This window comes from Trachypithecus francoisi, unplaced genomic scaffold, assembly GCF_009764315.1.
Source record: "Trachypithecus francoisi isolate TF-2019V2 unplaced genomic scaffold, Tfra_2.0 Lachesis_group3, whole genome shotgun sequence".
Classification (NCBI taxonomy): domain Eukaryota; kingdom Metazoa; phylum Chordata; class Mammalia; order Primates; family Cercopithecidae; genus Trachypithecus; species Trachypithecus francoisi.
In genome coordinates, this window is record NW_022681468.1 from 157,112,508 (window position 1) to 157,175,368 (window position 62,861).

At 41.6% G+C, this 62,861-nt stretch overlaps 1 protein-coding gene across 3 annotated transcripts; it reads left to right on the forward strand.

Annotated features, from left to right (window-relative positions):
- The first annotated feature begins 33,048 nt into the window (after positions 1-33,048).
- On the forward strand, positions 33,049-52,054 carry LOC117069345 (transmembrane and coiled-coil domain-containing protein 5B). Of its 3 annotated transcripts, XM_033187450.1 has the most exons (13): positions 33,049-33,140; positions 33,602-33,696; positions 34,001-34,045; positions 34,722-34,871; positions 35,190-35,307; positions 35,614-35,664; positions 36,310-36,378; positions 37,885-37,941; positions 38,434-38,493; positions 39,047-39,111; positions 50,121-50,196; positions 50,452-50,495; positions 51,662-52,054. In XM_033187450.1, coding segments are annotated over exons 2-13 (936 nt in total). In that variant the 5' UTR covers positions 33,049-33,140; positions 33,602-33,694; the 3' UTR covers positions 51,861-52,054. The 3 variants fall into 3 exon arrangements, with proteins under 3 accessions (XP_033043341.1, XP_033043344.1, XP_033043342.1); XM_033187453.1 differs by lacking the exon at positions 50,121-50,196; XM_033187451.1 differs by lacking the exon at positions 33,602-33,696.
- The last annotated feature ends 10,807 nt before the right edge of the window (positions 52,055-62,861 follow it).

Below are 62,861 nucleotides of genomic sequence, written 5' to 3' on the forward strand. Positions count from 1 at the left end.
GAGCAGGAAAATGGGGAAGGGGCAATGGATGTTTCTTGTTGATGTCGTAATACCAATGTTATTGAAGAAAATGAGTTTAATTTTATCTTTGTAATCCTATTACCCTTGCTGGCATTTGGCTTAGAAGAGGCTAGTGATGAAATTCTGCTGATGAGACTTGGAAGAAGTCTGATGAGAGCTTTGGGGACACACAGGAGGAAATGGTCTAGCTTCCTTAAGACAGTGTCTGCATGCGACTCTTAGAACTGCTGCAGCCAACTTCCACCAGGCTGAGAGCTGAGACAGCACTAATAATAACAGACTCGAGAGACGGAACAAAATCAGGGCCTTGGTAGCATTGCTGAGCCACTGAATCAATTTAGCCTGAAGCCTCTGGACTTTCAGTTAAGGAAGGTAATGCCTTTCCTGATTGTTTTAGCCACTGTGAGTTGGGGAAGAGGAAGAGGTCTAAGGAAATGATTCACTGTTGGGGGAGGGGAATATTCACAGGCACAATCTGAAAGGGTGGACAGTGACGGAGGTCATGGACATGGGGTAGGGTAAGTGGGTAGACTGGGTCCACCCAGCCCTTTGTCTCCCTGACTAAGCAAGCACACTTTGCAATCAAAGCAAAGCTAAAATAAAGAACTTTCCTTGGGGTTCATGTGTGTTTACTTAGCCAATGTAGCAGAGTTACAAATAACTCAGACTATATACTCATATGTACAAAGAAGATATCGTTAATTTCCTATAAGCCTCCACCCCCTCTAGGTACTTGCTAATTAACTTGCTAATTAAAGTTTCTGTCTCTTAGGGTTTAAACAGTCTCCTTTTTGTTAAGCAATCATATTATTCAAAGTTCAATTTCCTGTGGGGCCTGGCATAATTCATGCATTTTGGATGACACAGTCTCTGCGTAAATCCTCAGCCTGCAAGAGCGCTGCTCTACTGTCTTTCTCCTTCCTAAGAGATGGATCAGGCGCCTACAGTGTTCCCGCAGTGGGTATCCTCTGGGCGCTTACTGCTATAGGATGGCTCATCTGATCTACGCCCTTCACCGGTAACCACTATGTTATGGCCCATCCCCTATAGCCTTCTCAGGTCTTGCACTGGTACTCATCTCCGGAGTCTGGGTCCCAGCTACCTGTACCTTTATAAAGACCCCTCTCATGGGAACCTCTTCATCCTGCTGGTGCTCTGGCTCTCCCAGCACTTCCCATCACTTGAACAGGACACACAGGCATCCTTGCAGGCAGGCTGAGGCTTTGGGGCAGCCAGGAGCACTGCCCCAGGCTCACCTGTCACATCAGCTGCCCCTGCTCCATTACTCTGATGCCATGTTGGACATGGAGCCAAACAGAGTGCCAGGCTCCACAAGAGGTTTCTGCCTCCGCCAGCTTCTCTTGGGAAAGCAGCCCTGAGCCTGAAGGTTGTGGATGCCTCAATAGTGACTCAATTTTATGTTCCTGTGTTCCCATTAACTCAAGGCTTGAGCTTCAGAAGGGAAGAAAATGAAGATCTTAGCCTCTAGAACTTACTTTTGGTTCCCTTGTTCTTTTCACAAACTTGAAAGTGTTGAACATTTTAGGCTTCTCATTTTCCCATCTCTTTTCACAGGCCTTCTCCCACCTAAGACTCTAAGGTCAGTACCATCAAGCATCGATCTGTTAAAGAAAGGAGCTTTTGAATTTAGAAATACCATCTCCATCTCCATAAAGTTTGCCTTTAAATACTTCTAAACTTACAAAATTGGTTGAGCAAAAACCCTTAAGAATTGAAATTTAAATGACGTTTTTAGGCAGGACTACCTTTTTCTTGTGTGGTACAGTGAGCCTCAAGGTTGCTTAGAGGTAGGAGGCCACTGAGTATTAGACTATAGGAAAAAGTGACAACAAATCAACTCCATCTATCTATATCTAATATATATATATATAAAACTATATAATATACAATTTTATGTATCTATAAAAATCTATTTGATTAGTCACACTACAGAAAAACAGGGTTAGAGCAGTGGTCAGAATTAATGACGGGGAATGAATGGAGACAGATGGAGTTATCCCACCACCTACCCAATTAGACAGGGTACAGTGCAGCCCTATTGCCAGGATAGGAAATACAGGTTATAGAAGCCTTTTGATCAGCTGTATATCCTTCTTGGATGCTTTGATAAACTGTTATAATTGGTTTTGCAGGTTTGTATTTCTCTCCACTGTTATATTAAGGAATGAAATTCAAAATGCTACAGATAATCTTTGAATAAACATGATTTCAATGAAAAGGAGTCCATAACCCTGTCTAATTAAACCTTTCTATTCTCTGACATCGTTTCAATAAAATATCTGACCTTCTGCAATGACTCCAATAATTGGTTACAGTTGTTCACTGAAATTCAAATTCCCTTCCCACTACCAGAGGAAAAGCAGAGCCTGCATCTGCCCCAGGACACACTAGGGCAAACACATGAGCTAGACAGAGAGAGGATTGTTGTTCTCAGCTGGGATCTGAAAAAGAATCCATCGTCTCAAAAACCAAATACAGAAAGCGAACGTATTAATTTTTAATGAAGAAAATGTAACTAACAGGAGGATGGATGCTCATGTTCAGTGAGTGCAGCTTCTCCCTGAAGACAATTTTCCTGGGATACTGAATTATCATCAGAATGTTGTTTGGTGAGCATGGCATTACAGCAAGTGGAACTAGTTGGGTAATCCTAATGCACATTGATATTGGGGTAGATCCATTGCAGCCCCTCCAGGGACACGGCTACCCTGAGGCGGGGTACTTTCTCTCCTCAACATTTTGGATATACTCTGCTGTCATAAGAGTCTCTGAATCTAACTTTTCTTTCCCGTATATATTAAAACAACCATTTCCAACCTTTCCCTCCTATTTGTTTCTTTTCAGAAAACTTAGACAAGCAAAATACAACAAAATTAAAAAATACCGTCCCAGAAACAACCACTATGGAGATCCTGGGCATTCTTTCAGACTCTTCTGCTTTCATCAATTGTTGTTCTGACTTTTTCTGCACTCAGTCACCCCAATCTCCATCCCCAATCAAGTGTGGGTCCCAGCCCTGGGTGAGGGCCTGGGGAAAGGGCAGAGGAGGCACTCAGCGCACACAGTTCAGCACCTTCTCAGACGCATGATTCACATGTGCTGAAGACCGTGGCAGCAGTTTGAGCAGCCAGCAGAGTGCTCCACTAGAACACGACAAACACTCTGGGAGTTTGCTTTGCCTATGTTTCCTCATAAATGAAATTTCCATCCCATAATCCTGGATAGAAGAATCAATATTGTTAAGATGCCCATAGTACCCAAAGTGATCTACAGATTCAATGTAAAATTTCAATGACATTTTTCAGAAAATACAAGAAACCCTAAAATGTGTATAGAAGCACAAAAGACACCAAAACCAATGCAATACTGAGCAAGAAAAGCAAAGCTAGAGGTGTCACACATCCTACCCTTTTTCAAAATATCTTACAAAGCTGCAGTGACCAAAGCAGTATAGTTCTGGTGTGAAAACAGACATACAGACCAATGGAACAGAATCGAAAGCCCAGAAATGAACTCACATATATATGGTTAGTTAATCTTTGACGGGGGTGTTAAGAATACCCAATGAGTAAAGGATAGTCTCTTCAATAAATGGTACTGGAAAACTGGATATCCCAAAGCAAAAGAATAAAATTTGAGAGGAGGATGAAGCAAGATGGCAGGATAGAAAGCTCCATCCATTACTGCCCCCTCAAGGACACCAATTTAACAACTATCTATGTAGAAAAAAACATCTGTATAAGAATGAAAAATCAGATGAACACTCATAGTACCTGGTTTTAACTTCATATTGCTGAAAGAGGCACTAAAAAGATAGAAAAAAACAGTCCTGAACTGCCAACAAACCCCTCCCCACCCACTGCAGTGGCAGAATGGTGCAAAGAAGAGAGAGTGTCTGGGCACTGGGGGAGGGAGAACACAGCGATTGTGAGACATTGAACTCAGTATTGTCCTGTTAGAGCAGAAAGGAAAACTGGACCGAATTCAGGTGATGCCTGCCCACCAAAGGAGCATTTACACCAGCACCAGCCAGGGGAAATCACCGATCCCAGCATTCTGAACTTGAGTGCCTGCAAACCTCGCCACTGTGTGCTACAGAGCTCTGTATTGCTACATGAACTTCAAACACAGTTTAAGCTATAAGGACTGCAACTGTTAGGTGAATCCTAGTGCTGAACTAGGCACAGAAACAGTAGCCTGGGAGGGGACATGTGTCATACTGAGACACCAGCCAGGGCCGCTAAAGGAGTGCTGGCATCATCCCTCCCCTAACTCCAAGATGCACAGCTTCTGGCTCCAAAAGACACCCCCTTCTTCCGCTTGAAGAGAGGAAAGAGAAGAGTGGCAAGGACTTTGTCTTGCATCTTGGATACCAGCTTAACTACAGCAGGATAAAACACTGGCCAGAGTCATGAGGTCCCCATTCCAGGCCCCAGCTCCCAGATGACATTTCTAGACACACCCTAAGCCAGAGGGAACCTGCTACCTTTCCACCCATTTGGGGAGAGGAGAGGATAAGGAAGAGTGGGAAGGACTTTGTCTCACATCTCGGATATCAGTTCAGCCACAGCAGGATAGGGCATGGTTGAGAACCACAGGGCCCCCTTTTCAGTCCTAGCTCATCGACAGTTCTAGACACATCTTAGGCCAAAAGGGAACCTGCTCCCTTGAAGTGAAGAACCCAGTCCCGGCAGCATTCATCACTTTTTAAACAAAGAGCTCTTAGGCTCTGGATAACCAGCAGCAATACCCAGCTACTAAGTCAAGGACCTTGGGCAAGATACTGAGACTTGCTGGCTTCAGGTGAGACTCAGCACATTCCCAGATGTGCTGACTTTGAGCAAGACTCCTTCCATTTGAGAAAAGCAGAGGGAAAAGTAAAGGGGACTTTGTCTTGCATCTTAAGTACCAGCTCAGCCATAGGAACGTAGAGCACAAAGTGGGCTCTTGGCATCCTCAATTCTAGGACTTGGCTCTTGGACAGCATTCTTTTACCTGCCCTGGGTCAGAGGGGAGCCTGCTGCTCAGAAGGGTGAGTCCCAGGTCAGGCAGCATTCACCACAAGCTGACTGAAAAGTCCTTGGGCCTTAAGGGAACATCACCAGTAATCTCACAGTATTTCAGTGGGGTAGTGGCAGTGGCCATGGGTAAGGCTCCTCTACTTTTGGAAAGTGGAGGAAAGAGTGGATTGTGTCTTGTGGTTTGAGTGCCAGCTCAGTCACAGTACAATAGAACACCAGGAAGACTTCTAATGATTTTGACTCTTGTCCCTGGCTGCTGGACAGCATCTACTGACCTACCCAGGGGCTAGGGGAACTTGCCACCCTGAAGGGAAGGACGCAGGTCTGGCTGGCTTTGCTACCTGTTGATCATAAAACCCCAAGGCCTTGAGTGAACATAAGCAGTAGCCAGGGAGTGGTTACAGCAGGACTTGGGCAAGACCCAGTGCTGTGCTGCCTTCAGGTATGATGCAGCACAGTCATAGTGGTGGTGGCCACAGGGGTACTTTGTCACTTCATCCCTAGCTTCAGGTGGCTCAGGACACAGAGGGAGACATTGTTTGGAAGAAAGTAAGGGAAGAGAGCAAGAGCCTCTGCCTAGGAATCCAGAGAATTCTCCTGGATCTTGTCCAAGACCATCAAGGTGGTACCTCTATCAGTCTGGAAGAATCACAACATTAGTGAGCTTGGGGTTCCCCCTAAAGCAGCTACAGCTTAGAACACAACAGTCAAGTCCCTTGAAACACCTGGAAGATCTTTCTAAGAAGGACGGGCACAGACAAGCCCAGACTGTGAAGATCAAAATAAATAACTAGTTCTTCAATTCCCAGATGCCAAGGAACATCTACAAGTATCAACACAATCCAGGAAAACATGACCGCACCAAATGAACTAAATAAGGCACCAGGGACCAATCCTGGAGAAACAGAGATGTGTGATCTTTCAAAGAGATAATTCGAAATAGCTGTCTTGAGGAAACTCAAAGTAATTCAAGATAACACAGAGAAGGAATTCAGAATTCCATCAGATAAATTTAACAAAGAGATTAAAATAATTAAAAAGAATCGAGGAGAAAATCTGGAGCTGAAAAACACAATTGGCATACTGAAGAATGCATTGGAGTCCTTTAGTAGAACTGACCAAGCAGAAGAAAGAATTGGTGAGCTTGAAGGCAGCCTGTTTGAAAACACACAGTCAGGCCGGGCGTGGTGGCTCACGCCTGTAATCCCAGCACTTTGGGAGGCCGAGACGGGCAGATCACGAGGTCAGGAGATCGAGACCATCCTGGCTAACACGGTGAAACCCCGTCTCTACTAAAAAAAATACAAAAAACCAGCCGGGCGAGGTGGTGGGCGCCTGTAGTCCCAGCTACTCCAGAGGCTGAGGCAGGAGAATGGCATAAACCCGGGAGGCGGAGCTTGCAGTGAGCTGAGATCTGGCCACTGCACTCCAGCCTGGGCGACACAGCGAGACTCCATCTCAAAAAAGAAAAAAAAAAAAGAAAGAAAACACAGTCAAAGGAGACACAAGAAAGAATAAAAAACCATGAATCACACCTACAGGATCTAGAAAATAGCCTCAAAAGGCAAATCTAAAAGTTATTGGCCTTAAAAAGGAGGTAGATAAAGAGGTAAGAGTAGAAAGTTTATTCGAAGGGAAAATAACTGGCTGGGCATGGTGGCTCACACCTGCAATCCCAGCACTTTGGGAGGCCAAGGCAGGTGGATCACTTGAGGTCAGGAGTTCAAGACCAGCCTGGCCAACATGGTGAAACCCCATCTCTACTAAAAATAGAGCTGGGCATGGTGGTGTGTGCCTGTAATACCAGCTACTCAGGAGGCTGAGGCATGAGAATCGCTTGACCCCGGGAGGAGGAAGTTGCAGAGAGCTGAGATGGCACCACTGCACTCCAGCCTGGGCGACAGAGCAAGACTCCGTCGAAACAAATAAACAAACAAACAAAACAAAGGGAAAATAACAGAGAATATCCCAAACCTAGAGAAACATATCAATATCCAAGTACAGGAAGGTTATGGAACACATCTTAAACCAAGAAGATTTAACCCAAAAAAGACTACTTCAAGGCATTTAAGTAGTAAACTCCTAAAGGTCAAAGATAAAGAAAGGATCCTAAAAGTAGCAAGAGAAAAGAAATAAATAACATACCACAGAGCTCCAACACATCTGGCAGCAGATTTTTCAGTGGAAACCTTATGGGTCTGGAAAGAATGGTATGACATATTTAATATGCTGAAGGAGAAAAAACACTTTCACTCCAGAATAGTATGTCCAGTGAAAATATCTTTTGAACATGAAGGAGAATAAAGACTTTCCCAAATGAACAAAAGCTGAGGGATTTCATCAATACCATACCTGTCCTACAAGAAACGCTAAAGGGAACACTTGCGTCAGAAAGAAAAGGACATTACTGAGCAATAAATAATCACCTGAAGGTACAAAACGCACTGGCAATAGTAAGTACACAGAAAAACACAGAGTATTATAACACTGTATCTGTGGTGTATAAACTACTCTTACCTTAAGTAGAAAGACTAAATAATGAACCAGTCAAAAATAATAACTGCAACAACTTTTCAAGACATAGTCTGTACAATAAGATATAAATAGAAACAACAAAAAGTTAAAAACTGGGGGGATGAAGTTAAGACATATAGTTATTAGTTTTCTTTCTGCTTGTTTGTGTGCTTATGCAAATAATGCTAAGCTGTTATCACATTAAGACAATAGGTTATAATATAATCTTTGCAAGCCTCATGGTAACATCAAAGCAAAAAGCATACAATGGATACATAAAAAATAAAAAGCAAGAAACTAAATCACATCACTGGAGAAAATCACCTTCACTAGAGGAAGACAGGAGGGAAAGAAAAAAGGAAGAAAAGACCACAAAACAACTGGAAAACAAAGAATAAAATGACAGGAGTAAGTCCTTACTTACCAATAATAACATTGAATGCAAATGGACCCAACTCTCCAATCAAAACACATAGACCAACTAAATGGATGAAAAAACAAGACCCATTGATCTGTTGCCTGCAAGATACACACTTCATCTGTGAAGACATATACAGACTGAAAAGAAAGGGATGGAAAAAGATACTGCATGACACTGGAAACCAAAAAAGAGCAGGAGTCACTATACTTACAACAGACAAAATAGATTTCAAGATAAAAACAACAAGAGACAAAGGTCACTCTATAATGACAAAGGAATCAATTCATCAAGAGAGTATAATAATTTTAAATATATATGCACCCGGCCAGGCACAGTGGCTCACACCTTTGTGAGGCTCACACTTTGGGGGGCTGAGGTGGGTGAATCACCTGAGATCAGGAGTTCGAGACCAAGGTGGCCAACATGGTGAAAACCCCTCTCTACCAAAAATACAAAAATTAGCTTGGTGTGACAGTGTGTGCCTGTAATCCCGGTTACTCAGGAGGCTGAGAAAGGAGAATCACTTGAATCCAGGAGGTGGAGGTTGCAGTGAGCCAAGATTGCACCACGGCACTCTAGCCTAGGTAACAGAGAAAGACTCTGTCTCAAAAAAAAAAAAAAAAAAATATATATATATATATATACACACACACACACACACACACACACACACACCCCCAATACTGGAACACCTGGATACATAAAGGAGCTATTATTAGAGCTAAAGAGAGAGATAGGTCCCAATACAATCATAGCTGGATACTTCAACACCCCCCTTTCAGCACTGGACAGATTTTCCAGACAGAAAATCAACAAAGAAACATCAGACTTAATCTGCACTATAGACTAAATGGATCTAATAGATATTTACAGAACATTTCATCTAACAGCTGCAGAATACATATTCTTTTCCTCAACACATGGATCTGTCTCAAGTATAGGCCATATTTGAGGTCACAAGACAGTCTTAAAAACATTCAAAAAATTGAAATCATATCGAGTTTCTTTTCTAGAAGAACTAGAAATCAGTAACAAGAGGAATCTTGGAAACTATTTTAAAAACATGGAAATTAAACAATAAGCTCCTGAATGACCAGTCAATAAAGAAATCAAGAAGGAAATTTTAAAATTTCATGAAACAAATGATAATAGAAGCACAACATACCAAAACCTATGGGATCCAGCAGTTCTAAGAGGGAATTTTATAGTTATAAGTGCCTACATCCAAAAAGAGAGAAAACTTCAAACAAACAATCTAACAATGCATATTAAAGAACTAGAAAAGCAAGAGCAAACTAAACCCAAAATTAGTAGAAGAAAAGAAATAATAAAGATCAGAGCAGAAGTAAATGAAATTAAAATGAAAAAACAATACAAAAATCAATGAAACAAAAAGTTGGTTTTTTGAAAAGTTAAACAAAATTGACAAACCTTTAGCCAGACTAAGAAAAAAAGAGAGAAGATCCAAATAAATAAAATCAGAAATGAAAAAGGAGACATTACAACTGATATTGCAGAAATTCAAATGATTATTAGTGGCTACTATGAACAACTATATGCCTATAAATTGGAAAATCTAAAAGAAATGAACAAATTCCTAGATACATGCAAGTTAACCAGGATTTAACCAGGAAGAAATTCAAGCCTGATGAGATCAATAACAGTAACAAGATCGAGGTTATAATAAAAAGTCTCCCAGTAAAGAAAAGCCCGGGACCTACCAGCTTCACTGCTGAATTTTACCAAGCATTTAAAGAAGAACTAATACCAATCCTATTCAAACTATTTTGAAAAATAGAGGAGAGGGAAAGACTTCCAAACTCATTCTATGAGACCAGAGTTACCCTGATACCAAAACCAAAGACACATAAAAGGTAAAACTACCGGCTAAGATCTCTGATAAATATTGATTAAAAAATCCTCAACAAAATACAGCAAACTGAATTCAACAACACATTAGAAAGATCATTTCATCGTGACTAAGTGGGATTTATCCCTGGGATGCAAGGATGTTCAACATACACAGATCAATCAATATGATACATCATATCAACAGAATGAAGGATAAAAACCATATGATCATTTCAATTTATGCTGAAAAAGCATTCGATAGAATTCAAAATCCTTTCATGATAAAACCCCTCAAAAAACTGCAGATAGAAGAAACATACCTCAAAAGCCATACAAGACATATGTGGCTATTATGGGAAATTATATACCTATAAATTGGAAAATCTAAAAGAAATGAACAAATTCCCCCATTCAGTATGATACTAGCTGTGGGTCTGCCATATTAAACCATATATGACAGACCCACAGCTAGTATCATACTGAATGGGGAAAAATGGAAAACCTTTCCTCTAAGATCTTGTACACACCAAGGATGCACACTGTCACCACTATTATTCGACATAATACTGGAAGTTCTAGCTAGAACAAAAGAAAGATGTAAAGGGCATCCAAATTGGAAAGGAAGAAGTTAAATTATCCTGGTTTGAAGATGATATGATCTTCTATTTGGAAAAGCCAAAAGATTCTACAAGAAAAACTATTAGAACTGATAAACAAATTCAGTAAAGTTGCAGGACATAAAATCAACATAGAAAAATCAGTAGCATTTCTATAGGCCAACAGTGAACAATGTGAAAAAGAAATTTAGAAAGTAATCCCATTTACAGTAACCACACATAAAATTAAATGCCTAGGAATTAAACAAAGAATTCTTAAGTTAATTAGTGAAAAATCTCTATAAAGAAAATTATAAAGTATTTAAGACAATACCAAAAAAAGGGAAAAATATTCCATATTCATGGATTGGAAGAATCAATGTTGTTAAAATGCCTATACTACCCAAAGCAACCTACAGATTCAATGCAATTCCTATCAAAATACCAATAACATTCTTCACAGAAATAGAAAAAAAAATCCTACAATTTACATGGAACCTCAAAAGACCTGGAATAGCCAAAACTATCCTAAGTCAAAAGAACAAACTGGAGGAATCACATTACCTGACTTCAAATGATGCTAAAGAGCTATAGTTATCAAAACAGCATGGTATTAGTGTGAAAACAGAAATGAGGCCGGGAGCAGTGGCTCATGCCTGTAATCCCAGCACTTTGGGGGGCTGAGACAGGCAGATCACTTGAGATTAGGAGCTCAAGACCAGCCTGCCCAACATGGTAAAACCCTATATCTACCAAAAAAAAAAAAAAAAATTAGCCAGGCATGGTGGTGCATTCCTGTAGTCCTAGCTACTTGGGAGGCTGAGGCAGGAGGATCACTTGAACCTGGGAGGCAGAGGTTGCAGTGAACTGAGATCATACCACTGTGCTCCAGTCTGGGGAACAGAGCGAGATTCGGGGAAAAAAAAAAAAAAAAAGCCCAGAATAGAGAACCCAGAAGCTAATCCCCATTTCTACAGTTAACTCACTTTCAGCAAAGGTGCCAAGAACATACACTGGGGAAAAAGACAATTTCTTCAATAAATGGTGCTGGAAAAACTGGATATCTCTATGCAGAAAAGTTAAACTAGACCTCTATCTTTCTCTGTATATAAAAATAGAATCAAATCAAATGGATTATTGACTTAAATATAAGACCTCAAACCATGAAACTACTACAAGAAAACTTTGGGGAAAATCTCCAGGACACTGATCTGGGCAAACATTTATTGACCAAATAGCCCACAAACACAGGCAACCAAAGCAAAAATGGACAAATGGGATCACATCAAGTTAAAAAGTTTCTGTGCAGCAAATGATACAATCAATAAAGTGAAGAGATAACCCATAGAATGGGAGAAAATATTTGCAAACTACCCATCTGACAACGGATTAATAACCAGAATATATAAGGAGCTCAACTCTATAGGAAAACAAAATTCAATCAAAAGATGGGCAAAGATTTGAATAGACATTTCTCAAAAGAGGACATACACACTTTGGGAGGCCAGAGTGGGTGGATCACTTGAGATCAGTAGTTCAAGACCAGCCTGGTGAACATGGTGAAACCCTGTCTCCACTAAAAACATAAAAATTAGCCAGGTATGGTGGCGCTCACCTGTAATCCCAGCTACTCAGGAGGCTGAGGCAGGAGAATTGCTTGAACCTGGGAGGCAGAGGTTGCAGTGAGCCAAAATCGCAACACTGCACTCCAGCCTGGGTGACAGAGCAAGACTCCATCTAAATAAATAAATAAAAAGACATATAAATGGCAAACAGGCATATGAAAAGGTGCTCAACATCACTTATCATCAGAGAAATGCAAATCAAAACTACAATGAATATATTCTTACCCTAGTTAAAATGGCTTATATCCAAAACACAAGCAATAACAAATGCTGGCAAGGATGTGGAGAAAAGGGAACCCTTGTAAATTGTTGCTGGGAATGTAAACTATTAGTACAACCACTTTGGAGTACCGTTTGGAGTTTCCTCAAAAAACTAAAAATTCAGCTACCTTATGATCCAGCAATCCCACTGCTGGGTGTAGCCCCCAAAGAAAGGAAATCAGTATATGGAAGAGATATCTGCACTTCTGTTTGTTACAACACTGTTTACAATAGCTAAGATTCAGAAGCAGCCTAAGTATCCATCAACAGATAAATGAATAAATAAAATGTGATACTTACACACAGCCATAAAAAGACTGAGATCCTTGCCGGGCACAGTGGCTCATGCCTGTAATCCCAGCACTTTGATAGGCTGAGGTGGGTGGATCACCTGAGGTCAGGAGTTCAAGATCAGCCTGGCCAACATGGTGAAACACTGTCTCTACTAAAAATACAAAAATTAACTGGACGTGGTGGCGGCTGCCTGTAATCCCAGCTACTCGGGAGGCTGAGGCAGGAGAATCATTTGAACCCCAGAGGTGGAAGTTTGCAATGAGCTGAGATCATGCCATTGCACTCCAGCCTGGGCAACAGAAAGAGACTCCATCTCAAAAATAAAATAAAATAAAATAAAATAAAATAAAAACTAAAAGAATGAGATCCAGTCATTTGCAACAACATGGATGGAACTGGAGATCATTATGTTAAGTGAAATAAGCCAGGCACAGAAAGGCAAACATCACGTGTTCTCACTTACTTGTGGGATCTAAAAGTCAAAACAATGGAACTCATGGACATAGAGAGTAGAAGCATGGTTAAAAGAGGTTAAGAATGGTAGTGCGGGCGTGGCAGGGAGGTGTGGATGGTTAATGGGTACCAAAAAAAAAATAGTTAGAAAGAATGAATAAGACTTACTATTTCACAGCACAATAGGGTGACTATAGCCAATAATAACTTCACTGTACATTTTTAGATAACTTGAAGGGTGTAATTGGATTCTTTGTGACATGAAGGATAAATGCTTGAGGGTATGCATACCCCAATCTCAGTGATGTGTTTATTTCACATTGCATGCCTGCATCAAAACATGTCGTATAACCCATAAATATATATACTTACTATGTACCTACAAAGATTAAAAATTAAAAAATAAAAAGAATGAAATTTGATCCTTATCTTACACTCTACAGAAAAATTAATTCAAAATTCGTTAAAGACTTAAACATTAGACCTAAAACCATAAAACTCCTCGAAGAAAACACAGGGAGAAACTCCATGATATTGGCTTTGGCAATGATTTCTTGGAAATGATACCAAAAGCACAGACAGCAAAAGCCGAAATAGACAATAGAATTGCATCAAACTAAAAACAATAAACAAAATATAAAGGCAACCAAAACGATTGGAGAAAATATTTGCAAACCATATATATGATAAAGGGTTAATACACAGTATAGATAAGGAACACCTACAACTCAGTAGTGAAAACAATAAAAAATAAAAAAAAATGTGATTAGAAAATGGACAAAGGAACTGAATAGAAATTTCTCCAAAGAAGACATACAAATGGCTAATAGGTATACAGAAAGGTGCTCAAAATCAGTAATTATCAAGAAAATACAAAATTACAATGAGGTATCATCTCACCCTAGTTAGGACAGGTATTATAAAAACAGAAACAAAACAAATAAAAGATAACAAATATTAGTGAGGATGTGGAGAAAGAGAAACCTTTGTACGCTGTTGGTAGGAACATAAATTGGTGCAGCCTCTATGAAAAACAGTACGGAGGTTCCTCAAAAAATTAAAAATTGAACCACCATGTGATCGTGCAATCCTACTTCTGGTTGTATATCCAAAGGAATTAAAATCAGGATCTAGAAGAGATATCTGCACTCCTATGTTCACTTCAGCATTATTCACAATAGCCAAGACTTGGAAGTAACCTAAATGTCAATCAACATGAATGAATAAAGAAAACGTGGTATAAACATACAATGGAATTTTTTCTTTTTTTAATTTTTTTTGAGATGGAGTCTTGCTCTGTTACCCAGGCTGGAGTGCAGCAGCGCAATCTCAGCTCCCTGCAACCTCCGCCTCCTGGGTTCAAGTGATTCTCTTGCTTCAGCCTCCCAAGTAGCTGGGATTACAGGCATGCGCCACCACACTCAGCTAATTTTTGTATTTTCAGTAGAGACGGGGTTTCACTGTGTTGGCCAGGCTGGTCTTGAACTCCCCACCTCAGATGATCAGTCCTCCTCGACCTCCCAAAGTGCTGGGATTACAAGCTTGAGCCACCATGCCCGGCCACAGTGGAATATTATTCAGCCTTAAAAAAAATGAAGAAATTCTGCTGTTTGCAGCAACATGAGTACTTAGAGGACATTGTGTTAGTTAAAACAATCCAGACACAGAAGAACAAATACTACACAAAACCATTTGTATGAGGAATCTAAAATAGACTCATAGAAGCAGAGAATCATAGAAACAGAGAATAGAATGGTGGTTACCAGCGGCTGTGGGGGCAGGGGATATAGGAAGGTATAAGTCAAAGAGTGCAAGGTTTCAATTATGCAAGATGAAATAGGTCCTAGAGATCTCCTCCATGCATTGTAACCATAGAAACAATCCTGTGTTGTACACTCAAAAATTCACTAAGAGAGGAGATCTTATGCTAAGTATTGTTATCACACACAAACACACATACACCTACAATAAGGATCATAATAATAGTGAATAAAGAGGGTGGGAGGAAACTTTTGGAGATAATGGATATGTTTATGGCCTAAATTGCGGTGATGATTTCACAGTATATACTTATTTCTAAATTTATCAAGTTGTATTTATTAAATATACACAACTTTTTGCATGTCAATCATACCTCAATGAAGTGGGTTTCAAAATGAAATAAATGTCGCCATGAATTGCCCCCTGCTCAGGAAAGCAGAACTGATCAGATGAGAGAAAGATGAAAATTATTGCTAGCACTCTAGAGCATTGACCCTGTGTCAATCACTGTTGCAATAGTTCCTGAGTGTGTATTTTGTTCCAAGTACTCTTCTACACACAGAAGACATCAAGGTTAAAAAAAAATGACTGACCAGACAAGGTGGCTTACGCCTGTAGTCCCAGAACTTTGGGATGCCGAGATGGGCAGATCCATCACTTGAGTCCAGGAGCTTGAGACCAGCTTCTGCAACATGGCAAAACCCTGTCTCTACAAGAATAAATAAATAGATAAATAACAGTAATTTTTCAAAAACTCGATTTCATGGAACTTCCATTTCATATGGGGGCAGTTTTTTTTTTTTTTTTTTTTTTTTGAGGCGGAGTCTTGCTTTGTCGCCGGGACTGGAGTGCAGTGGCAGATCTCAGTTCACTGCAAGCTCCGCCTCCCGGGTTTACGCCATTCTCCTGCCTCAGCCTCCCGAGTAGCTGGGACTACAGGCGCCCACCACCTCGCCCGGCTAGTTTTTGTATTTTTAGTAGAGACGGGGTTTCACCGTGTTAGCCAGGATGGTCTTGATCTCCTGACCTCGTGATCCGCCCGTCTCGGCCTCCCAAAGTGCTGGGATTACAGGCTTGAGCCACCGCGCCCGGCCGGGGGCAGTTTTTAAACAAGTAAAATTCATAGTCTATTAGATGGTGATAAATGCCATGGAGAATATGAGGTAGGAAAAGGGAACCAGCTAGAGAGTAGGGTTTTAAACACCATGGTTAGAGAGGCCTTATGGTACAAAATGACATTTAATAAGCACCACAGGCAATCAGGGCATGAGCCACATGGAAACCGGGAAAAGGGTCATTCTGGGCAGAGAAAGCAGCTAGTGTCAAGGCTCTGAGCAGCCAGAATGGCTGGATCAGTGTGGCTATGAGTAAGGAAGAGAATAGAGGAGATGAGGTCAGAAGTTAATGGGTGAAGGGAAGGACCAGTTTGTGCCCATCCTGGTTTATAAACAAGGCTCAACTCAAAGGACTTAAACTTTTACTCTGAAGTGAAATGGGAAATCCCTGGGTGTGGGAAGTAGAAGCGTGACATATTCCTATTTCTTTTTAATAAGATCCCTCTGGCTACCGGGTTGAGTGCAGACTGGGGGCCTAAGGTAGACGGAATCCTCTCGTGACACTCGGTGAAAGGTGATGGTGGCTTGAACCAAGGCAGTAGTGATGGAAGTCATGAGAAGTGACTGGCAAGTTCGAATCTGTTTTGAAAGTAAAGCTCTCAGGACTGCTAACAGATTGGAAGTGATGTTCTCAGTGAGAGGAGTCATGGCTGGCCAAACAACTAAAGAATACATTTATCACTTCCCACGTTAAGGAAAACTGCAGGGAGAAGCAGGTTATGGGAAGAAGAACAGGTGTCCAGTTTGGACATTGCAAGTTTGGGATGCCTGTTTTATAGAAAAGTGGAGTTAACTGTTGGACAGGCATGTTTGAAAATTGCGGCCGGGCACGGTGGCTCAAGCCTGTAATCCCAGGACTTTGGAAGGCCGAGGCGGGTGGATCACGAGGTCAGGAGATCGAGACCATCCTGGCTAAAATGGTGAAAACCCGTCTGTACTAAAAATAGAAAAACTTAGCTGGGCGTGGTGGCGGGCGCCTGTAGTCCCAGCTACTTGGGAGGCTGAGGCAGAGAATGGCGTGAACCCAGGAGGCGGAGCTTGCAGTAAGCTGAGATCACACCACTGCACTTCAGTCTGGGCGACAGAGCAAGACTCTGTCTCAAAAAAAAAAAAAAGAAAGAAAGAAAGAAAATTACCAGCATGTGAAGTGGAAGAAGATCACCCAGGGAAAGAGTAGGCAGACATGAAAAGGGAGCTAAAGATTATCCCTGGGCCACTCTATTATTTAGAGATTTGAAAGATGAAGAAAAGCCAGGATATGAAACTGAACATGAGAACCCAGTAAGGTGAGAGGAAAACCAGGAGTGGGAAGTCAAAGTGAAGGAGAAGAGAATGGTCAACTGTGTCAAATGCTGCAGACAGGCCAAGGGTGAGCAGATGCATTTGCTATTGTGGAAATTATTAATGGCCTCAAGAGTGGCAGTGTTGGTGGAGTGATGAGGATGAAAGCTTGATGGGAATGGTTTCAGGATAGTGAGGGAAGAGGAAGAGAAATTGGAAACAGAATAGACAAATCTTTCCGCAAGTTGTTCTCTTAAAGGAAAAGAGATAAATGGAGTGGTAGCCAGAGGTGGAATGAGAGTCAAGAGAGGGCATTTTTGTTTTCACTTTTTCCTAATAGGAAGAATCAGAGTTTATATGCTGATGGGAATGATCCATTTGAAAGGGGAAAATGATGAAACACAAAAGAGAGAAACCCTCCTGGTGAGGGGTGCTCATGTAGAAGAAAGGGTAATGGGCCTAGTGCATGAGTGGAGAGGTGGACCTTAGGCAGACACATGGACATGCATGGTTGCAGGAGGGGAAGCAGAGGACACAGGCACAAACACTCGTCATTGAGTTAAGGTGGTGGTGGGAATTTATGAAAATCCCTTTGTGTTCTCAGTGAAATATGAAACAAATCATCATCTGAGAATAAGGATGGGGCATGAAGGGTGGGAGATTTAAAGACAGAGAAGCACTTGGAGGAGAAAGGGAGATGAATGGGGTAAAGAAATCCAGGCTTGCTCTAAGTGCTTTGCACTAATTAATTCACTAATCCTTATGACAGCCCTGTGCAGTGGAAACTACTCTCCCAATGTACAAACAAGGAAACAAGCAGATGAAATAGAGATGCCTAGTAAAGCAAGACCTTGGGAGAGGTAGGTTCCATCAGCCAAGAGTGAAAGCAAAGACTGCATGCTCTATAGACTTGTCTCAAATCCTGAAGACCTTCAAGAACTGGCTCTTATATATCCTTATGATTGCTTTATTTTACTTAACTCGTTGACTGCATCTCCATTCTATGTAATAAAAAGAGTCTAACACTGTCTCATAAATAAAATTTGAAAATTGGCCGGGCCCTACCTCTGCTACTCAGAGGAGATGGCAAGAGGCAGGAGCTCCATCTGCATCTAACAGATCACTTCTGAGCCTGTCTGCCTCTTGGTCTGAATCCAGTTAGACTTCCCACAAGCTGACATACTTCTGGTTCTAGCTCTAGAACTGTTGTATTCCTTAGCATCATGGCACAAAAGCATTGCATAAGAATGATAAGTATGATTTCTTAAAGACTGAGACCTTTCCTAAGGAATGAAAGTGGCTATTTTAATCAAACTAAAGCAAATGGGAATATTTAGAGTGTTGGTTCTTCAAAGTGATCAGGTTTGTATGAACCACTTTTCTGACTCTTGATTTGGGAGACGGTTTCTATATATAACTAAATTTGCCATTTGATAAAAGTATTTTCTTTATTGCTACTATTTATTATTTTCCTTGGTGCCAGAATTACCATTTTACCTTGGTGTGTTAATATAAATGGTGACAATTCGTGTTGACATTCAGTCTGGTTCCAAATACTTCAATCAAAAATATGTATAATTGTGCACATCTGCCAAGTATTTATTTTATGTACTTATTTATTTATTTACTTACTTATTTTTCTTTTTGAGACAGAATCTTGCTCTGCTTCCCAGGGTGGAGTGGAATGGCATGATCTCGGCTCACTGCAACCTCCATCTCCCGGGTTCAAGTGATTCTCCTGCCTCAGCCTCCTGAGTAACTGGGATTACAGGCACCTGCCACCATAGCCAGCTAATTTTTGTATTTTTAGTAGAGACAGGGTTTCACCATGTTGTTCAGGCTGGTCTCGAACTCCTGACCTCAGGCAATCCACCCACCTCAGCCTCCCAAAGTGTTGGGATTACAGGTGTGAGCCACTGTGCCCAGCCGCCAAGTATTTATTAAGATAATTTTTCTACCAACTTCCCCATTTCAATCAGCAATTAGGACTCTGTCATATGTCCTTATCAGAAAAGGAAATGCCTAAAACAGTTTTCTGTTTTTAGAGGAATATATGAGGAAAGATAGTACTTTATGGCTTAGTCTAATTAAAAATTGACAGTAAGAGCCCTATTCTGATTCTAGTTGTGAGAGGTTGACTCAAGTCAATCTGAATTTGGTTGGAAAAGCTTTTTCTGTCTCACTTTTGACTAGAGATACAAAATCAGAAGTTTTATAAATAAGGCATGCGTATTAGTCCATTCTCACAATGCTGTAAAGAAGTACCTGAGACTGGGTAATTGATAAAGAAAAGAGGTTAGAGGTTTAATTGGCTCACGGTTCCACAGGCTGTATAGGAAGCATGGTGCTGGTATCTGCTCGGCTTCTGGGAAGGCCTCAGGAAAACTTACAGACTGACAGAAGGCAAAGGGGAAGCAGGCTCGTCTTACATGGCTGAAACGGGAGCAAGAGAGAGAGGGGGAGGTGCCACACACCTTTAAACAACCAGATCTTATGAGAACTCTATCACAAAAACAGCACCAAAGGGGGAGATCCACTGCCATGATCCCGTTACCTCCCACCAGGCTCCACCTCCAACATTAGGGATTATAATTTGAGCTGAGATTTGGGCAGACACACAGATCCAAACCATATTAGCAATGCAAACTTGACCTGATATTCCCTTGGAGAAGAATGCTCTTTTGCATGAACTGAAAACCCACACCATTTCTCTTAATTGCCATCTATTTTCTGGATCCCAAGCTAAACTGAAAACAAGGAAATAATACCTCAGAGTTTTACCTGATCCTATTTAGGCATAACGGCTCTGCAAGAACACGTTTTTCAAATTATAGAAATCCCAGTTACTGATTTTTTTAAAAGGCCACATTCAAATCAGTTGATCTATACACTGATGCGAAGATACAATGAAGAAACGTTGTTATACCAATAGTCTTATTAATATGACATTTATCATGAACAGCAAGACAGATTAAGTACCCACAATTAAAACACTCAATTACTTTACTTTGGAGGTTTAGCTTAAGGGAACTCCGACCATCCTTTTTTCACCAATATTTATTGAATGCCTACTATGTGTCAGTCACTGTACAAATAACTGAGAACTCAAAATTAGGGAGAATGCACATACTTGGAGAATATATAGTACACCTAGAGAAATACGCTGTGTTTGGGGAAAATTCGGTAAGAAACGTCTGCAAGAAATTCTGTAAGAAAAAAATGCTTACCTGGTAGACTCATTCGGAACGCCAGAATCTTGGTTGCATTTGCAGTTTTTGGACAGGTTGAATTGATTCTGATAGCTAGCTGTGATAACAGCACTTGATAGGTTATTTCCAAACTTTGTAAAGTTAATTAAAGGATTGAGAATGCCTGGGCTCCCACTGATAACAAGAACAATAACAATAGTTTACCGTTCAATTAACTTATGTATAGCTACATGATATATTGGTAGAGGTAGATGGAAGTAGAATAAGTAAAAAATGCTCTATTATGGTGTTTGGAGATTAACTTCCAATCCTTCTTACTCCTAATTCATGCATTGTTTCTCTTCTGCTCTAGACTCATTTATTCTCTCTCAGGTTCTCCTGAACCTTCCATGTTACTCCTCCTCCATGCTGGTCTGGTCTTAAATAGCTACTTTCTTGTAACAAGGCACCTGTTGCTGAATTCAGATAATTCTGTTTTTCTCCTTTGCAAAGTTACAGATTCAGGTGTTATATAACAAGGCCCCCATCAATTTTATTTCTTAGGAGAATTGCTAAGTCAGTGTGGCGAAATACTTGCCAACACGTACTCCTTAACTGGGAATAGTTTCTTTATATGCATATTGCTAATGCTTTCTATCTGTCTCTGTTCTGAAGGTTCCTGGAGCTCCTGTAGCAAGAATAACATATGGGCTGCGTCTGAACTGTAAAAGAATTTTCCTGTTGTACAAAATTTACAGGTATCACAATTCTTTTATGACTCGTTAACCTTTAAACACACTTGTTTGGGCACCATCAAAATTCTAAGAGTTTATGTCTTAGCAAGTGGTTACACATTTGTAATGGGGGCCATGCCTAAAATGCTGCGAGATTAAAGAAGATGGAGTAATTAATTGCTTTAGGGGCTGGGAGTTCATGGAAGTCTTCATAGAGGAGGTGAGATATAAGCTAAACCTTGATAAAGAGGAATAAACTGTCATTAAGTTTTATTCAGCAATTATCTTTAAGTAGTTGTAAGTAGTATTTCAAAAGATCCAAGTAGTATTTCTTTCAAAAGATCCAAGGTAAAACCTTAATAACTGATTCAGTACTGTTTCCATGAATACTAATATTTCAACAGGTTGATCCTAAATGCAAAAAGTATTTACTGCTAATTAATGAATCATTATTTGGGGACATTTTGTAGATTGATAAGGATGTATTTTAGCACATTAACTTTAATGTTTATTATCACAGAATGAAGAGAACTGTGTAAAATATTATTCCCTCTTTGAGTAATCTCACACTAATGTAGCTTTTTCTCAAGTTGTCTCTTAGCTAAGATAGTCTTCGTTCCATTTGCCCCTTATAATCAACATAGTATTTTTTCCAAATCCTTGACAAACTGATTTCACCAAAAGCTGGAATACATTTTGAGTCTTAATTTATCTTAAAATAGAAATGGCAATTTTTTAAAAAAGCATAGAGAAGCATTTTAACCGATTTAGGTTAACAAGATTGCATTAAAAGAGTATTTTTTGTTGTTGTTGTTGTTGAGACGGAGTCTCGCTCTGCTGCCCAGGCTGGAGTGCAGTGGCCCGATCTCAGCTCACTGCAAGCTCCGCCTCCCGGGTTTACGCCATTCTCCTGCCTCAGCCTCCGAAGTAGCTGGGACTACAGGCGCCCGCCACCTCGCCCGGCTAGTTTTTTGCATTTTTTTTAGTAGAGACGGGGTTTCACTGTGTTAGCCAGGATGGTCTCGATCTCCTGACCTCGTGATCCGCCCGTCTCGGCCTCCCAAAGTGCTGGGATTACAGGCTTGAAACACCGTGCCCGGCCGAGTATTTTTCTTTTATAATGAGGCTTAAAAATGGTAATTTACCTAACTTATTTTGTTTTTATGAGAAGTCTTTCATCACTATTCTGGTTTCCCTCCTAATCAGTAGAAATGTAGTTGAAATACATTAATTAAATTCTCTAATAAGATTCTGTAGCTATTGGCCTTAAACTCTAGGGAAACCATAAGTCCCTAATTACAACCTATCAGTTGCAATTAACTTTTCAAACTATTCCCAGGGTATATGTGAGAAAATGAAAGAGTTGCTAATAAATTTTAGAAAAGATTGACAGCTCTTTCTATGGCTGTCAAGGGGCCACTGTGGACCTATGGGAGAAAACCCTAACCTACATTTGGGAAATTTCTCATGGTAGCTTTTATTTTCCTGGGACAGTTTCTGGACTTAGGTTTTTTGTGTACTGACTCTTGTGGGGTTAGATTGATCTTGGGCATGATGGCTGTAACTGCTGTTGTTGATTTAGGTCTGTATCAGAGAACTTCCTGCTGAATGTTTCACATTTTCAAGCCCCAGTTTCAACTAGCTGAAGATAGGCACTCAGGGTGAGAGCAGAGCAGAGCTGGAAGACTGTCACTACAAGTGAGAGAAGCAGGACCAAGATGAGATGTCATCTTCAGTGTGAAGGACTAGCGTGGAGTGCAGGAGGTTGAAGGACTCGTCTGCAAAGCTCTCTAGCCAGTGCTTTGGGCCTGGGATGACAGTCAGGCTTTTAAAGATGGGGCCTTTTAGGCGTGGCTGCTGTTTCTTGTTTATGAGGTCCAGGAGATGTGAAGAGTCCTGTTTAACTCATTCTGGTCAGGTTCCTTCAGCTGTACAGTTGTAGTATCCTCAAACTGGAAACTCTTAAAAAAAAAAAAAAATCTGAAAGAATTTTGAACACCTTGCTCCTGGTTCCTTGCCTCTTCCTCATGTGACACTTAAGGGTTAGGCAGCATGCTGCTTACCTGCAAGCTATATAACAACAAACCACACACAAAACTTAGACTTAAACCAAGTACAATCTTTTTCTCCCCACAAATCTATAATTTGGGAGGGCTTTGTGGGAACAGCTACTGTTTTGTTTATAAAGTATTAGCTGGAGCTGTTAGACTGGAGGACCTACCTTCAAGATTTCTCACTCACTTAGCTGGGAAGTTGGAACTGGCTATTGCCAGAATGCTTCTTCAGACCCAGGTCTTGATTCCTTTCCATGAGCTCCTTGGGCATCCTCAAAGCATGAGTTCCAAGAGAAGCAGGCTTCCTTGTATCTGGACACTGGAAGCAAAAGGGCCACGTTTTGTGCCACTCACGGAATCTACAAACCCCTCTCTTCTCCAGAATGCTGACCATTATGAATTTTGTGATAATTATGCCCTTTCTTTTTTTTGTAAGTTTATCACCTACAAAAGTACCCTAAAGCAGGGGTTCCTAGCCCCTAGCTGCAGATCATTGCAGGTCCATAGCCTGTTAGGAACCAGGCTGCACAGCAGGAGGTGAGCAGCTGGAGCGAGCTTTACCGCTTGAGCTCTGGCTCCCGTCAGATCAGCGGTGGCATTCGATTCTCAAGAGCGCAAACCCTACTGTGAACTGCGCATGCGAGGGATCTAGGTTGCACCCTCCTTATTAGAATCTAATGCATGATGATCTGAGGTAGAGCAGTTTCATCCTGAAACCATCCCCCTACCCTTGCATCCTGTGGAAAAATTGTCTTCCATGAAACCGGTCCCTGGTGCCAAAAAGGTTGGGGACCACTGTACTACTCTATTTTGTACTTTGTATGTCTTGAATTAGAATGTATACATTCTTTTGTGATCTGCCTCTTTCGATCAACATTATGATTGAGAGATTCATGTATGTCACTGACTACGATTGTAAATTATTTCTTCTATCGTATACTTGTTATTTCTCCATTCTACTGTTTATGGACATTTGAGTTGCTTCCAGTGTTTTGCTACATTAACAATGCAGAGTAAAAATTATTGGACATTCTCTTCTGGGGTATAAGTGAAAGAGTATTTTCAGGTTATGTTGTATAGAGAGATTGATGTCTTGTAGGATAGGTACAAGTTCTATTTAGCCATTTACAAATTTACAAGTGTTTTTGCAAAGTCATTGTTTTCTCCAAATCATTTTTCTTGGTCATTGCGTCAATTTACATCCCATAGATAGTGTATTAAGATTCCCTGTTGTTTCACATGAATTATGACCTAACATTGTCCAGTGAAATTTTCATTTTTTCAAATGAGCCCAGCTGATATAAAAGGCAGGACGCAGCTAAGTTTTCATTAACACCCTCCATTATAGGTCGCATTACAGAGGAAAAATCAGATTTCAAAGTTTTCAAAAATTCTGTGTTATCATTATTTTGATCTTGAATGATCCCAGTGTCCTAATAATAATTCTGGAATTCTTATAGATTCCACCCAGATATTAAGAGTACCATGAGAAAAATTGTTTGCCATGATGGGTTAGAAGGATATTTTTCTTTTTTGGTATGAAGCCATTCATTATATTTTGATCTTTGATCACAAATTGTACAATTCAACTATTACCTGTGAACAGTGCTCTCAATGATATAGAATATTTTAATTTTATTCTATTAGTTTTGATTGACAACTTAGTCTTAATGTTGTGAAGTTATGCAACATACAAAATAACTGGATCTCTTTTAAATCTCTAAAGATTTAATTTTTCACATATTTGCATATAAAATAAGGAATGCAAGATCTTTTGAAACACATATTCAATCTACATTTTTATCTTCTTCCAGGTATGCAATCCAGTGATTGAAAATTAATTCACCTTAGTCAGAAGACAGTTAATTCCTGACACTGCAACAATTTGTCTTGTCAAAATGTGATATTTGCAGAGAACTGGAATAGTATGACAACAAAAACCCTTCTGACTTGTGGGATTTCAAACAAAAAGGTTAAAATTGCATTCTGCAGCTATACAAATTAGCATAGAACTTCACTACAGCCTCAGGTATTGGAACAAAACTGGAGCAGTTCTCAATAAAATTAAGCTGTTGAGAATAAAAAGAACTTGAAACAGTAAGTGGGAGTCTTCAATTCTGTTTCTTAACCAGCTGAAGTTTAGAGCTCCCTGCCGCATTATTACAAAGGCAAAACTGCTAGGTGAAGGAAAAGCTATAGGAAGTCCAAAGGGCTGATTATTTTTACGTATTTATTGATTGATTTTTTCTTTTTCTTTTTTTTTTTTTTTTTTGAGACAGAGTCTCTCTCTGTCGCCAAGGCTGGAGTGCAGTGGCATGATCTTGGCTCACTGCAACTACCTCCTTCGGGGTTCAGGCAATTCTTGTGCCTCAGCCTCCTGAGTAGCTGGGATTACAGGCACCTGCCACCATGCCTAGCTAATTTTTTTGTATTTTCAGTAGAGACGAGGGTTTCACCATGTTGGCCAGGCTGTTCCGGAACTCCTGAGCTCAGGCAATCCACCCTCCTCAGCCTTCCAAAGTGCTGGGATTACAGGTGTGAGCCACTGCACTTGGCCAGTCTGATCATTTCTAGACTCATCTAAAAGGTCTTTGATACAGATAATACCTTTTTTTTTTTTGAGACAGAGTTTCACTCTTGCAGCCCCGGCTGGAGTGCAGTGGCGCTATCTCAGCTCACTGCAACACAGGCTTCCCAGGTTCAAGTGATTCTCCTGCCTCAGCCTCTCAAATAGCTGGGACTACAGGAGTGCACCACCACGCCTGACTAATTTTTCTTCTTGTTTACTGTTTTATTTTGGGTTTTTTTGGTTTTGTTTTGTTTTGTTTTGAGACAGAGTCTTGCTCTGTCGCTGAGGCTGGAGTGCAGTGGCATGATCTCGGATCACTGCAACCTCCACCTCCCAGGTTCAAGTAATTAACCTTTCTCAGTCTCCTGAGTAGCTGGGATCACAGGTGTGCACTACCAAGCCCAACTCCTGACCTCAGGTGATCTGCCCACCTCGGACTCCCAAAGTGCTGGGATTATAGGCATAAGCCACCGCACCCTGCCAATGCCATTCTTGCTATTTGGTAGGATGGCATGAATGAAACTATATATCAAGAAGGCAGGTGAGCATCTGTATTTGTATTCACCAACAAGTGGGTTATATTCATGGATTTTATACTGTATAGAGATGAACTAAGGAAAAGGGACATATGGTCCATACTCTTAAAACCTTTTATATATGCAGACCCAGGCTTCAAAATATGTTATATGACATAGAAAGATCCAAGTAGACTTTACTAACTGGTCATGCATATGTTCCAGCTTTAGGGCTACTAAAGGTACTTAGGAATTCAGGTATAATTATTCATACATTTATATTCTGCCTATGCCATGGAAAAGGAAAAAAATCCAGTTATAATAGCATTTGCCTATGAATATGAAAACAAAATGCTGTATCACCACAACTGGATCTAATCAGCTGAAACTGTTAAAAGAGCATCATTTGACTAACTGGCTTTTGACAAAAGTGTAAACCAATTTAGTGGAAGAAGGATAGCCTTTGCAACAACTGGTCCTGCGGCAATTGGACAACCATAGGAAAAAAAAAAAAGAAAAAAAAACCTCTACATAAACCTCAAATCTTCCAGGAAATGAACTCAAAATGGATCACAGATTTAAACATAAAACATAAAACTATAAAACTTTTAGAATAAAACATAGGAGAAAATCCTAGGGACCCAGGGCTTGGTGACGAGATCTAGATATGACACCAAATCCATAAAAGAAAAAAAAATCTATAAATTGGACATGAATTGTTTTTTAAATTTGCTTTGTGAAAACTCTCTTCAGACACTGAAAAGACAAGCTACAGACTGGAAGAAGATATTTACAAGTCACATACATGATAGAGTATTCATAGATAGAATGCATAAAGAATTCCCTGAACTCAACAGTATAAAAGCAAACAATACAATTAGAAAATGGGCAAGGTACATGAGGAAACTTTCACCAAAGAGGATATACAGATGGCAAATAAGTACATGAAAATATTAAATTCATTAGATTTTAGGGAAATGCAAATTAAGAGCATGATCTGCTATTACTGCAAACCTACTAGAACAGCTAAAATAAAAAATGATGATACCAAATGCTAGTAAGGATGCAAAGAAATTGGATCTCTCGTACATTTATTTGTGGGTATGTAAGATGGTACAGATACTCCAGAAAGTAGTTTGGCAGTTTCATAAACAATTAAACATATATTTATGATACGACCCAGTAATCACACTCCTGGGCATTTATCCCAGAGACATGAAAATTTACATCCACACAAAAATGTGTACACAATATTCACAGCAGGTTTGTTTGTAATAGCCGAACCTAGAAGCTAGTAATAGATGAATAAACAAACTGTGTTATATCCATACCACAGAATGTTACTCAGCAATAAAAAGGAATAAACTACTGATACATGAAACAACTTGGATGGATTTCAGGGATAAAAATAGTGGAACAAAAAGCCAACCTCAAAAGATCACATGCTATATGATTCCATTTATAGAACATTCTGTAAGTAATAAAATTACAGATATGGGAAATACATTAGGGCTGCTAGGGTTTAGGGATAGTGGAGGAGAAGAAAGTGAATGTGCCTATACGGAGGTAGTATGAGGATGATCTTTGTGGTGATGAAAGAGTTCTGAATCTGCATTGTGGTGGTGGTTACATAATCTACACTTGTGATAAAATCTCATAGAGGTATCTACACACATTGCACCAATCTCAATTTCCTGGTTTTGATATTGTACTATGGAAATGAAAGGTATTTGAGGAAAACTGTGTAATGAGTATGTGGGGCCCCTTGGTGCTGTGTTTTCCTATAATTATGTCTAAATAAAAAGTTTAAAAGAGAAAGAGAGAGAGACTATCATCTTTGAGCAATTCGCTATACAAAGATGACAAATCACTAAGACGTTTAAGAGATCCCAGTATGCCAGACCCCTACTGGATCAAACTGAAAACTCTTTCTTGGCCAGTGAACGAAGACATTTGCCTTAACCTACCTAGTACAAATATGTGAATTCACTTATTCCTATCCAGAGTGCAAACTTTCCATTTTTAATTAGCATAACCCATCCAAATATTTGTTTCTAGCAGTAAACTCCCCCAACTTTTCTCTCTCAGTCAACAACTTAGTAAATTTGTTTACTGGTCCATGTATTTACTGGCAACTAAATCAACACAAAGCTCACTATGTTGACCACTATAGTGGTCATAGCATATTTGTATCATCACAGAAGATTTGAGGCTTTGGACAGCCTTCATGCCCTATCTAAACATATGGGATTTACAGTTCCAAGTGCTAGGCTGGGTACATAGTTGAGAAGGATGATTTATGGGTGACAGAGTGAATCTGAGGAAGACCCCAAGGATAGTGTCCAGGGGAAAAACCAGAATATCTAAAGTCAAGGTGACTGATATGGTTTGGCTGTGTCCCCAACTAAATCTCCTTTTGAATTCCCATGTGTTGTGTGAGGGACCTGGTGAGAGATCATTGAATCACGGGGGGAAGTCTTTTCCATGCTGTTCTTGTGACAGTGAATAAATCTCACGAGATCTGATCATTTTATAAAGAGGAGTTCCCCTGCACCAGTTCTCTCTCTTTTTGCCTGCCACCATCCATGTAAGATGTGACTTGCTCCGCCTTGCCTTCCTTCATGATTGTGAGGCCTGCCCAGCCACGTGGAACTGTAAGCCCAATAAACCTCTTTCTTTTGTAAATTGCCCAGTCTCTGTTACGTCTTTATCAGCAGTGTGACAATGGACTAATACAGTGACAGCAAAAAAGTGAGGCCAAGAGGGCTGGACAGAGAAGCAGAAGCCAAAGAAGGATGTGGTAACGGAAGGAACTGAAGCTAGTCAGAACAGAGCAAGAATGATTGACAGAGATATAGCCTGGAGGAATGCCCTGAAGTGATGGATGAAGAGGGACTACTAATGGTGCTGAACCAATTTAGATACCTTTAATATAATAATGATGCCAGCCTGGGCAACATCGTGAGTCTCCATCTCTACAAAAAATATAAAAATGAGCTGGTCATGGTGGCACATGCCTGTAGTCCTGGCTACTCGGGAGGTTAAGGTGGGAGGTTCACTTGTGCCCAGGAGGTCCAGGGTGCAGTGAGCCATGATTGCACCACTGCACTCTAGCCTGGGCAACAGGGCAGGATCCTGTCTCAAAATCGTCATCAGCAGCAGCAGCAGCAGCAGCAGCATCATTTATTGAGCATTTATTTTGTGTCAGGCTTTGTGATAAGTCCTTTTTTCAACCTCAAGATAATTGTATGAAGTAGGCACACATCATTTCCATTTTGTAAACTGGAAAACCAAGACTCAAAAGGATTAAGTAAGTTATCCAAGACTTTACACACGTGAAGTGGTTAAGCCGGTATTCAAAATCAGTTTGGTCTGATTCCCAATGTGCTTATTCATTACACTCAATCTCACTCCCCCATCTCATATCTATATCTACAACTATGTCTATACTGTTATGTCTAGCTATATCTGGATCTATATTTAATATAAAATAGTGAAAAATCAGGATCAGGCCAGGTGTGGTGGCTCACACCTATAATCCTAGCACTTTGAGAGGCTGAGGCAGGCAGATTGCTTGAGCTCAGCAGTTTGAGACCAACTTGGGCAACATGGCAAAACTCCATTTCTACAAAAATTAGCCAGGCATGGTAGTGCACACCTGTGGGCTCAGCTACTCAGGAGGCTGAGGTGGGAGGATGGCTTGAGCCCAGGAGTTGGAGGTTGCAGTGAGCTGAGATCACACCACTGCACTCCAGCCTGGGTAACAGAGCCAGACTGTGTCTAAAAATAATAATAATAACCAGGATCATGTGAATATGAATAAAGTGTGAGGCTGAGACTATACAGCATGATGTTCAGTACAGCATAAAAATTTGGGGCTTCAAATGTGACTTTGACTTCTTGGTTGTAAAGTAAGAAATGGAAATGTGGTCACTTTCAAAGTGCATACTATCTAGTTGGAGCAATACAGTAAGAAGGGTTTATTTTGGGAAGTTTCATGGAAAGGGTGAATTTGTGCAGGGTCTGTAAGAAAAGGAAAATGCAGTTTAGTGGAGGGAAAATGTTCCTCATTAGTGCTTCTCAACCAGACGTGTCTACTGCTCTGGGCCATTTTACAAAGGTTTTCAAATTACATTCCTGTTGACTGTGGATAGGTGTCCCGGGCAATGTGGCCCTCTGTTGGGAATTCTGCCACGGTATAATGTGTTGTTGAGAGTGTACTAATGGGAGAGCACAGGTGAGAGTCTCTCCGGTGTGTTGAAAGGAGAATAGGGTGAAGAATACCTGTTTTAGACAAAGGGAGAAGAATGAGCCACTTATTAATCCATTTATTCTAAAAATACTCAGCATATGCCATGTGCAAAAGAAAGATGAGATAAAAAAATAGAACACATATCATGAATTAGATGCCACTCACTGTATGTCAGGCATTGTGTTAGGAGCTTTACATATATGATTTCATTTAATCACCACCACAACTTTGTAAAGTACAAGTAGTGCCCGTTTCACGAGCCAGGAGACTTGATCTTAGAGAGAGTTTAAGTAACTTGCAGATTGCCATGTTGTTTTGCCATGTTGCCCAAGTTGGTCTCAAACTGCTGAGCTCAAGCAATCTGCCTGTTAAGAAGGTCCCTTCTTGACCAATTTCAGGAGTAACAATTCTTATTGAATTTCCTGTAAACAGTGCTCCTATAGCCCAACTGAGGAGATAAATAAAAATGGTTTTGATTAACACACACTCTCTCAAAGGATTTATGGCCTAATTGTGGGATAAATACCAGTATGCTCATATTCCTGAAAACAATATAAAAATCCCCAAAGAGGCAAAAAGAGGTTAGAGGGAATCATTCTGCCAGGATTGGGGCTGGCATCCAGGAAGCTGTAGAAGGTGTTACCAGTGGCAAATCCATACAGGTCTGCAGTAACATCACTTCCTGCCTCCTCAGAGGAAAGAATTCAACTGAGGAGCCCTAGGCAGAAGGAGAGGCCGGGGCAAGTTTTAGAGCAGGAGGGAAGGTTTATTAAAAAGCTTTAGAGGGGAGTTGCAGAGTGTGAAAGAAAAAGAAAAAGCTTTAGAGCAGAAATGAAACAAAGTAAAATACACTCGGAAGAGAGCCAAGCGGGCAACTTGAGAGATCAAGTGCACGGTTTGACATTTTGACTTGAAGTTTTATATGTTGCCATATCTCTGGGGTCTTGCCTCCTGGTCTCCTGTTTTTCCCTTGGAGTAGGCTATCTGCATGCGCAGTGGCCTGCTAGCACTTGGGAGGTGAGATGTTTACCAGAGGTGTCGACGTGCTCATTTGAGGCGTTCTTCCCTTACCAGTCATATGTTCCTAGGAGGTCATATACCAGTTAAACTATCCCATTTTGCCTCTTAATGTACATGCTTGAGCCCACTCGCCCAGCTCCCAAGATCTTACCAGAAAGCGGCTGATCACCAACCTCAAGTGTTTCTATTTATTGGGAGACTGTCTTTCCCTGGCACTGGCTGCGACCAATTATTATTTAACAGAGGCAGTGTAACAACCGCCTGACCATCATCCGATGGTCGCCTGACATTTCGGATTCCTGGTGTGTGTGTGTGTGTGTGTGTGTGTGTGTGTGTGTGTGTGGCGGGAAAGCCCTCTTCTGCTCTGCTCATGTCTTACCAGCTACCTACTGAAACAGAAACAGCATTTCAACTAACTGAAAAGGATGGATAAGATTGTGGGAGATATTACTGCATGGGAGAGATGTTTTGGGAGAAACAGTAGTGTGTCTTATAAGGACTTTTTAGCAACTTGATATTAGTACAATTTATCTGGAAAAGGTTAGACTTAAATTATAGAAGAATTCTGTCCTTTCAAGCTAAAAAAAAAAAAAAGAAGGAAAGGAAAAAGATCATAGAGGAGCAAATTGCATATACAGGACAGAAATGGACAGACTTGAAGCCAAATGACACACCTTTATTGATCTCTCTTCAATTCTGCATCCTGCCTCATCTTCTTAGTCAACACAGAGAAGCAATCCAGGAATGGTTAGTAGAGTGACACTGACATGTAAAATTCCATCTACTGTTCTGGCAGTTTAAGACCTCAAAAAGCAAAGAGGGAATTCCAAAGGAGTGGGCAGTCAAATGGAATCTCTGGACCCTACCCTTCTCTTCCTTCCTGTTCCACCTCCACACACTCCCTCCACCTTTGAAATGTCAGATCCTTTTTCCCCAATGACAGCATTGCCAGGTAAGAGAAAATAAAGAGGCTTGTTTTGCAGCTCCAAGAATCTGATTGGGTGAGAATGAGGGCTTGCTTAGCTCATAGATAAGTCTTCTCTCAGGTCCTTCCTGGCCTGCTCGCTGACATCCCTACCTTATAGCTCTTGGATGCATTCAATACAGATGCATGCTTTGGATTTGGCAGCAATTTGTACACATGCCACACAGAGATCATGGAAGAGAAATGAAAGTGATCACAAGTACCATTAGGCCTAGAGATTTGGAAAAATGAAATACGTTCTATAGAACTGATTACTGCTTTGGAAGAGATTTAAACTGTGCCTAGAAATCTGTTTCACAGATCTTATTGTTGCTACAGAAGAGATCTAGACCGTCCTAAAGTGCTGAATTCTGCTCCCATTGTGCCCACAATGATGCCACAGGTGGATTGTTGCTGCCCCACCCGCCCCCCTACTTACCCTCACCCACCCAACCCACTATGACACGCTGCCCTGCCCAGCCAGAGATTATATAATAAGTCCAGCTATGCGTGCTTACTCTCAGTAAGGCATTGCCCTTTCTGATAGTTCTGACGTTCAGTTGGAAATCTCTGTTGGGAGCAGAAGAAATCTCAACTGGGAAGAGAACGGTGAGCTCAGAGGGCATCATCACACCACACTGCTGTGTGTAAAGACCGTAGAAAGAAAAGCAAAATCCAGGGAAAGTGATTAAAACATAAAAAAAAGAAGGAGGCAGGAGAAGAAATTGAAAAGGGAATTAAAACAAAAGAGCTTAAACAGGAAGAGAAAAGAAGACAAGATGCAATGTGAAAGAAGAATAGAGATTTGGTACTCTGCTGTTCTTAGATTGGATTTGGTCCTCAACTTGTGTAGTGCAATGATTAGGATATGCTGTGCCTGAAAGCCTGACACGTGTTTCTTCCTTTCAGTAGCTGTATCCTGTTGCCCATGCTGCTGTTTCTGCTGTTGTTTTAGGGTCAACTCCATTTATAATAGCTAGAGCTTTTTCGAAAGTAGGGTGGTAATAAACTAATAGAAATCAGTCAGCCCACTTTTTGGTACCCTCTAACTCTTCTACTATTTTTTAAAGTTTCTCTGAAGATCTTGCTGGAAACTATCACTCAGTGGATTTGTCAGTAGACACACACGAGTACCCTTAGCGACTTTACTTGTGACGGGACAAATGTAGGTGAGAAAAGGAAACTGGAGCCAAAGTGTGGAAAAATTTGAAAACAAAAAGATTGCTGTGCTCCCGTGATTTTCATTTATGAGATTTTAAAATTAAAATATGATCTGGTTTACTGAAATTTAGCTTGTAAAAAATACTACAATTGATCCTGGGAAGCGTGAGAGTGTAGGAGGCTTAGGTTTCTTCTTGGCTCTGTGTGGCCTGAACACAAGGCCTAGCTTTTACCTGCTCCTTCCTGGGGCAATTACTGCATTGGCTGTTAGGAGCTTTTCCATAACGGATGTTGTGTTCACATTTTAGGAACGCTATGATGGAAGACGCTGGACAGAATCCACTGGATGATGTGTAAGTAAGGGAATAATAAAAGAGTTCAGTAGAGGAAGCTCCACGGGAAGAGTCTCCAGCAATCCAGTAGGGAAGAGCTCCACTGTGTGAGACCATATCTCCTCAAGTCTGGGGAGGCTTCCTAGGGAGAAGAAACTTTGGCTTCAGTTCTCTGTTCTTCATCAGACTAATGATGAAGGCTTTCAAATAGGTTTTCAAAGACCTCTAGTGTCTCAAACAGCTAATCAGTCTTGCAGGAAAAAGATTAATCTCCCTTCCGGCCTCCACTCAGCCCATGTCCCTGCCTGACTAGGTTAGAAGATAACAAAAGGAGAAACCTTTCCCTTGCAGGTCTTTAAATGCTTTAGAGGTGTTGCTTGGATTCTGCATACTTCATCTAAAATATTTCAAAACAAGTGTGTTAAAGTATTCATAGGAAAAATATTTCTTTTCCTTCATAAAAGTTTTGTTTTAGTGGGTGCCACTTACAGTATTTCAAATTAAAATGTGGTTCCACTCCAGAATTTACTTTATGCAAAACAGTGTAGAAATCAATTTGTCATGGAAAACAAAATAAGGCTGGTTAGGCCTATTAACAACAGAAGATAAGAGAATGAATGAAATTATAGGGGAGCGTCTTCTTAGGGCTCCTATGCTTTCCTGTCCTGAGGTTGGTGATAAAGATGATTTTCTGTAGGTACCAGATGATAGAATTACCATCATTAGAAGCCGTAAAACAGAACCTTGACTGCCTGAATTCAGACCTTGAAAAGGACCTGCAGAAACTGGATATGGAGAATCAGGTTCTCCTTAGAAAGATTAAAGAGAAAGAAGAAAGTATTCCAAGGTAAGGCTTTGCAGTTGGTGGGGGAAGGGCCTCTCCTCCCCCCAGGTCCCTTGGGATACAGAAGGTAGAAGGAAGTTTCACTTATTTGATGGTGAATCTTGGTGTGTTATTTAAATCCTGAAGTATGAACTACATTGCCCTCAAAATACTTCATGGATAGATTTTTGCATTAGGTGTTCACATGAGGTTGACATTTTATTGCCATTGCATTTGGTAGTTACTCCGACTTCCTGAGACTTTGGAAGTAGTTTCTCAAACTGGGGCCCTGGCAGCTTCCTTAGGGGCTGATCCACACCTGGGTGACTTTATATTTTTCAGTCTGGAAAGAGAGCTGGCCTTGTCACTAGAACAAGTCAAAGAGGAGGAGGAGTTGAACTATATCATAGATGATCAGGAGAAATCCCTGAGGGAGCTGGAATTGGAGACAGCAAAGCTGGTAAGGAGGGGTCTAGAAAAGGACCCTTGGATGCAATTTGTTTGCATTCTGCTGCTCTCTTTCCCAGGAAGTCATCCCATGTTCAGTTCTTCTGTATCTAAAATCATGGCTGTTTAAGAGAGTATTCTGGGAATGAAGCACTGGGTATGGGTGCCGAAGAGGCTTTTTTCCCAGATCTGCTGTGTGAGCCAGAGTGCACTTTTCCGACTTGATAGACTAATCCCCAGATATCATTCCGTGACCTGGTGAAGAGGGAGAGATGACAGCAGAGCAACTTTCTTCCCTTGACTTCCTTTTTCCCCACAGGAAAAAAGTAATGCAATCCTAAGCAGGAATGTGGTAGAGCTCCAGGAAAAGGTAAGGGGAGCCCTGGGTTTTTTAGGGACCCAGAGTCCCTAAGAACATTGTGTCTTCACAAGAGAAAGGCTGGTGGGTGGCATGCAGGAGGGGTGCTAGGCACATTCAGAATGAGAAAATATATACATAAAAGTTAATGGAAATGCTGTTCTCTACACAGCAAAGCCCACCCTGGAAACAAGCCTCATATCTTAGGAATCTCAATAAGAGTTATCTTCCAGAACTCTAATCACAGAGACTGGAGAAGAGGGGGTAACTGGCGAAGGTGGCATACTCCCTCCACACTGCAGCTGCCAATTGTTCTCTGGGCATTACAGATTGTGGTGAGAGGGCTAAAGGGCTGTACAGGGAGAAAGACTTATCCCTCCTTCCACCACTCTGCCCCATTCTCCCTTCCTTTTCTCACTGTCCTCTCCTCCTCGCTGTGCCCTTGCTTCCATGGGCGATGGGAACAGACAAGTCTGTCCAGCCTGCATGGAGTCAGGCAGCCTGCACAGAGTGACGGAGATGCTTTTCTGCCAAGCTTCTACCCAGGGCCCGAATTAGTAACCACCGTCTGTACCTGGGACCCCTAGTCTGCCACTGTCCCAGGTTTTCATGTCTGTGTGCCATACTTAGTTCATGATTTTTGGAATGCTATTTTAGATTTCAGAGCTATTTACAAATATTGACCTTGAAGAAGAAGCCACAAAGCAGATCCTGGAGGAAATGAGGGTGAGTAGAAAAAACAAACAGATTTTCTGGGAGGTGTGTCAATTCTTGGTCCTGTGAGAAATTGCTCTCAAGGACTCCCCTAGGGTACGTACTGGTTATGTCTATGTACTTATCAGAGATGAGTCAGTGTCCTTTATTCCGTGTATGTAATCCCATGGCCTGTGGGGCATTCATGACATCACTAGTCACACTAAGAGCAGAGATGACTGCAGTGGATCAAAGTGGAGGGAACTGCTCCAGAGTCCCCATCTTCCACCAGTCAATAAAACACAAGTTCTGAATGCCCACTGGGACCTGCCCTCTGGAAGTTTATTACTTAAGTAAGGACACACAAATGAGATAGATATTCAATAGGAAGAAAATATTGACTCCCATAATCATACAGGGATGTGCCGTGATCTTCTGATTTTCCAACCCATGGCTCAAAGGCCCAAGAAGTTGTTTTTTTGTTATTTTTTTAAAATTTATTTTATTATCTTTTGCCTCTGCTAGAAGATAAGTCTATTGAGAACATCAATTGTTGTCTATGTTGCTCATTTGTTTCCCCAGGGCCTAGAACTATGTGCCTGGCACATAGCAAACGCCCAATAAATATATATTGAATGAATGACTACACTGGACACCCAGTAGTGGGGAAAACCCCTGTTAGGAAGCTCTCTGCATGTGTATGTGGTGAGTGTGAGTGTGGCAATTTAACTGAGCCAACTGTACAAGAGCCCCATTGTCTTATGCATTTCTGAGAAAAAGAGAAGCCAGGTTTCTCTCTGTCTCTCTCTCTCTTCTTCTTCTTCTTCTTCTTTTTTTTTTTTTGAGATGGAGTCTCACTCTGTCATCCAGGCTGGAGTGCAGTGGCAAGATCTCAGCTCACTGCAAACCTCTGCTTCCCAGGAGTTAAAGCAATTCTCCTGCCTCAGCCTCCTGAGCGGCTGGGACTACAGGCATACGCCACGATACATGGCTAATTTTTGTATTTTCAGTAGAGATGGGGGTTCACCACGTTGGCCAGGGTGGTCTCAAACTCCTAAGTTCAAGGAATCTGCCTGCCTCGGTCTCCCAAAGTGCTGGGATTACAGGCGTGAGCCACCACGCCTGGCCCAGGTTTCTCTTTTATTTCCTGTGTGATTCGGAGGACATGCCAGTACACCCCATGAAATATGAGTCGGAGGAAGAGGCTTGTGAGCTTTGGTCAGTAGGCCTGGAGGAAGGAGGATGGCTGGGCTCACTGAATGGGGCACTGGCCTGCTGAGGCATAAATGTCAGCTCTGCCACTCTGCAAATTTTAAACAAGTTGCATACTTCTCTGCGCCTTTGTTTCCTCATCTGTAAAATGGTGGGGGGGTGGGTAATACCAAGTGCCCACCCTAAATTGTTATCAGATGTCTTCAACATACGATAGCCATTAGTATCATGCTCTCTGCTGGTCTGAAGATGGTGATAATTACCCACTTCCCTTCCATAAAAGAATGCTAGTAGTAACTTTCTGCTGTCACTCATTGTCTTCCACAGGCAAGACTACAGAAGTCAACAGAGTCCTGTGCAAAGCAAGAGGAGGAGCTGGCCAAGGTAGAGGCAGTGTCTCTTCCACGGAGGGTCTGTCGGGATAGAATGGGAGAGAATCCCAAGGGTCTTAAAAACAGATCTGTTGAGGCATGGGCGGGGAGGTACAAAAACATCTTGCAAATGAATTTCTGATTCTTATGCATTCTTATGCAGCTGAAGGGAAAGAAAGCTTCTATTAAAAATCCTGCTTTTACCATTTCTTACACCTCTATGTCAAATACCATTGTTGAATTCCAAACCAAAGTGCCTTGCCACATCCCCTGGTATATCACCTGACAGGCATATGACAACTTGGGCAAAATATTTCCTTTGCTTAAAATCAGACTCTGTGCCTAACGATGAGATCACCTCTTTGTGATGTGATTGTTGTTTGCTTCAAGTCAGGAGTTGCTAGGTAACCAGCCAAGTGCCAGAGCACCAGGTAGGGCCCCAGGCAGGAGGCTGGGTTTGGCTCTGATTTCACTCATGGGGTTTGTTAATTTTCTTTCTTTTTAGACAGAGAGTGACTACCAATCTGTGTCTGAGCTCTGTAAGGACCAGGTCTACTACATAAAGGTACAACCCGTCTGGAGGAGAAGTCCGAGTAGAGGCAGAATGTCTCCAAGGCCATGGGTTCCTTGGTTTTTCGTTAGGCTAGAATGTATCACTAGGAGAAATGCTCTATATACAACAGCAACAAGAAGATGGACGTTTGTTAAGGATTTACTTTGTGCCAAGTACTGTGCTAAGCACTCAACATATATGTAGTATTTTTCTCAATCAATTTGTTCAATAATTCTATGAGCATGACAGTTATGATCAAGGGGATAATGAGGTTTCAGGACGTTAGAACGCAGCTCGTAATGGGGAACACAGCTAGCAAACGTCAGAATTGGGATTTGAATACAAGCAGGGACCTGAAGGGGAGGGAGCTCTTTTTGTTCATATACATCCATTCTGGTTATGAATATCTTTGTATTTTTTATTAGAACCCCTCCCCCACTGGTGTGTGCATACTGATGAGTACACTGTTTGGAAAATAATTAGCAGAATGTTTTTATTAATGACATCATGATGAAATATGGACATTTTCCATTTATGACTTTTTTTTTTTTAACTTCATGGAAAGAAATACCAGGAAGTTCTGAGGAAGATGAAAGAGGAAAAGGAGGCGCTGCTTCTTGAGAAAGAAATGTAAGCTCAGAAAAACGGCCTCCCTGATGGACTGCAGTGGCAGTCCGGCAGTCCGGGTGGTCTTTGCAGGGAGGGGTGCTTCTCAGCATAGTGTGTGTCACTGTGTAAACGGCCTCCAACAAGTCATCTCTTTCAGCCTCCGCTCCATGGTTCTGACTGGAAAACCACCAGCATTCAGGCTTTCCTCTTGCCTCCCTCAGCAATTGGTGTTTTAAAAGTCTCTTTTTGGCCAGGCGCGGTGGCTCATGCCTGTAATCCCAGCACTTTGAGAGGCCGAGGCGGGTGGATCACCTGAGGTCAGGAGATCGAGACCATCCTGGCCACATGGTGAAACCCCGTCTCTACTAAAAAAATACAAAAATTAGCCAGGCTGGTGGTGGCCACCTGTAATCCTAGCTACTTGGGAGGCTGAGGCATGAGAATCCCTTGAACCCGGGAGGTGGAGGTTGCCGTGAGCCGAGATCATGCCACTGCACTCCAGCCTGGGCAACAGAGTGAGACTTCCTGTCAAAAAAAAAGTATCTTTTTAATGTTCTTCTCTCTCTCTTTTTTTTTTTTTTTGTTATTGTTGTTGTTGCTATTATTGTTTGTTTGAGACAGAGTTTCACGCTTGTCACCCAGGCTGGAGTGCAACGGTGGGATCTCAGTTAACCGCACCTCCGCCTCCCAGGTTCAAATGATTCCCCTGCCTCAGCCTCCCAAATAGCTGGGATTACAGGCATGTGCCACCGTGCTCAACTAATTTTTGTGTTTTTAGTAGAAACAGCATTTCACCATGTTAGCCAGGCTGGTCTCGAACCCCTGATCCCAGGTAATCCACCTGCCTCAGACTCCCAAAGTGCTGGGATTACAGGCATGAGCCACCGTGCCCAGCCCAAATGTTCTTTTCACATGTCCTCTGTTGCATATCATTCCTGAAAATTATCTGGAGCTATGTTCAGAGAGTAAGAAATGTAGTAAAAAGAGGACTAGGGGCCCAGAAATATTCCTTTATGTGTGTGTACTGTCCCCTTTCCCAGGATGCAGCGGGTCCACCAGACTGACCAGAGGCCCCAGTGATGCCCTTTTATACTTTCTTTCCATAGACTGTATGTCTCAGGACTTGTCACACTTTTGTTTTAATTATTTACACTTTTCAATTGCATTATATACTATATATAAAGTGCACAAATTTTATATAGTTTGGTGAATTTTTATATGTGAGAACACCACTGAGATCAAGCTATGGAGCATTTTGAATTCCCAAAGTCTCCCTGTTCCCTCCTCCCAGTCAATACTCCTGGAAAAGTAACCATTCGCCTGATTTCGATCTCTTCTTTTTTTTTTTTTTTTTATGACTTGAAATATTCTATTTTATTTATATACAACTTTCCATGGAATATTCAAATTTATAAATAGGTCCCATCAACATAGTCTAGTTTTTCATTAGCTCTGAGGGAGTTTTGTAGATCATCTTTTCACCAAAAAAGAAACATTATTACAACTTTACCAAAGTGATTTTCCACTGTCATGTTCTTTTTAAAATGGCAGATATCTGTATATGCTATTAGGCTGGTGCAAAAGTAATTGCGGTTTTTGCCATTACTTTTAACCATAATTTCTTTTTTTTGTTTATTTATTTTTTTATTATACTTTAAGTTCTAGGGTACATGTGCATAACGTGCAGGTTTGTTACATATGTATACTTGTGCCATGTTGGTGTGCTGCACCCATCAACTCATCAGCACCCATCAATTCATCATTTATATCATGTATAACTCCCAATGCAATCCCTCCCCCCTCCCCCCTCCCCATGATAGGCCCCAGGGTGTGATGTTCCCCTTCCCGAGTCCAAGTGATCTCATTGTTCAGTTCCCACCTATGAGTGAGAACATGCAGTGTTTGGTTTTCTCTTCTTGTGACAATTTGCTAAGAATGACGGTTTCCAGCTGCATCCATGTCCCTACAAAGGACGCAAACTCATCCTTTTTTATGGCTGCATAGTATTCCACGGTGTATATGTGCCACATTTTCTTAATCCAGTCTGTCACAGATGGACATTTGGGTTGATTCCAAGTCTTTGCTATTGTGAATAGTGCCGCAATAAACATACGTGTGCATGTGTCTTTGTAGTAGAATAATTTATAATCCTTTGGGTATATACCCAGTAGTGGGATGGCTGGGTCATATGGTACATCTAGTTCTAGATCCTTGAGAAATTGCCATACTGTTTTCCATAATGGTTGAACTAGTTTACAATCCCACCAACAGTGTAAAAGTGTTCCTATTTCTCCACATCCTCTCCAACACCTGTTGTTTCCTGACTTCTTAATGATTGCCATTCTGACTGGTGTGAGATGGTATCTCATTGTGGTTTTGATTTGCATTTCTCTGATGGCCAGTGATGATGAGCATTTTTTCATGTGTCTGTTGGCTGTATGAATGTCTTCTTTTGAGAAATGTCTGTTCATATCCTTTCCCCACTTTTTGATGGGGTTGTTTGTTTTTTTCTTGTATATTTGTTTGAGTTCTTTGTAGATTCTGGATATTAGCCCTTTGTCAGATGAGTAGGTTGCAAAAATTTTCTCCCATTCTGTAGGTTGCCTGTTCACTCTATGGTAGTTTCTTTTGCTGTGCAGAAGCTCTTTAGTTTAATTAGATCCCATTTGTCAATTTTGGCTTTTGCTGCCGTTGCTTTTGGTGTTTTAGACATGAAGTCCTTGCCCATGCCTATGTCCTGAATGGTACTACCTAGATTTTCTTCTAGGGTTTTTATGGTGTTAGGTCTAACATTTGTCTCTAATCCATCTTGAATTAATCTTCATATAAGGAGTAAGGAAATGATCCAGTTTCAGCTTTCTACTTATGGCTAGCCAATTTTCCCAGCACCATTTATTAAATAGGGAATCCTTTCCCCATTTCTTGTTTCTCTCAGGTTTGTCAAAGATCAGATGGCTGTAGATGTGTGGTATTATTTCTGAGGACTCTGTTCTGTTCCATTGGTCTATATCTCTGTTTTGGTACCAGTACCATGCTGTTTTGGTTACTGTAGCCTTGTAGTATAGTTTGAAGTCAGGTAGCGTGACGCCTCCAGCTTTGTCCTTTTGACTTAGGATTGTCTTGGCAATGCGGGCTCCTTTTTGGTTCCATATGAACTTTAAAGCAGTTTTTTCCAATTCTGTGAAGAAACTCATTGGTAGCTTGATGGGGATGGCATTGAATCTATAAATAACCTTGGGCAGTATGGCCATTTTCACGATATTGATTCTTCCTATCCATGAGCATGGTATGTTTTTCCATTTGTTTGTGTCCTCTTCGATTTCACTGAGCAGTGGTTTGTAGTTCTCCTTGAAGAGGTCCTTTACATCCCTTGTAACTTGGATTCCTAGGTATTTTATTGTCTTTGAAGCAATTGTGAATGGAAGTTCATTCCTGATTTGGCTCTCTGTTTGTCTGTTACTGGTGTATAAGAATGCTTGTGATTTTTGCACATTAATTTTGTATCCTGAGACTTTGCTGAAGTTGCTTATCAGCTTAAGGAGATTTTGGGCTGAGACAATGGGGTTTTCTAAATATACAATCATGTCATCTGCAAACAGGGACAATTTGACTTCTTCTTTTCCTAACTGGATACCCTTGATTTCTTTCTCTTGCCTGATTGCCCTAGCCAGAACTTCCAACACTATGTTGAATAGAAGTGGTGAGAGAGGGCATCCCTGTCTTGTGCCAGTTTTCAAAGGGAATTTTTCCAGTTTTTGCCCATTCAGTATGATATTGGCTGTGGGTTTGTCATAAATAGCTCTTATTATTTTGAGGTACGTTCCATCAATACTGAATTTATTGAGCATTTTTAGCATGAAGGGCTGTTGAATTTTGTCAAAAGCCTTTTCTGCATCTATTGAGATAATCATGTGGTTCTTGTCTTTGGTTCTGTTTATATGCTGGATTACGTTTATTGATTTGCGAATGTTGAACCAGCCTTGCATCCCAGGGATGAAGCCCACTTGATCATGGTGGATAAGCTTTTTGATGTGCTGCTGAATCCGGTTTGCCAGTATTTTATTGAGGATTTTTGCATCGATGTTCATCAGGGATATTGGTCTAAAATTCTTTTTTTGTTGTGTCTCTGCCAGGCTTTGGTATCAGGATGATGTTGGCCTCATAAAATGAGTTAGGGAGGATTCCCTCTTTTTCTATTGATTGGAATAGTTTCAGACGGAATGGTACCAGCTCCTCCTTGTACCTCTGGTAGAATTCAGCTGTGAATCCATCTGGTCCTGGACTTTTTTTGGTGGGTAGGCTATTAATTATTGCCTCAATTTCAGAGCCTGCTATTGGTCTATTCAGGGATTCAACTTCTTCCTGGTTTAGTCTTGGGAGAGTGTAAGGTCCAGGAAATTATCCATTTCTTCTAGATTTTCTAGTTGATTTGCGTAGAGGTGTTTATAGTATTCTCTGATGGTAGCTTGTATTTCTGTGGGGTCGGTGGTGATATCCCCTTTATCATTTTTTATTGCGTCTATTTGATTCCTCTCTCTTTTCTTCTTTATTAGTCTTGCTAGTGGTCTGTCAATTTTGTTGATCTTTTCAAAAAACCAACTCCTGGATTCATTGATTTTTTGGAGGGTTTTTTGTGTCTCAATCTCCTTCAGTTCTGCTCTGATCTTATTTCTTGCCTTCTGCTAGCTTTTGAATGTGTTTGCTCTTGCTTCTCTAGTTCTTTTAATTGTGATGTTAGAGTGTCAATTTTAGATCTTTCCTGCTTTCTCTTGTGGGCATTTAGTGCTATAAATTTCCCTCTACACACTGCTTTAAATGTGTCCCAGAGATTCTGGTATGTTGTATCTTTGTTCTCATTGGTTTCAAAGAACATCTTTATTTCTGCTTTCATTTCGTTATGTACCCAGTAGTCATTCAGGAGCAGGTTGTTCAGTTTCCATGTAGTTGAGCGGTTTTGATTGAGTTTCTTAGTCCTGAGTTCTAGTTTGATTGCACTGTGGTCTGAGAGACAGTTTGTTATAATTTCTGTTCTTTTACATTTGCTGAGGAGTGCTTTACTTCCAATTATGTGGTCAATTTTGGAATAAGTGTGATGTGGTGCTGAGAAGAATGTATATTCTGTTGATTTGGGGTGGAGAGTTCTATAGATGTCTATTAGGTCCGCTTGGTGCAGAGATGAGTTCAATTCCTGGATATCCTTGTTAACTTTCTGTCTCATTGATCTGTCTAATGTTGACAGTGGAGTGTTGAAGTCTCCCATTATTATTGTATGGGAGTCTAAGTCTCTTTGTAAGTCTCTAAGGACTTGCTTTATGAATCTGGGTGCTCCTGTATTGGGTGCATATATATTTAGGATAGTTAGCTCTTCCTGTTGAATTGATCCCTTTACCATTATGTAATGGCCTTCTTTGTCTCTTTTGATCTTTGATGGTTTAAAGTCTGTTTTATCAGAGACTAGGATTGCAACCCCTGCTATTTTTTTGTTCTCCATTTGCTCGGTAGATCTTCCTCCATCCCTTTATTTTGAGCCTATGTATGTCTCTGCATGTGAGATGGGTCTCCTGAATACAGCAGACTGATGGGTCTTGACTCTTTATCCAGTTTGCCAGTCTGTGTCTTTTAATTGGAGCATTTAGTCCATTAACATTTAAGGTTAATATTGTTATGTGTGAACTTGATCCTGCCATTATGATATTAACTGGTTATTTTGCTCGTTAGTTGATGCAGTTTCTTCCTAGCCTCGATGGTCTTTACATTTTGGCATGTTTTTGCAATGGCTGGAACCGGTTGTTCCTTTCCATGTTTAGGGCTTCCTTCAGGGTCTCTTGTAAGGCAGGCCTGGTGGTGACAAAATCTCTAAGCATTTGCTTATCTGTAAAGGATTTTATTTCTCCTTCACTGATGAAACTTAGTTTGGCTGGATATGAAATTCTGGGTTGAAAATTCTTTTCTTTAAGAACGTTGAATATTGGCCCCCACTCTCTTCTGGCTTGTAGAGTTTCTGCTGAGAGATCTGCTGTTAGTCTGATGGGCTTCCCTTTGTGGGTAATCCGACCTTTCTCTCTGGCTGCCCTTAAGATTTTTTCCTTCATTTCAACTTTGGTGAATCTGGCAATTATGTGTCTTGGAGTTGCTCTTCTGGAGGAGTATCTTTGTGGCGTTCTCTGTATTTCCTGAATTTGAATGTTGGCCTGCCCTACTAGATTGGGGAAGTTCTCCTGGATGATATCGTGAAGAGTGTTTTCCAACTTGGTTCCATTTTCCCCCTCACTTTCAGGCACCCCAATCAGATGTAGATTTGATCTTTTTACATAATCCCATACTTCTTGCAGGCTTTGTTCATTTCTTTTTCTTCTTTTTTCTTTTGGTTTCTCTTCTCGCTTCATTTCATTCATTTGATCCTCAATCACTGATACTCTTTCTTCCAGTTGATCGAATCGGTTACTGAAGCTTGTGCATTTGTCACGTATTTCTCGTGTCATGGTTTTCATCTCTGTCATTTCGTTTATGACCTTCTCTGCATTAATTAGTCTAGCTGTCAATTCTTCCACTCTTTTTTCAAGATTTTTAGTTTCTTTGCACTGGGTACATAATTCCTCCTTTAGCTCTGCGAAGTTTGATGGACTGAAGCCTTCTTCTCTCATCTCGTCAAAGTCATTCTCTGACCAGCTTTGATCTGTTGCTGGCGATGGGCTGCGCTCCTTTGCAGGGGGAGATGCGCTCTTATTTTTTGAATTTCCAGCTTTTCTGCCCTGCTTTTTCCCCATCTTTGTGGTTTTATCTGTCTCTGGTCTTTTATGATGGTGACGTACTGATGGGGTTTTGGTATAGGTGTCCTTCCTGTTTGATAGTTTTCCTTCTGACAGTCAGGACCCTCAGCTGTAGGTCTGTTGGAGATTGCTTGAGGTCCACTCCAGACCCTGTTTGCCTGGGTGTCAGCAGCAGAGTTTGCGGAAGATAGAATATTGCTGAACAGCGAGTGTACCTGTCTGATTCTTACTTTGGAAGCTTCCTCTCAGGGGTGTACTCCACCCTGTGAGGTGTGGGGTGTCAGACTGCCCCTAGTGGGGGATGTCTCCCAGTTAGGCTACTCAGGGGTCAGGGACCCACTTGAGCAGACAGTCTGTCCCTTCTCAGATCTCAACCTCCGTGTTGGGAGATCCACTGCTCTCTTCAAAGCTGTCAGACAGAGTCATTTGCGTCTGCAGAGGTTCTGCTGCTTTTTTGTTGTTGTTGTTTATCTGTGCCCTGTCCCCAGAGGTGGAGTCCACAGAGACAGGCAGGTTTCCTTGAGCTGCTGTGAGCTCCACCCAGTTCGAGCTTCCCAGCGGCTTTGTTTACCTACTTAAGCCTCAGCAATGGCGGGCGCCCCTCCCCCAGCCTCGCTGCTGCCTTGTGGTTAGATCGCAGACTGCTGTGCTAGCAATGAGGGAGGCTTCGTGGCTGTGGGACCCTCCCGGCCAGGTGTGGGATATATTCTCCTGGTGTGCCCGTTTGCTTAAAGCACAGTATTGGGGTGGGAGTTACCCGATTTTCCAGGTGTTGTGTGTCTCAGTTCCCCTGGCTAGGAAAAGGGATTCCCTTCCCCCTTGCGCTTCCCAGGTAAGGCGATGCCTCGCCCTGCTTCAGCTCTCGCTGGTCGGGCTGCAGCAGCTGACCAGCACCGATTGTCCGGCACTCCCTAGTGAGATGACCCCAGTACCTCAGTTGAAAATGCAGAAATCACTGGTCTTCTGTGTCTCTCGCACTGGGAGTTGGAGACTGGAGCTGTTCCTATTCGGCCATCTTGCCAAAGATGCCTATCTCTTTCTTTTTAAAGCATTCTTGAACTTTGTGTAAATGTATTATGTTCTTGATTGTGTCTAGCTTTCACTGAGACTCACTCACATTGTTGCATGATTTGTTCTTTTTCATGGCTTGTTATATTCTATATGACATACAGAAATATGGCACAATTTATCTATTCTACTGTTAAGGAACATGTTGCTTATTTCCAGTTTGGAGATTTATAATAATGCTGCTACAAGCATTCTTGTGCATGTCTTTTGATGGATGTATCCTCTCATTTTTCTTGCGTTATATACCAAGGAATAGAATTTCTAGGTCATAGGGTATATACATCTTTGGTTTACTAGATAAGCTGAACAATTTTCCAAAGTGCCTGTACCAACATCCCCTCCCATAAAAAATGTACAAGAGTTCTAGTTATTCCTCATTCTTACTTTCACTCAGTATTTACAGCCTTTATGATTTTAGCTAGTCTGGCAGGAGGCTGTAGTGATGTACAATTTTGATTTTAAAAACATTTTATTACTGAACAATAATGATATTTTATGTGCATTTTATTGCTGATTAATAATGATGTTTTATAGCTTTTCACACAGTTTGAAAATTTGAATGTCCTCTTTGTGATATGTCTTTTGCCTGTGTCTGTGAGATTGTTAGTCTTTTTCTAATTGATTTGTAGGAGTTCCTTATTTTTTTCATAAGATCCTTTGTCAAATGTATGTATTATAGTCTATTCTGTGGCTTTCCTTTTTTACTTTCTTAATGACATTTTGGATAAACAATAGTTATTAATTTGGGGAACAATCTAATCTGTGAAATGTGTCAATCCATTCTTTTTGCTTTCTGCCTTTTTGAGGTCATAAAACTACTCTCTATGGTTTCCCCTAGAATTTTTTACCATTTACCTTTTACTCAGGTTTACGTTCTTTTGGAATTTATTTTCTTTTCTGTGGTGTGAGGTAGAGATTAAAATTTGTGGGGTTTTTTTTCCATATAGCTATCCAATTGGTCCAGCACCATTTATTGAAGAGACTATGCATTTGCAGTGGTGTCTTATTTTATGTCTGGTGATCATATATGTGTGAGTGTTTCTGGATGCTTTATTCTGCACAATTAGTCACTGTTTCTATCCTTGTGCCAAAACTACACTAATTACTGTAGCTTTATAATTAGTATTGATATGGTAGCCTAAATTCTGCATGATTATCTTGGCTTTCTTGGCCCCTTGAATTTCTATATAAATTTTAAAATTGGTTTTTCAACTTCTACCAAAACAAAAACAAAAAACCTTGCTGAGATGTTGATTGGAGCTACATGGAATCTATAGATAAAGTGAGAGGATAATTAGTATCTAAACAATAGTTTTCCAGGGCCAGGTGCTGTGGCTTGTGCCTGTAATGCCAGCGTTTTGGGAGGCTAGGAGGGGAGGTTCTCTTGAGGCCAGGAGATGGAGACCAGCCTGGGCAACATAGCAAGACACTATCTCTAAAAAAAATAAAACAAATTAGCTGGTCATGGTTGTGTGTACCTATAGTCCTAGCTACTCAGGAGGCTGAGGCAGGAGGATTGTTTGAGTCCAGGAGTTTGAGGTAAAAGTGAGCTATGATTGCACCACCATATTCCAGCCTGGACCACCAGAGCCTGGACCACAAACAATAAAAATAAACAATAGTTTCACACACCATGACATCTTTATCCCTCCATTTATTTAGATCTTTAATTTCTCACAATAATGTTTTATAGTTTTCTGTGTGGTGTACTTATATACTTTCCCTTGGATTTATTCCTAGGTATTTAATATTTTTAATGCTACTGTGAATGCTGTGTTAATTTAATTTTCTTTTTTTATTAATTTTTTTTAAAAAAAATAGAGACGGTGCCCAGGGGTGGTGGCTCATGCCTGTAATCCCAGGTCTTTAGGAAGCTGAGGCAGGTCAGGAGTTCAAGACCAGCCTGACCAACATGGTGAAACCCTGTCTCTACTAAAAATACAAAAAAAAAAAAAAAAAAAAAATAGCCAAGTGTGGTGGTGCATGCCTGTAGTCCTAGCTACTTGGGAGGCTTAGGCAGGAGAATTGCTTGAACCAAGGAGGCAGAGGTTGCGGTGAGCCAAGATTATGCCACTGCACTCCAGCCTCGGTGACAGAGCAAGATTCCATCTCAAAAAATATAAATAAAATAATAAAATTAAATAAAATAGAGACAGGGTCCCACTATGTTGCTCAGGCTGGTCTCAAACTCCTAGACTTAAGCGATCCTCCTGCCTTGGCCTCCCAAAGTGCTAGGATTACAGGTGTAAGCCAACATGCCCAGACTTGATTTTTTAATTGATTACTGTTAATGCATAGAAATACAATTGGTTTCTATATTTTGAACTTGTATCATTAGTCTTGCTAAATTCACCTATTCTAAAAATTTCTTTTAGCTTCTCAACTATAAATAATAACAATTGTATTTTTTCCTTTTCAGTCTTTAACTTTTTATTTCTTTTTCTTGCTTTATTGAATTATTTGCAAGCATTTGCAGGCATTATTTGCTGGTGTTATTTATAGGCATTTCCATTAATGGACTCAATCCTATTGCAGAAAGCGAAACTTAGGACAGCAAAACAAATGAACAAACAATGAACAGAAGGTATTGGCGAGTGAATAAAAGCAAGCAGATTCTCGAAGGGATCCGGCACTTGGAAAAAGAGAATCATGGGCATTATTTCCCCGTTTCTATAGCTTCTAGCCTGAAGAAAGACCAAACTGGGTGTGTCAGATGCACCAGCAGAGAAAACCTATAGTCTCTTTGGAGTAACAAAATATGGAATAGAGAGTTTGAGGCAGCCAAAGATACTGGGGAAAAAGTAGAGAGTCAGACATGGGGAATTCCTAAATCTGTGTCTGAACTGTACCTGAATCTCTGACTGGACTTCCCAACCATGCATGCTCAGGGCGATGTGTGAGCAGCCCAACTCAGGACATAAGACCAGACCTGACACTGAGCTGCTGCCAAGACACAAACTGCAGTCTGAATCCAACGTCAGGGTTCTATCCAGCTTAGTTTTCATTGATTGTCTTTCTTTTAAGAATGAATCACGTCTTCCTGGCTCTTTATAAGTTGAGCAATTATGGATTTTAAATGTTGAGCATTGTGAATGTTACCAAGAGTCTAGGATGTCACATAACTTAGGAAAGCACCTTTCATCAGCCTCTCAGATTATGTTACCTAATTCTTGGCTCTGATCTCTTATCCAGATCCAAAGCCCAGAATGACTTCTCTCAAATAGTGAAACCTGGGTCAATTTTGGTGGACACTACCCAAAGAAACATGGCAAGTTTTTCCTATTCCAAACCTGGGTTTGCCTCTATCCCCTCCCTCACCTAGGTTCTCCCTCTCTTTCCCTCCTTTTTAATAATCCTGTAATTAGGAAATAATGAGGTTTAGTGCCTACTCCACACCACAGAAGCTAGGAGGTGGCAGAGGTAGAATTCAAACCCAGGCATCCTGACTCCAGGGTCTCTGCTCTTCTGCCTCCCTGTGAACACATGAAAAGCCATAGCTGTGATTTCTCATTGCTTCCCACAGGAGAAGACCTCCATTAAGAAACAGGAGAGAATCTGTTGGTACAAGTAAGTGGAAGAAGCTTGCCTTTACCTAGCCTAGGCCACATTTCACTCTGTGCATTACCTGATGAGGGCCAAAAGAACAAGGATAAACACATCATCCAGTGATCAGAATACACAAGGCAGCCCCAAATTTCTCCCAACCATTCTTACTTTTCTCAGTGCAGAATTATAACACCAGAGTTAAACAACAGTTATAAATAGCTGGAGAAATGTGTGGCTCTTTCTGAGAAATTTGGGATAAAGATGTAGGTTGCATTTAACTTTTAATTTTCATTCTTACGATCCTAGGTAGAGCCCTTTCCATTTTTCAAGCCCTGAACTTGATTTCCTATGTGATATTCCTTGCTGGGAAGAAAGTTTAGGATGCATTAATTTTCTTAGTTATCTTCAGGCTTAGAAATTTTAGAAAAAGATCCTTGAACTCTCTGTGCCTTTGGTTTTTTAGTTTTTGAAATAAGAAGATTGACCCTGAAAGGCTTCAAGTGGCACTTTAATAAAAAGCCGCAATTTACGATATTTCAAAATAGTTGAAGGTCTTAGACCTGTTGCCAGAGTAGGATTTTCTTGAATGCACACAACACACACACACACACACACACACACACAGAGAGAGAGAGAGAGAGGAGAGAGAGAGAGAGAGAGAGACAGACAGACAAAGCCCTTTTTATTGGTTTGCTTTAGTACCTGTTTAGAAAAAAGCTAATCCTCATCATTTTTCCTGGATGTTAATGTCACCGATGGCTAAATCTTATTTCAAATTCTAAAACTGCCCATTATAGAGGACCTGGAAAGAACCACTGGACACAAGGCTCACAAGTGATGGTCCTAAACATTTTCTGACAACCCTCGAAAGGCCTGTCCCGTACACAGTACCCGGAAAGTCTTCTTTCATACCTCTAACTTTTCTACATAGAAAATGTCAGGAGGACTATGCTGTTGCATAGACTGAATGTCAGGAGGGTTGTATTCAATTTCTAACTGTGACATCACTCTTTTTCTGCATTTGCCTCTTCCCTACTCTTACCCTGTGTCCCCATTCCCTACTTTCCCTTATCAACTTTGCCTGAAGAAAGCAATTCACCAGCCATTTATGACTGTGAGGTTTGCCTTTCACTGCTTGACCTCAGGATGTCTTTTTTCTCATGCAAATAATGAACATCTCTTTGCAGGCATTTCCAGTATCTCATCTTCATGGCCCTAGTCTTCATTAGGTTGCTGGCTTATGTGTTTTTCCACCTGCAGTACATAAACCCAGATCTTTTCGTGGATGTCCTGCCCCTGGTGCTGAGCAGGGGCACCTTGGAGAGGCTGAGGAAGGTCTTATGCCCCTTCCTCACTCTAGCAGTGGAAGAAGTGCTACCACACTAGTCTGGGGTGACCTGGGGGCATCACCCCACACCTGAGTGGAGGGGCCGTGGCTGTAGCCCCATGTTGGGGATGGCCAGGAAGGATGTGGAAGCCTTTGACTCAGAGCTGCTACATGACATCTGAGTTTTTCATTTTGTTCTTTCCCTGCTTTCCCTCTGGAATGTCTCCCTTTCAAATAAATATGTTTGAGGAGAGTCCACAGTGTTGGTCTGTGAATTTAGTCTGTGAGTCCCGGGACCCCTCACTAGGTATTCGCAGATTCCACCCTTGGCCGTTGAGAAAAGTTGCACTTGCCGGGCGCGGTGGCTCAAGCCTGTAATCCCAGCACTTTGGGAGGCCGAGACGGGCGGATCACGAGGTCAGGAGATCGAGACCATCCTGGCTAACACGGTGAAACCCCATCTCTACTAAAAAATACAAAAAAAAACTAGCTGGGCGAGGTGGCGGGCGCCTGTAGTCCCAGCTACTCGGGAGGCTGAGGCAGGAGAATGGCGTAAACCCGGGAGGCAGAGCTTGCAGTGAGCTGAGATCCGGCCACTGCACTCCAGCCTGGGCGACAGAGTGAGACTCCGTCTCAAAAAAAAAAAAAAGAGAAAAGCTGCACTTAAGGCGAGATAATAAAAACTCCCCTCAGGACTTCCATTCTCTGCTCCATATTTTTAAAAACTTAAACAATCATATACTTACCCGGGCGTGGTGGTGCACGCCTGTAATCCCAGCTACTCGGGAGGCTGAGGCGGGAGAATTGTTTGAAATGGGGAGGCGGAGGTTGCAGTGAGCCGAGATCGCGCCACTGCACTCCAGCCTGGGCAACAAGAGTGAGATGTCTCAATAATAATAATAATAATAATGTGCTCATTTGTTAGATTCTCCAGTCTCTTTGGGATGTACATAAGGGCGCCCAATTTAGGAACCACTGGGGTGGATACAAAGATTTCTCCTTCTCCTGTTTTAACAACACATTATCTCCCCTACAAGCTTATTTTATTTTATATTATGCTATATCTTATAAGATTAAGATGTGGGGAAAAAAACTGACCTATTTCATTTAAACAGGTGGTTACTCATTCATAAATGAGAAGAAAAGTATCCTAAAATTCAAGTGCAATTAAAAGCAGTGTATAAAACCAGAAAGTGCTTGAGATACAGCCGAACACAAATTTGTACCTACCTATCCTTCTATCCCAGTTCAAATGTCCTCACTCCCATACAGCTGCCTCTGACCCCTTCTCACCAAAGACAGCCTCTCTTGCCTTCCAGATGCTCCTGACACCTTCTCTGGGCATCCCATACTGCCCTGTCCACTTCTGCCTCATAGTGTCATCATTGTGTGCCTTGACCTCGGGGCTGGTGGCCCCTTTATTTCTGTATCCTCCCACATGTTCCCTTCACACGTATCTTCACAAAGTAGGACTTAGTAAAAGAGGGACTGATTCCTTGAGTAAACTGTATTTCTTTCCCTGAACACTTGGGGGGTCACAATTGGAACCAGGAGCCTAGACCCTGTATTGTGAAAGTTCACAATTTTGCAGGGACAGCCAAACGGAGCCTGGATGGTGCAGAGGGAAGGGAAGTAGAAGAATGTGGCACAAAACATGAGGTCATCTGGCCTGCTGGTGGCATCTCCATGGTTACCAAAGTGGTGGAGATGCCTTTCTTTGCCTGTTTCTTCTGCCTACACATTCCCTACACTCTTACTTTCTAGTGACCTTCTCTCCTTTAGAAACCTTTATTGATGTAGGTTTTAATTGAATTTCACTTGGAAGCGTCTGGGCAGAAGAAAACACTGTTTACTTTGGCTGTAGACACGGCCCGGTCTCGGGTTTTCTTTCTGAGGTCTGGGGAAGAAGAGAATGAATGGTCTCAGAACAAGGTGTCTATAAAATGAAAAACTGGCCAATATCACCCTCTTGTGGCCAAATGAAAGCCTTTTGCATTTCAAGTGGCTTCACCTAAAGGAGTGATTAACAAATTGAAGTAAGAAAGAGGGATCAGATGTCACCATTGGATCATTTTCTCTATGTGTTCTAATAAGTCCAGTTAGTCTTCATTCATCTATTAATTCATTCAGCGAATACTTACTGAGCATCTTCCTTGGGCTAGGCAATGTTCTAAGTGCTGGGATATAGCAATGAACACAACAGACAAAAATCTCTGCTCACATTCTAGTGGATAGAGGCAGACAATAAACACATAAATAAATATGCAAATATTGGTTGATGTTAAGTGATATAACAAAGTTCAGTGGGGAGGAGGGAGTGCTGAGGAGGAGCAGTCACAGTGTTCTTTGAGAGAGTGGCATCATAACAAAGACCAGAGTGAGACGAAGGATTCAGCCAGTGGTAGATAAAGAGACAGCAAAGACAGGGTCTTGAGGGTGGAGGGTGCCTGTGATGCTGAGGTTCCTTGGCAGATTCCCTGTTCACACTTCTGTAACGGTCCCTTCATTAAAGTCTCTTCATTGGAATCCTTCAAGTTGAATTCTGGTTCTGCTAGGACAGGACCCTGGCTGATACATTGTTCACTGGCCAGAACATGTCCTAGGCCGAAGGGCTTCAGTGCTTGGGTGACTCTAAGACTATGGGTGGATGTGAGAAGAATGGCTGTGGCTGGCCAAGAGAAGTATCCCATTCCCATCCTGTCACACAATTCCTCATCAACTCGTAGAACACTCGGGCTCTCTACCACCTAGCCCTCCCTGCACAACCCTAGACAAACATGAGCCTATCCCAACATTCAAGGCTGGCTAGAAAGCAGCAGCTTGGGCTAGTATGGACTAGGTAGCCCCTCACTTGCAGTCAGCCATCCAGTGGGGATTTGAAACCTTGAAACTATTAGAAATGCACGTTGTTGACACACAGTAACCCTTGCTGCCCCCAGAGAGCCTGCCTCCAATAGGATGCTGGCTTCAGAAAGGCCTGAATGGCATTCTTAAATCTTGGAGGCAGAAGAGGGATGGCTGCTGCTTTAGAAAACAATATATATAGATAGATAGATAGATCTAATATATATTATATATATATTATAGATATGTATAGTATATACTATATACTATATATACACTATACTTACATATAATATACTATATATTTTACATATATAGAGAGAGAATATATATATATATGGAGAGAGAGAGAAAGCCTTGTTCTGTCACCCAGGTTGAAGTGTAGTGATGTGACCACAGCTCACTGCATCCACAACCTCCCAGACCCAAGCAATGCTCCCACCTCAGCCTCCTAAGCAGGGAGGATCTCTTAAGCTCAGGAGTTTGAGACCAGCCTGGGCAACATAATGGGACCCCATCTCTATTTTATTTTATTTCATTTCACTTCATTTTTGAGGTGGAATCTCACTCTGTTGCCCAGGCTGGAATGCAGTGGCATGATCTCAGCTCATTGCAACCCCCACCCCGCCAGGTTCAAACGATTCTCTTGCCTCAGCCTGCTGAGTAGCTGGGACCACAGGTACGCGCCACCATGCCCAGCTAATTTTTTTCTATTTTGTGTAAAGACGGGGGTCTCCCTGTTGCCCAGGCTGGTCTTGAACTCCTGGCCTTAAATGATCCTCCCACCTCAGCCTCCCAAACTACTGGGATTACAGTCATGAGCCACCACGCCTGGCTGCCACTTCTTTAAATGAGTAGTGCTGAGTTGGGGCTCTGATTTCCAGTCACAGGGAGCTCACCACTCCCAAAATATCCATCTGTTTCCGAAAGGTTTTAATAAAATAATGTAAAGCACCTAGCACAAGCAGCATGTAGTGGTATTCAACCAACACGTTTTCTTTTCCTTTGCTTTTATCTACTAATTAATCTTAGTTCTATTTTATAAAGCGATACAGAAAAATGACTGCCTCCTTCATATTTTAGACACTAAAATTGAACAGCCTTCTGTTCTCCAAAATGAACATTCCCAAGTCCTTTCAGCTCACATGGCATAACTTTTAGAGCCTGTGTTATCTTATTTATCCTTCCCTGGAACCCTACAGAGCTAAATGGAATACAGTACAGTACTGTAGATGAAGTCTGCCTGGCGAAGCATGGTAGCCCTATTCTCCTTTTATTCTAAAAGTTACGCCTTTATTAATGCCTTCTAAGATTTTGCTAGCCATTTTGGCAGCTGTTTCACGCAAAGATATGAGCTTGGAGTCAGATTCCTAACTCTTTTCAACATGAATTCTTCTTACTCTACATCTCTGTTTTGTACTTGTAAAGATTTTTAAAACTAGGCTACACGCAGCACTTTCCACTTGCTCTGTTAAATTTCATTTTGTTGGTTTGGGTGCTTCATTTTATTTTGTTGCAATGTTTCAAAACCCAGATTCTATGAAGGGATTCATCAGCTCACTTAGTGACCAGTGGTGACACCTGGTAGAGTGGAAATTGCTCAAGTCTGGATGCAGAGAGGCTGGGCTGTGAGATCTCTTTTGGCCTTGTACTAATTGTTGACCTCAGGCAGCTAGTTAAAGTAGTTAATAATACAGTACTCTCCCCCAGCGAGAGTGTTACAACAGGGCAATTCTTTCAGTATTCTGAAATGGAATTTCTTTGGGTGTGAGGGCTCGAAATCAATCAAATGAATTAGGCTTCTCTATCTTGTTACCTATCTTAAAATGTAATTACCTATTAACTGTTTTGGACTATCCTTTTTATCATGCTGCAGATCAATTTCCTTAATAGAGAAGGCTGATGTGAAATAGGACTCATATCTATCAACATTATAGCCTTTGCCCTAGGAATTGGCCTATCCCTTTCACTTCTGCTTATTCCAAAGTACCTGTTAAAAAAATTCCACTCAATATCTCTTGGCAAGTTCCAGTGTTGTCTTGAAAAAAATCACTGAACAGGAGTCAAGACTTAGACCCTAGTTTGTTGTTTATTTGATTTTATACAAGCCATATACGCTCTCTGGGCCTGGGGTTGACTTCCAGGTGATTTCTAAAATCATTCATGCTGACGTTATTTGATTCTATGAACTAGTTCATTCAGGTCCTTGGGTGAGTAAGAACCAACCTCTTCCTAATGTTCTCTAAATCCTCCAGGTTTCAGCCTTCCCAGCAATCTTAGCTTCTTTCCCAGAGGGTTCCTCTGTAAGCCTGGAAGTGTTTACTCCACTTTTTCTTGTCAAGAGTCTCAGCAGTAGTGTTTCTTAAGAATGAGTTAAGGCCATGCGTGGTGGCTCACACCTGTAATCCCAGCACTTTGGGAGGCCGCGGCAGGTGGATCACTTGAGGCCAGGAGTTCAAGACCAGCCTGGCCAACGTGATGAAACCCTGTCTCTACTAAAAGTACAAAAATTAGGCAGGGTGGTGGCGCATGCCTGTAATTTCAACTACTTGGGAGGCTGAGGCAGGAGAATCGCTTGAACCAGGAGGCAGAGGTTGTAGTGAGCCGAGATCAATCATGCCACTGCACTCCAGCCTGGGCAGCAGGAGACTCCATCTCAAAAAAATAAATAAATAATGAGTTAAGACTTTCCACATAAAGGCTTAGTTCAGTAAATATTTACTGAGTTTCTACTATGTACCAGACACTGCAATGCATGAATGCAGTGAAGTGGGGGGATGAGGGGAAAGAGCAGTTTAAGAATGAGCAATGAATCACGCCCTCAAAACCTCTCCATTTTGTGGCAGATCCCAGTCCTCAATATCAAGGTTAGAGGTAACTCGGAAGCTTCTCTGAGGTGTAAATGCTGACTTAGTAGGGGCTCAGAACTATTGACGCCCACGTTTCTTGATCATCGACTGTATTGCAGACATTGTGTTAGAGAGGTCATATCATCTCCGTTTCACAGTTTGGAGAGTTGCCTAAGATTATCCATCTGGTAAGCAGCAGAGACAGGACTCACGGGCCATCTCCGGCCTCCCCTAGAACATTTGCTTTCCTATTCAGGTGTAACAAAGGGCTTTGGGCCGGGCGCGGTGGCTCAAGCCTGTAATCCCAGCACTTTGGGAGGCCGAGACGGGCGGATCACGAGGTCAGGAGATCGAGACCATCCTGGCTAACACGGTGAAACCCCGTCTCTACTAAAAATACAAAAACTAGCCGGGCGAGGTGGCGGGCGCCTGTAGTCCCAGCTACTCGGGAGGCTGAGGCAGGAGAATGGCGTAAACCCGGGAGGCGGAGCTTGCAGTGAGCTGAGATCTGGCCACTGCACTCCAGTCCGGGCGACAGAGCAAGACTCCGCCTCAAAAAAAATAAATAAATAAAATAAAATAAAATAAAGAGCTTTGAAGTCAGCAGTATTAGCCCACCACTCAGAACCATTGAGTCAGTACGTGTTGTCAGCTCTTTTCCATCACCTATTTTCCTCTCTCCTCTGTTACTTGTTCAAAGATAGTATAGGGGCCCAAAATCATTCTATTCGTTGTCTTAAATTTTACTTTGGAGCCCAATTATTCCTCTAGTTTAATAATTCCCATTAAAGATTTTTAAATGCTTTGGATAAATGCTTTATTAAAGCATCACAGGCCATTTATACCTTAGAATGAGTAAAAAAAAAAAAAATGGAAGGACTGAGTTCCATAGGGGATGTGGGGGACTTAAAGGAATTATTAGGCCATTGTCTTTTTTATTTTTTGGAGACAGAGTCTTACTCTGTCACCTATGCTGGAGAGCAGTGATGCAATCTCGGCTCACTACAACCTCCGCCTTCTGGGTTCAAACAATTCTCCCACCTCAGCCTCCTTAGAATGTGGGATTACATGCATGAGCCACCACCACAGCTAATTTTTTTTTTTTTTTTTAGTGGAGACGGGATTTCACCATGTTGGCCAGGGTGGTCTCTTAACTCCTCACCTCAAGTGATCTGCCCGCCTCAGCCTCCAAAAGTGCTGGGATTACAGGCGTGAGCCACTGCGCCCAGCTGTCAACTGACGAAGGGTGAGGGCACTGAATCCAGGGCTAACCAGGAAGCTAGAGTAATCCTTCGAAAGATGACTCCACCAAGAACAGCCTTGTCTGAGCTGGCTGTCGGGGGAGGCATGGAAAGCTTTATTTCTTACACATAACCATGTCCTTCTCATGCAATAGTTTCTAGTATAAAATAACTGGACTTGGGTAATCCCAACCCACTCCAGGGGTGACATTCTTCCCTGCAGGTTGCTCTCTTGTAAGGCCCGTTTGAAATGTTCACACTTGATCTTTATTCCACACAACATACATATTTACTGGTTAGGTTTTCATCAGCTCGTTTGAAATCCTTGTCTTTACACTAAGGTCATCACCCTTTGTGTGTAGGTGTCAGCTTAAAAGAGCAACAGTTGCCCCCTGAATACACTGAATGGTTGTGTCTCCCCAAAATTCATATACTGAGATTAAAATGCCCAATGTGACGGTATCTGGAGGGGGGGGCCTTCGGGAGGTAATTGGGTCATGGGGGCAGAAGGATGAGTGCCCTTACAAAAGGGACCTCAGGGAGCTCCCTTGCTCCTTCTGCCGTGTGAGTACAAAGCAAGAAGATGGCCATCCATGAACCAGAAAGCGGGCAAATCAGACACCACATCTTCTGGTACCTTGATCTTGGACTTTCCAACCTCTAGAACTATGAGAAATTAATTTCTGTTGTTTATAAGCTGCCCAGTCTATGGTACTTTGTTATATAGCAGGCCAAACAGAGGAAGATACCCCTCCTTGGGGTTCAGCGAGTTTGAATCCTGAAGGGTCTGTGGTCTCCAAACTCAAGAGCTGCCAGTTCTGTGGCAGGGCCCACGAATGGGCAGGTCCTGCTCCATTTTCTCGGGTTGTAAAAGCCTTCCTTTCCAGGCTGCTATCCCATGGCTCTCAGCTGACAAACCTGTCCCAGCATGGGGTCATCTACCCTTAGCCACCAGAGGGATGACTTTCCAGTAGTGTAAAGAGGCTGATCCCCTGCTTGGAGGTTGAGATTTATTTTTCTTTTGGGGGGTTTTTCAGTAGATTGGTGAAGTCTGACTCTAACTGAGGATTTTCAGATCCTGAATTTCTCAGCCCCACTGAGCAAAGTCACAGAAGAGTGGAGAGAGCTATAGCAGTGGCTTTCAGCAGTTCTTAGGAGAATTGTGGTTCGGGGTGGAAAGATGGGGCGAGGGTGAGGGCTAGGGCAGCGTGGAGGATGGGGAAAGTCTAAGAGAGTCTGATGGGCAAGGGAATAGATTTCCTGGACATGAATCCTTGCCTTTGCTAGAATTTCTCTGCTGAAAATATAAGTGGTAGGAGATTTCCTACCTTCCAGGTCAGCTAAACCTGGAACTACATTTACAGTCAACTTTAAACAAAACCCCATGACAGTTTAAAACCTACACAGTCCACAGTCAGTACTGTAGTCTGGAAATAAGAGATAAATCTGCCGGGCGCGGTGGCTCAAGCCTGTAATCCCAGCACTTTGGGAGGCCGAGACGGGCGGATCACGAGGTCAGGAGATCGAGGCCATCCTGGCTAACACGGTGAAACCCCGTCTCTACTAAAAAGTGCAAAAAACTAGCCGGGCGAGGTGACGGACACCTGTAGTCCCAGCTACTTGGGAGGCTGAGGCAGGAGAATGGCGTAAACCTGGGAGGCGGAGCTTGCAGTGAGCCGAGATCCGGCCACTGCACTCCAGCCTGGGCGACAGAGCAAGACTCCGTCTCAAAAAAAAAAAAAAAAAAAAAGAGATAAATCTAAGATTGGTTGCTGAAAGATTCACCTGTCTCTCCAGGCATGGTCTGAGTATTTCCAATCTAGAAAATTGATAAGTCAACAATGGGCCTGAAACACAGTATTCCAGTGACTTCTCATGTAATGGAAAACACATCTTCTTTCCAAGGTTTTATCCTACCGGGAAGATCACCAGTGATCAATCTCACAAGAGAAAAATATCAATTAGAAATTTTTATGTTCCTTCACCTGCATTACTGTGCTAGGAAAAATAGGCATGAGAAGATTGTGTATTTTATTCTATAATCCTACTTCAAAAGAGTTTATATTCTATTCACAAGGAAAAAGGAAAGTACTAACTAATGCAAAGAAGCATGAGGAAAGTGTCATCAAGAGAATACAAAAAGGCTCAAAGGAAAAAGATGACATCTAGAACAAAAAGGAGCTAATGGGAGAGGTGTCATTTGATACAGGCATTGACCAAGAGATATGATTTCAACTCACGGAGATGGAGGATGTACCCTCAGGCTTTAAATATCTTAACTGCCTGAGGGAGAGGCTAGAGGTAAATTGATCCTTGGCTATTTGGAGTTCATTATCCCAGCAGAGAAAATCTTACAGCAGCTTACTTGATTACTAGTTGTTCAAGAAACTTTATTTATTATCCACTTATATCTGGTATGCAAGAAAGAGTTTAAAATATAATCAATAAACTTTGGTCTCCAATGGATTAGGTATTGACATGACTGGGGGAGAAGAGAAAGTATGAGACAGTCCTGAGGGCTCCCCAAGCGTAAACCTTCTAAATGTTAAAACCTTCAAAACCATTGATTCCCAGAAATACTCAGACCAAAGCGAAGTATTTGCTAGAGAGAGAGAGAGATAACATTTTGTGGGCCTCCGGAAGAGGAATCCTGTTACTTCCTTTATAGCCATTCTCAACCCTAGTAACACATCAGAATCACCCGGGGACAGTTTAAAATATTGATGCCTGGGCTCCAACTCCAGATACCTTGATTTTATTTAGGGGTATTGGTATCTTTGAAAAGCTCCTCCAGGTAACTCCATTACTGGATAGAACGTCTTGACTGTGAGTTATCCAGGTTCTTGGCATATTGAACAAAGAATTGAACAAAACGCACAAACGAAGCAACGAAAGAAGCAATGAAAGACAAACCAAAAGAATGGAGTAATAAAGGCACAAATTCATTGAAGATGCAAAAGTACAATTCACAGAGTGGGAGCAGGCTGGAGCAAGTGGCTCAAGAGCCTGCCTATTGCAATGCTCCCCAGGGTATTTATAAAGCCAAAAGAACTTGGCAACACCCCTAGCTGCCCTTCAGAGGCCTCCAACTGGTTGCAGTCTATGAGAGATTGGCCTGCGGCCAATCAGAGTCTGAAGTGGAAACTTCTGTCTTATTATCACAGGAAGGAGGATGTGGCCTGTATGCTGCCCAATCTTGGCTAGAACTGCCTGCACCTGCTGTTCTTTGGCTTATGCCTTAACTTTTGGTTACCCTAATTCCCTATTCTCCTGCCTTAATTCCAATATACAGCCAAGGCTGCAAACCACTGCTCTGAAAGCACTTTTGGTAACCTCCAGACTCCTTATATAAAGACAACAGAGAAGCGGGGAGAGTTATTTCCAAACTGGGAAAATTCCTTCTATGTAGGAAGAAAAAGTGAACGTTAATATGAATCTACACTTCCTGATTATTTCTTCATATTTGTAGCTGCTTTGGTATCTTCAGCCTTGAATTCCAACTGGGTCTGTATTTGCTCCTACCTACCTTACATTGATTAGAACAGTCTCTTGAACATATTGGGTTCTTCCCACTACATGGAGAGAATATAGAAATCAGGGTAAAGCAACAAATTGCCCCTTTCCAGACATGGTAGGCTGAATAACGCCCCCCCCACCCCCCGCAAAGATGTTGTCAGCCCAGGCAGCCATAACAAAATATCATAAATATCAAACATCTATTTCTCACAGTTCTGGAGATTGGAAATACAAGATCAGGGTGCCAGCAGGGTTGAGTTAAGGTGAGAGTCCTCTTCTGGGTTGCAGGCTGCTAACTTGTATCCTCACACAGAAGAAAGAGTTGGCTGGCTCTCTGGCCTTTTCTTATAAGGGCACTAATCCTCAAGGGCTCTGCCTTCATGAACTAATTACCTCCTCAAGGCCCCACCCGCAAATACTATCACACTGAGATTAGAGTCTCAACATAGGAATTTTAGAGGGAACACATTCAGTCCATGGCAAATGTGACAACGTAGGCTCCAGAACCTGTGACTATGTTCCCTCATGTGGGTCTCTGCAGAGGTGATTAATGATTTTGAGATGGTGAGATTCCCTTGAATTTTCCAGGTGGGCACGGTGTAATCATAAA

What these genes read in the sequence shown, in the direction of transcription:
- LOC117069345 (XM_033187450.1), top strand. An exon ending in AAAGAAGAAAGTATTCCAAG is followed by an intron (nt 34,872 to 35,189) that starts GTAAGGCTTTGC and finishes TATATTTTTCAG; the next exon opens with TCTGGAAAGAGAGCTGGCCT. An exon ending in GAGAGAATCTGTTGGTACAA is followed by an intron (nt 50,496 to 51,661) that starts GTAAGTGGAAGA and finishes ATCTCTTTGCAG; the next exon opens with GCATTTCCAGTATCTCATCT.